This window comes from Papaver somniferum, chromosome 9 (genome assembly GCF_003573695.1).
Source record: "Papaver somniferum cultivar HN1 chromosome 9, ASM357369v1, whole genome shotgun sequence".
NCBI classification, from domain to species: domain Eukaryota; kingdom Viridiplantae; phylum Streptophyta; class Magnoliopsida; order Ranunculales; family Papaveraceae; genus Papaver; species Papaver somniferum.
Window position 1 is genome coordinate 592,117 of NC_039366.1, and position 72,089 is coordinate 664,205.

General features: G+C 37.2%; 4 protein-coding genes, 1 long non-coding RNA gene and 1 other non-coding gene across 6 annotated transcripts; 2 read left to right on the plus strand and 4 right to left on the minus strand.

Annotated features, from left to right (window-relative positions):
- The first annotated feature begins 15,251 nt into the window (after positions 1-15,251).
- Positions 15,252-16,167, plus strand: LOC113309884 (F-box protein At5g07610-like). The gene is made up of 2 exons (XM_026558404.1): positions 15,252-15,279; positions 15,374-16,167. Exons 1-2 carry the CDS (start codon positions 15,252-15,254, stop codon positions 16,165-16,167), a joined length of 822 nt encoding a protein of 273 aa, XP_026414189.1.
- A 3,752-nt stretch (positions 16,168-19,919) lies between these two features.
- On the minus strand, positions 19,920-20,986 carry LOC113309885. Its single transcript, XM_026558405.1, has 3 exons — positions 20,917-20,986; positions 20,309-20,815; positions 19,920-20,023 (listed from the first exon to the last, which is right to left on the minus strand). Exons 1-3 carry the CDS (start codon positions 20,984-20,986, stop codon positions 19,920-19,922), a joined length of 681 nt encoding a protein of 226 aa, XP_026414190.1.
- A 6,328-nt stretch (positions 20,987-27,314) lies between these two features.
- On the plus strand, positions 27,315-30,380 carry LOC113309105. Its single transcript, XR_003340321.1, has 2 exons — positions 27,315-28,776; positions 29,518-30,380. It is a non-coding gene; the product is annotated as an uncharacterized LOC113309105 (long non-coding RNA).
- Positions 30,381-36,317: 5,937 nt separating this feature from the next.
- On the minus strand, positions 36,318-36,390 carry TRNAF-GAA. The gene has a single exon. It is a non-coding gene; the product is annotated as a tRNA-Phe (tRNA).
- Positions 36,391-36,562: 172 nt separating this feature from the next.
- Positions 36,563-40,231, minus strand: LOC113310544 (U-box domain-containing protein 13-like). Its single transcript, XM_026559246.1, has 4 exons — positions 39,820-40,231; positions 38,738-38,854; positions 38,165-38,614; positions 36,563-38,039 (listed from the first exon to the last, which is right to left on the minus strand). Exons 1-4 carry the CDS (start codon positions 40,135-40,137, stop codon positions 36,930-36,932), a joined length of 1,995 nt encoding a protein of 664 aa, XP_026415031.1. The 5' UTR covers positions 40,138-40,231; the 3' UTR covers positions 36,563-36,929.
- Positions 40,232-46,335: 6,104 nt separating this feature from the next.
- LOC113313425 (H/ACA ribonucleoprotein complex subunit 4-like) lies at positions 46,336-48,584 on the minus strand. The gene has a single exon (XM_026562195.1). The coding sequence runs from the start codon at positions 48,458-48,460 to the stop codon at positions 46,646-46,648; it is 1,815 nt and encodes a 604-aa protein (XP_026417980.1). The 5' UTR covers positions 48,461-48,584; the 3' UTR covers positions 46,336-46,645.
- Between the last annotated feature and the right edge of the window lie 23,505 nt (positions 48,585-72,089).

The following is a 72,089-nucleotide window of genomic DNA, read 5'->3' on the forward strand; positions in this document are numbered from 1 at the left end:
TTACTTTTAAGCACATGATTATATTCACTATACCATTCCAATGACGTTGCGTTGGCGCTGAGCTATATCTAGCTCACAAGTTCATTGAGTATGTAACATTTGGTCGAGTACATTATGCTAAGTATAATAACGCGTCTATTATACTTAGATAAGGAAAGTTCATCTCCCGACCCAACTTCGTCATCTTCCTTTAGACGAATTGGTCATTTATGTACATTAGAAACTCGACTAATCACGGGAGTGCTAGCAGCATGCACGTCCTTGTTAAATTTCCTGACAATGGACATATGCAAACTGGTGGAATAATATACCGAAATCTCGTTCTTCTAGTTTAGAACATAGATAAGATCGATATTTCCCAGGATTTTCATCTCAAATTCAGATTTTAAATAGCTTGTAAGATCTCTTATTCCATTAAGACTACTTATCATGTCCATACCGTTGACATAGATATCTATAATTCTGAATCAGGAACTTATTTAATACGCATGGCACGAAACCTTACTTGTTTATCGCTTCCCAATCAAATAGTCACTTAGACGGATATGCCACATCCGCCTGATTGTTTAAATCAATAAGTGAATGTTCCAGTGTAACTGCAAACACACTCCGTGGTTTAGAGTCATTCGACTAGGGAAGAAAAAGGCCATCATGCACGTTTGCAAATATCTTTGAGTCTAAATCTCCAGAGATATAACCACATCTACTATGTTTCAAGTTCTTTTGAAACTACCAAGGTGATTCTTTATACCTTAAGACCTTATTCTTCTCACTACACTTTGTGAAAAATAACCACATATGTCCCACAGGCTTTACACTAGGTTGGTTAGCACTTCCACACCAAATACCCGTATATTTGTCAAAGAACTAAGTTCTTCCTGGATTGCGTAGGCCAAATATTTTATTTATTTGAAATTAATCAAAATAAAGCATGGTTCGATCTCATTGTGCTCTACTTCTGGAGCAACTATTTATGGATTATATCATCATTGTGCAAGCATGATCCTTCCATTGACTCATATATGCATTCTCATAATCCGTCAGGATTTCATTGTTTTCTAAAATCATTTAAAACTTCGGAGTGTCCTCCAGTTTGATTCATCGACATATTCAGAGACAATCTTATGGGATGATTTCTGATGATATAAATAAGTTGTGCCTTACACACCTACTTCCTTTCTAGGTGAGGATTGATCGAACCAAGTAGTCTCTCCAACTTCCTTTATGGAGCCACGACCTCAACCACACTTCCACCGAGTGTAGTTGCAACACCTTAGTCTATGGTGTATATCCCGTATTGAGGATTTGTAACTTTGCAGGTAGGTTTGCAGATGGTATGTGTGATCTCATCACTTTAGAAACATCAGTGTACATTTTGAAAATCGAATATTCTTTATCACTTCACATTTACATTTGTGGAGTACAAGAATCAATATGAGACACAGTGGGAACACACCACGACAATTCCTGTCATTCCCTTAGAAATTTTTTTTTCTTATCTCCCCCTAACGACGGGAAGACTGTCTCATTAAAGTGATAACCCGCAAATATAGCGGTAAGAGATCTCCTGCCAAAAGTTTTAAAATGCGGATAATTGTTGGGAACTCATTTCCAACATAACTACTTAACAGTTTTGAAGACCCATCATAGTACGATGTGGAGTCGTAATGACACATGTATAGTGCAACCAAAAATGTGTAAGCACACGAATGTCAGGATTAAATCCAGTTACCAACTGGTACGCAGAAAAGGTTGACTAATATTGGGTTCTAAAAAAGAATTAAGTAAGATGCGTGTAATATTGCATATCCCCAAAGCAATAAAAGATAGGTTGGTACACATAACCTATTCCTTAGGCACCATCTGTAACCTTTGATGGTAGCCTCTGCGAGACCATTGGGTATAAGATGCTCTATATTGATCCTATTAAACATGCAATATTCATCAAGTCCTTTTGATGTAAATTCTCTAGCATTAACAAGGTTGGTTAGCCTTTGCACTTCGCATTGTGTAATATGTGCTAGGAGTTTTCAAACAAAAATTTCTTGGGAACTATAACTAGTCCAAAATGTCAAAACATTCACAAGATCCATCAGTCACTTTAATGGTCCGCATTCTGTATGAATATTTTTCTAAATTTCACCTTGTTTTCTTTGTAATATGGATTGTTTACCATTTGCATTTTCGGATGGTATCAATCCCTGAAAACTTTCTGAAATGAGTGATATGCTTTCTTACTTAAAAGCATAATTTGGGGGGGGGGGGGGTGTGAATTTAGTACTCTAGAAAACACTTATTGAGAGATATGCCGTCACTTTGCATTCTGTCAATCATTTTCCCATTTTCGTTCACTCAAATAAAGTGATATTTGTATGAGTTCTTTCAAAACAATCATCATGTCACAACCAAAGTTTCTTTATGGGTATGCCCAAAGCCTGTATGAGTCAGTTCCCAATATTTCATCGTCGGAGTCAATATGAATTCAATAATACAAATATTATGGTGAGTTACATTTCATTAGATTGACTCCTTAGCTTCTCTAAAATGTGTTTCTTTCCACATGAATTAAAGATATAAAAGATGCAATCAATTACATTCTCATCACTATGAGTTTCCATATGATATCCACTTTCATGGGTTTCTTTGGAATTTAACAAGGTTATTAGCTCTCAGTACATATAAAGCTTTTGTGACTTTGTTCCATATTGAAAACAAATTTTGAACAATGCTTCGCTCAATGATCCAACCACGGTATGTACACAAAACCATAATACCCTTGGTCGCATGACCCGAAATGTGAAACCAAGTTGGAACAAGACAGGCCCAACACGCTGGAACAGAATAGGCCCAGAGCAGAGACAGGTCCAGAACATGGAACAGGACAGCTGGGCTTGGATCGGGTGGCACAGGACCGACTTGGATCGGCTGGACCGGAAGGGGTTGGCTGAACTGGAACATGACAGCTTCCGAAACAGGAGAGAGACTGGAACAGGTCAGGTACCGTTTCTCTTTCACGAGAAGAGATAAGGTTTGTTCGTCCTTTTCTCTTTCACACGAACGTAGATAAGAATTCTTTTACGCGAACAGAGACAAGCAACTCCCAAACTACGGACGGGATTAATCAAACGGATTAGATTAAGATTTAGATTAAGATCAATCAAAGTAATCCCTGACTAATTAATATATTCACAATACCAAAACCAAAATAATAGGATCAAACTAATTTCTGACTACAAACAATCATTTAAATAATCCTTAATTCCAACATACCCAACGGATATGCCGAAACCAAAAACAAAGGGAAAAGAAAATAGATCCAACTTATTTGATTAGAAGAAAAAAAATTGATTCAACTTATCTGATTTGACGATGATGATTCCATTGAATCCAATGCAGTGTATTTGATAGCAATCTAAAAGAGAAAGCAAAAAAACTCAAAATCCATTGTCGCAGGGTAGAGCTCGTGCTCGATAACGTTTTGCAGTAGAATACCGGGGAAAAAGAAAGAGGCAGACAAAGAAATATATTTTCATTGATTAGAGTTCTTAGGTTACATGGATATAATACATGTATATATATGGAGATGGGAAAACCAAAATTCATCTGTTTTGGGCCCCACACCTATGGGTTGTAAGCCCTACAACAAATTAAAAGATTGTTAACTTATTTATGTTTCGATCCTCGGATTATCTTACTTTAGCTATTAAGGAATAACTTTGAACAATTCAAGAAATAAACATTCATAACACGTGTTCAAAGTATGTCGACATCTTAACTTTGTAAGTTCTCTTTCACACTTACAAACTTGAAACCGATTTGCCACACTTCTAAACAAGTTTAGAATTGGTTCATCTGACTTTCAAGAACTATGTGATTGATCAATAAAATTCAACCACAATCATGGGTTTAACGGTTCTACCAAAACAAGTTTCGGTTCTCCCTTCCATTTGAGTACTGTGCATAGTCACACTAGCTTTCCAAAATTCGATTGACTAGGTACTAGGATCGGTTCCCCACATATATATATTGTATCTAACTTATATTTGTTGCACATGTCCATAGGATCGGTTCCCTTTTGCCTAAAAACGCGTTGCACATGTTCATAGGATCGGTTCCCCTTTCTGCTATAAACCTTTCTGCACCTCATAAAAGGATCGGTTCCCCTTTGTGATGCACTGCACCTCTTACTAGGATCGGTTCCCCATATTTAGTCAGACGAAAAATCACAAACCCGATCATACCATCTCAGGTTATAACTTAAGATCGGTTTCACTAATAAAAGTCATACCAATACATAAGTCAGGCCTTTGTGAATAGTTCTACCAAGAAAACAACAAGTCGTGAACGGTTATACTCAATCACACTTATTGGATTTTCACCAGATATGCAATGAATAACAATCCCAATAATGCCTGGCGATTTCCTTTTCGATTCACAAACAAGTTTATGAACTTACTTCCTTAGAACACATGTAAAACATTGTTCCCTAGGATGGAATCCTCACCCCATACCCATACATAATCACAATAGCATTCAAATGATTATGGCGATGTCTTATCTATAAAGTTTATGGGTTAAGCAATAAACCTCCTATTGTATTCCTTAATACTATGTCTATCTAGAGTTCAAATATGCTTCGCGGTTTTGTTTTCAATATGCACGACTTGAAAGCTACGTTAGGGAATGAAACAATTCAAGTCAAATATCACTAACCACAAGTGGAAGGATGATTTTTGTTGTTGCAGCTCCTTGCTTCTTCACATCTTCAAGTCTTCGTGATACTTGTAAAGTCTCAAATCCTAATACTTTCAAGCTAACCTATACGAAGTTGACTCTAGTACATAATCAGGCGACTCTTAACATGAGTTTTGATTCACTAAAATATGACAACCAAACTTGACATACCAACGGTTGGAGGGTTCAACCGAGCTATGCTCTAACAGGATCGCTGGTTGCGCGATGTACTCTTGGAGTTTCCCTTCGTATATCATATACTGCACCATGTTTTTCAGATATCTGCACGAGTCTGTCGTGTCGCTATGGAACTGAAGGAACTCACAAAAATCAGTTTTGTTTTTATCCCGCCCGGGATGCTGTCCTCTGTTCCACGGATAAGTAATTTTGTATTTTCCGTCGATTTTCTTGAAGATCTAGGATATAGGGGTGTTTAGTTTTGTGTAGACTGGGTCTACAAACTTTCCTTTCTTTTGCTGGGCCTGATCTCGCCCTTTCCATCCTCCACTTCGATGTTTATTGAATTGAGTGGACCCGCTGTTGGGTCGCCCTGCTCCTTGGGCTGGCGTCTGAGGGTTCTGCGGTTCTACCACATTGGCCCCTCTATTGGTTCCCTTGACTAGTTTGTCATAGGTTCCGTCTTGGAGTTCCTCAAGGGCTATGTAGGCCTCCTGAATTTTTCTCAGTTCTCCTAAGCATGGTGGCATGGTTTCATACATACAGACAAATATTGGGTCTGTCTTTCTCAGACTGTTTTTGAAGCCGACGAGGCCTCTGGGACTTTTTCGATCTCGGCACATAATTTTCTCCAGCGAGTTACCAGAGAGCGGAATGACTCATTTGGTCCCCGAGCTAACTGGAACATCATGTCGATCTCCGGTTTGACTCTGCTGTTATGAATGCATGTTTCTAAGAACAACTCGGATAGGTGGGAAAACGACTTAACCGATCCTTTTAAGAAATTGTTGAACAACATTAGGGCCTCGTCTTTTAGACTCACTGGGAAGAACCTACACATCACCACATCATAGTGATCCCACTGGGTTAGCATCATGCAGTAAGTTCTGAGGTGCTCGATCGCATCCCCGATCCCAGTAAATGGGGTTGTGAACGTCGGGAGCGAACACTTCCTTGGAAATGGTCCCGCCTCCTGCATTACTTCCGCCAAATTTTTACTTTCTTGTCTCCCTGTGGCCTCTCTGCACATCACTTCGAGCTGACAGAGTCGGACTTGTAATTGATCGTCTATCTGCCTTGTTTCGGCTTTCTTTTTTCTCCCTTACGCACTCTCGGGTGAGAAAGAAATTTCTTGACGGCGATATCTGGGTCGCCCTGAATCTCTATCCGATTGTTCGTCAGACGATACAATCTTAGAGCGGGTTGACATTGAAGTCTCTCCTCGCTTGGGGTTGGTGGCTGCGAGGTTCTCGGCCTCGCAGTCAATTTTAACTTCGTTTCCTCTGTTCTCCTCTCGCCTATGTTTAGGATCGACATCGGACGATCCTTCAGACGGGCTGTCCTCCTGGTTTGGAATACCTCGGCTCCCCTTGGGAAAGCGATCCACTTTTTCCTCATTTGAGGTGTCAGGGATATCGACGACTTGCAAGTTTTCGAAAGCATTCGCCTCCTCGGGGGCCTCCTCTATGGTAGAGAGCGGTGGTCTCTTTTTATCCCTTCGTTTCAGCTTGCGGTTTTTTCGCTCTAGCCTCCTGTTACGTCTTTCTAGTTTTTTCATTCTCTCATCCTGCGCATCTTGTTCTTTCAGGATGGATGCGATGGTCGCAACGGTATTACCATGGTTAGAAGGATCATCCTTCTTCGTCTCATAGTTCATCTTCTCTCTCTGTTTTCTTTTCTGGACTTTATGGTTGGCTAGAAATGAATTAGTATACCGTCAAAAGCAATCATCATCAGAAGAAATATTATCTTGGTCTCTAAAGAAGCAATAGGAGTATTCACAAGTTTTAGAAACCTCTCATCTTTTAATTCCAGGTGATTCACCAGCGCCTAACCCTTCTAGAAGCATCAAAAAGATATCGACAATCTCGGTAGGATGGTCCATCCCAGGCATCGGGTGGATAAAGATTAATATTGATTTGGAGGGTAAAGGTCACTCGGGTTTGCAGGCGCCGGTTTCATATGCAGGGATTCAGAAGACGCGAAGTGTGATGGCTTTGGCACAACCTCTAGGAATTACAACTTCCTTAACAACAAAAACTTGGTCTTTAATTTTGTCATCCAGAACCGCAATAGAAAGGAAATGGCCAAAAGTTCTTTTCGAGACAGACTGGAAAACCTCCTTTGATTCGTCACCTCTCCCAATACTCCACCTTGGTATATTTCAGGGATGATCATGCGGCGGACAACATGGCCAATCATGCGGCAGATCGAAGTCAAACGGGAAATCCATTGATAAAAATTTGGAACCAGACAATCCCATCTTTTGTTAATCAAATTATTTTCCATGACTTTGTGGGTACCGGATATCCACATTTTTTTCTCAAGTTTTCCTTCCATCTTTTTTTCACAGTAACACATTGTAGGTTCGTACATGCCATGGTGCGCACGGAAGTTCTATAAAAAGTTGGGCTAGAGAAACATTAAAAAAATATCTTTTTGAAATCGCTGTAAGACTTCGACATAATGTTCCACTTCAGCACGACAACTAGGAGTGCAGAAGTGATGCTGAACAGGGAGGGATTTCAGCCAAAGGGTAAACTGCAAATCTCCCATATCCATCGCAAGAAACTACTTAAGCAACTTTGTATATAAGATACAACGTATTAATTCATTCATTCCATTGCAAAGTGGCAGTAATATTGTGCAAGCAAATGTATAGATCCATTTTACTTAATTCATTGTTAAGGACTTACAGGGGACAATTACAGATCGACATTTTACTTAATTGGTACACTTTTTCCCGCAACGAGCATTGATACAATCATCCACTTGCTGAGGAGTGGCGGTTTCGTTGGCGCAGTTCAACATCCCACAACCAAGGCTGCAATAATCAGTAGTAGATGTAATAACCATATTATCTAAGGAAACCTCATGCTTGCCCTTACATTGTACCAAACAGACAATAGCACATGGAACCCATCCTACATCACCTTGACATTTCCTCATACATGTCGTCCAACACGCTGAACTCTGCCCTGCGAACATTCCCAACACTAAGATCACCCGAAAAAAAGACATCTTCAAATTCTTGCCTTCCATTTCTTTTTGGTACTAAACTCTTATTTTCTTAACTTTCTTTTTTCTCTCAATCGATTTTTCTCTGGAAATTTTGATTGAAGGAGATCCACATGGAGGACTAGTTTATAGGATTCGAGCCTAATCAACATTAAATGTGTGGATCTCAAATCATAACTCATGATGAACTTAAAATGGAAATATATCTCATGGTTCTTTTGCATTGGAACCATGATAAACTAAGGATTCACGGACACGCTAGAACAGGTACCTTGTCCTTTCCTAGCTGTGTCCTGTGTCTGCCACCAACCTTGATTTAAACTGTAATCACCTAACAAACATTCCATTTTCCATAAACACAATAAATTAATTCTAACTTGGTCCTCAAACTGAATATGCTTCTTCTGTCCACATTGTTTCCATCTTAGCTATTTCATCCCTTGTATAACCCATCCGTATCGACATTCAACGTAATTATGATTCATTATATTCCAGAATGCAGCACCTAACAATAACATGCTTTTTGTTCCTGAAAATGAACTATAATTTGGGGATCATTGAGGTACGAAAAAAGAAAAAGCCCCAAAATTCTGGAATCCCAAAAAGGATATCAACAACAAAGCTTTTGGAATATGGCTCTTCATGGGGATTAGACTTCCCCCTCGAAAAATAGATCGTCAAGACATGTTCAAGGATCTTGTGAGAAATCATGATGAATTTCATCTATTCATTTTTTACGCAAAGTTTATGACATTGATCCTCAAGAGTCAAGAGACATAACGAAAACGGAAACACAAGTTAATAAAATCATTGTATCACGTTAGTAAAATAAATTCCAAAATAAATTGAATAAAGAATCACATTCATATTCTCTTATTTGATTACAAAATTCCTTAATTAATACATCGAACTAATAAATACGGAAAATGGGTCATTTGTCCAAATCTTTTTAAATCACGGTTCAAATGGACGAGTAAAAAATAGTTCAGGTGAAATGGCCAAAAAAAAATAGCAAGGATGAAACTGGATTCATCATGTGTTAATTAAAAATAAGAAAAAATATTTGAAAATGGGCACGATGAAACTGGTTACATCCTACCTATTTTTACATTTTTGTCCATTTCAAAATCTAACTGTCCATTTCACCCAGGAATTGTTGATTTTGGTCTTTTTAACCAATTTTGTGTAATAAATATGTAGAAGAAAGGCGTCTAATTTGTGCATTTTTTAGCGCAGTAAGAATTAACACAATGTTCAACCTGGTCTCCATGAGGATTCTGAGGAGTGCTGTTGTTGATGCAGTTTGCGGTAGCACAACCAAGCTTGCAATAGTGAACACCAAGAGACTCAATCTTGTTAGAAGGAGCCCCTCCGGATAAACATTTCTTCAAACAAGTAAATGGGCATTCAAGCAGTCCTTGCTGAATGCAGAACTCTTCCCTACGAACACTCCCAACATCACTATCACCATCAAAGAAATCATCTTCATACTTTTTCCTTCCATTGCTGCTACAAACTCTAGTTTGAATTGGCTCTTATCTTTTTTTTTTCTCACACTTTGGCTAATTTTCCGGAAATTTTTGATGGAAGGAGTTTTCGTTTGAGATGAAATTTATAAGGTATGAGCTGCCCAGCCCATGACACATTATGGCTCATCATGGCTTAACAATATCTCTATACCTCTCAAATCATAATTACTAAAGGAATTTCACAAATAATGATAACCCTTTTGAGAACCATAAAAATGGAAATGAATCATTTGAAATGAAAAGTGTCATCATAATTGATATACGGATATCATGGCAACAAAGATAGATTTTTATTAAAGGGAAAGCCAAAAACATTTGGGGAAAGCTGACCTTAGGTCAAATATGGTTGACCTTGACTCAGTCACAGGGTGTAAATATAAATGTGTAAATTTTACAAATACACTCTATTTTTGTTGACCTTCCACAAATACCCCGAGGGGTAAAAAATAATTTCTTTTGAGTCAATTTGAGAAAATTGCTTCCACTTTTTGGAAGCAACTTGTGCTAGTTGCGTCCACTTCTGGAAACAATTTGTGCTATTGCCTCCATTTCTAAAACAACTCGTGGTAGCTGCTTCCACTTTTCAGAAGATAGGATATTTTTAAAAATTGAATAATGGAATATTTTAAGGGCAAAATTGTAAGGAGTATTCAAATAATGTACTAAAATTCATCCTCCCTAATGTCAGTTCTTCCTCTCTGCCATCATCACAAACGACTAAAGTGATGGATTAATGATAGTTGAAATTAACGATGATAAAGAAAGAAAACATGAAAAATAACTGGGGCATATATGTCTGCTTTAGAATGATGCGGTATTTGTCCATTTGAACTCCCTCCGTCTAAGATGTGGTGCACTCTTTATTCTTTGACACTTCCAAACTCTATTAACTGCTTTATTTTTCGAGAAATGTGGGAAGTTAAAGAAACAAAAGATAAATAAATAGTTAGATGATAAAATTGTTTTGGAAATTTTTTCCTATTTTATTTGACGTGTCATCATTTAAAAAGGGCCACATACTCGACCACATCGTAGCCGCACCGATTTGGACTAAACCAACAATTTTAGCTGTCCTTTGCCAGCAGATTTCAGTGGTTTCTGCGAATATAGCACATTTTCTGATTTAAAAATGTAGTCAAAATTTCATAGAAATAGAGTAACCCTATTTCATCCCTTGTGTAATCCGCATATATAGAAAATGGATATATGCCTCATAATGAGTGTTGCCACTCTTTGTAATTGTTACCCTTATAAACCAAAATGAATGGACATACCATACCAGGTACAATGCATGAAATGTGTCCAACTCTGATAGATTTTGCCGGAACGCAAAACTCATTAATATGCATAGGGCTGCACATACTCTGGTACGGTCCGGTTCTCTTATGGAACCGGTCCCTGTACTTGGTGTTGACCGGTACCTTATTTTGAGGACCGGTCCCTGTACTTGTACCTGGAGTTGTACCGATCCTCCGGTACCGGTCCGGTACAAGACCGGTACCGGGTTTTTTACCTGAAAATATTACAAAATATAATACAACATTTCCATAAGTTCAATGTTCAACAATCCAAAATAAGTTCAGGTTGCATACATATTTAAGTTCAACATTTTGCATAACTTCAAAACAACAATCCAAAATAAGTTCATAAGTTCAGTTTGCTAAAAAGTAAAAACAACATTTCCACTACCATATAAGTCTGTCTACGACAAGTCGACAAGAAATGAAATGCGATCATTGCAAACGAAAATGGATGGCTGCACAGCTTGCACTTGCAAGTTGCAATCCTAGGCCACAAATCTGCACTTTCCCCTCCAATAAGGCCATTGATTGGATAGGACAACCTCAACCTGTGTGTATTACAAGTTTACAACCAGTTCAAAACAAATAGCAAGCAAATACATAAGAAGTTCATAACTACAGTTGAATTTGTGCATATTGAATATTTTCAGTCCATTCATTTACATACATTACATATTCTCATACACACCCCAATACTTATTGTACTTGGAAAACATACAGTATACAGACATACAAACTCAATATTATTCACAAATCCAAGTTAGGAAATACCTCCAGTGAGACATATACATAGTGATACTGTCATACATACTCATACAAGAAAGATACAACTAATTGCAAAACCATTCATAGAATCACAGTTAATCGGTTATCACTTATCACACAGTAGTACAGAGTACAATCAATCTATGTATTCATTATAACATATTAACATGTATTGCTCAATCAATCTGAATTCTCAACCCTAAATTGATCTCAAACTCTCAATCAATGTCAAACCCTAAATCATTTACATCAACAAGGTTAATCTCATAAGATAGATTGCTCAATCAGAAGAACAAGAATAAGTAAAGACTGTAAAGTACCTTGGAAACAAAAAGGTTTAGATTGAATCTGATAGACGAAGAAAAAATTGGTATCCTTGACAGTCACCACTTAACCTGCTTGAGTATAAACACTAGGGTTAGTTGATTAGTCAAGCGATAGCTACTTAAAATCGTTTACAATTCCTAGGATTTCCTTTTGTTGAAACAGAAAGGAAATCGAAAAGATTACCTGATTGATTGATAGCTACTAACTAGTAAGACTTGAATCACTTGATGATGATCGTGAATTGGTGATTTCCTGATTGATTGGTGAGGGTAGCCGTAGTTACTCAGAGATGAAGAGGCTGCTCTTCATAGCTTCACTGCTTCACAGAGAAAAAAAACGAAGAAGAAAGAAAACTGAGAGTGAGAGAGTTACCATAGTTAGCGATTAGTATTAGGGTTATCTATATTGGACGGATAGGATTAAAACTAGTTAGGATCTGAACGGCTGAAATTAAACGGTACATATGGGTCGGTTCCTACCGGTACTCCCCCTAGAACCGGTGTCTGTACCGGTCTAGACCGGTTCTCAATTTCCAGTACCGGTGTCTGTACCGGCTAGACCGGTTCCGGTCCGGTACCGGTTCGGTATTTCCGGTTCCACTCCGGTCCAGGTCCTCCCAACCGGTTCTTGTGCAGCCCTAAATATGCACGAAATATTATTTAGTACTTTTCTCACAAGGCAAGTGTATATGCCCCGGCCCATAAGGAGTATTCTCACTCTTTATAATTGCAACCCTCGTAAACCAAAATGCATGGAAAGAAATGACATTATAATAGAGAAGAAACAAAGAAGAAAAACTTTAAATTCTCTTATTTTGGATATCAAGTTGTTGTTACTTAATTGGGCTGTGAATGTTGATTTTTTTAAGAACATCAAGTTTGATGATTTTGTTTTTGATTGGGTGAGTTTGTTCAAGGAGTATCATTGTAAACTCCCTATTGGCCTCTCTTTGTATTTCTTTGGAGGGTGCTATTTTGGCACTCTTTCTTATTTATTTTGATTTTGCCTATTTCAAAAAAAAAAAAAAGAAGATACATTGTAACCCTCATGAACCACCGCAACTTTATCATTAATTAATTGTTCCCTTTTTAACTCTCTTACCCTATCAGCCGCGTGTTTGATCCATGCTCATGGAATTTTCTTTCTTCTTCTTATTTTTCTAAACTCTCTGGCTATTTCTAGCGCACACGGACGTTTTACTTGCTGCCATATAGAATTGCAAGTTGGGGTTTTTCTTTTTTCGCAACTAAAAAGCTAATCTCAATAGTCACTGCACTGGCATAACTTTGGACAAGGTTAGCGCGGATGCCCAGGGACCGGAAATGGAATACTAATCCGAGAATCAGTTCTCTGGCTTGATATTATCCAGCAGACGAATGATAAATCTATGATGTAGAAACACAAAATCTGGGCAAATACAAAATATAAAATCTGAGGAATCTGAAAGTTGTACTGGAGAAATGAAGATCCAAAATAAATTGATTATTGCATTAAATTCATATTCTCTCTTATTGATTAGGAATTCCATTCATACATCGATTGATCTAACAAATTGTCGCACAATTTGGGCCTTCAATTGTTGCATTTGTTATCGCAGTAAGAATTAACACAATGTTCCACTTGGTCAACCCGAGGATCCTGCGGAGTGCTTTTCTTAATGCAGTTGGAGACAGAACAACCAAAATTGCAATAGTAATTAGGAGTCACGTCGACTATACATTTCTTCAAGCATACAAAAGGACATTTAGCTCCTCTTCCAGCAGCGAAACAATCAATTACGCATTGTCCATAACACTCTCCGAATGCAGAACTCTTCCCTGCGAACAATCCTAACAATACTATAACCATTAAATAAATCATCTTCAGATTTTTGACATCCATTTTCTTACTGATTAGCTTCTAGTACTTGGTTAACTACCCAAAACAAACTCTCTCTTTTGAAACTGTGATGGACAGACTCCCCTAGAGGACTAATTTATAGAGTTCAAACCATGGATTGATGACATAAATGATAATTCTAGGCAAGATTTTAAGGAAAGATATCTTCTGGGTGGCAAATCTTCACATTGATATCCACATTTAGTGATATTTTCGTTATTAAAACACATTATACGATAACATTGAATGTTAACGCTGTGCAATGTCCCATATCATTTTATCTGATGTGAAGATCTCTTCTTGCAGCTATAGAGGTTACAAAGGAAATAAAATGCGCAAACTAGCCCTTTTGAACCAAAAAAGTAAAAATAGGGCATGCAAACCTTTTTTGCAGCAACTATTTAAATCTAAAATAACTAATCCAAAGCTCCTAAACAAGCACTTTCTGCACTTTGTACCGTGACAAGTGCTTCTTAGCAGATTGAACAATCTTTCAATCTTGATCTGTTCAGCAGGGATAATACCTGGAAATCGAACAATCTTGTAATGGTCTTTTTTTATGCAGTACCTTCCGCTCATTATTCAATTCGAGCGCTCGAAACTACTATATATATAATCCAACCACGGAACAGTACACTATCCTAAATATGTCAATAGATACCGATTTTCCGTTAGCCGATACCGATAATCCGTTAGCCGTTACTGTTACCATCCGACATAGCGGTAAACGTTATATCCGATACCGATAAGCTAACGGATAATCCCTTCTTAACATAACGGTAGTGGAACCGTGTATTTCCGTTAGGTTTAGTTCCGTTATCCGCTAACGTGCGTACTGCATAACTGGTTATGCACATTTTCTTTGTACTGCATAACTAGTTATGCACATTTTCTTTGCATCTGCAGTGATTTATGATAAGCATAATCTTTGATGCATCTGCATAACTAGTTATGCACATTGTTTTACACTGCATAATGTCTTATGCATCTGCATAACTGGTTATGCACTTTTTTTTTGTGCCACATAACAAGTTATGCATCTGCATAACTGATTATGCACATTTTCTTTGTACTGCATAACTAGTTATGCACATTTTTTTGGGCATGCGCCTAAGTTCCCCTTTTTATACGTTATGTATTGTTTGGTTTATCTCATCTCATTCAGTCATTCTTATGTTCTTCACTTCGACACAACAGAAAAGTTCTCAGAGAGAAAAAGAGAGAAACTACGGATGCTGAATCAAGCATCGTCTTCTCTGCCTTAGAAATCATCATCTCCTCTGTGTGATTACTGATTAGAAACTAGGGTTCTCTTCTTCAAATGGAGATGGAGATGTCTTTTTTTTGCAAAGAAAACATGAAGATTATGAACTTGTTTTCTTGTGTGGCAATGGCATGAACATCTGTATGTCTTTTTTTGGTGTGGCATGGATTTAGAACCTGTTTTGTTGGATTTTAAAGCTGTTATGTGTACTTGTTCTGTGTTTTTAGCCTGTTTTGTGGCTGTCCTGTGACTTACCGGATGGCAGCGGAAAAATATCCGTTATCCGGTAAGTCCAACGTAACGGTAACGTTGTTGAATTTCTTATTTCTGCCGGAAATGAACGGTAACGGATATCCGCTAAATTTTAACGGAAACGGCAGCGGCAGAGCCTATTTCCGTTACGTTAGCATCCATTGACAGGCCTAATCGCAAATACAGTTATAGATCATATTTCAGTGTTAGTTTAGCTTTTAATCCGATTAAATCACGTCATTACAAAGTTATTTGCATGTTAAAGAATGCGAAAGACGATTATGACATACAAATCTACTCTTCGGGAACATGTTCATGGAAGGTCATTAAACATTCACACTCGTTGCCTAATATATGTGGTTCTGGTGTCTTTTGGAATGGATTTTTCATTTGGCACAATGTAGGTAACTCTTTGGTTTATTTCAATGTCGAGAAACAAATATTTGCCGAAGAACAGATGCCAGGCTGTTTACTTCCGAAATCAAGTAAGACTAGTTTGTATTTCGGTGAGTGCAAGGGTCATTTGTATTATGTTGAGCTTTCTAAACATCCGGTTTACTTAGAGCCGACCATCCTTATCTACGAGCAGCATTGCAGTACTGGATGGCGTGCAGTATACAATATCGATATCCGTAGATTAAGAGTTTTATGTTTGAAGAAGATTGAGTATAATTTTTTAAAGAACGAGGTCAAAGTGTTACTTATCGATGGCGAAGAAGCAGAAGAAGAATATGATTCACCGAAGTTGGTTTTACAAATACGGGATAAAGTTCTTTCTTTTGATCTTGGAGATTTGGAGAGCATTAATGAAATTTATGATACAGAACCTAAACTACTCGTTATTCAAGGTTTTCGCATTGTAAAGTCGTTCATGCTTTCCGGTATATCCAGTCATTTGCTTCGGTCTGATGATGAAATTTAACGCTTTCGTTGAAGCTAAGCTCATGTGAGTTGTATCAACTTTGGTATGTGTCTATACTGTTAGTTTGAGCATTGGTCGAAGAAAAACAAAACAAAGTTGGTTTTGATGTTGTTAAGCTGAGAAGCTCGTACACTTGTGAGCCAGTTCATAAATTCTTTTCTTGTTTTTGATCTTTCTAGGTAGAGGGCTGTAAAAATTGATTGAAATAACAATGTAGACGAGTTTCTTACAATAATCAAACTTTGAAGGAAAAAACCATTATTTAATTATGTCCAACACCACTGAAACTAACACTGCAAAATGAAATTCAGCTGACAGACCATACTCATAAACAAGTAATCACAAACCAACAACAATCAAACATAAATGCAATCATAATCAAACGTCTCGCTCTTTCACAATAATATCTTACCAGATAAGTGGTGTAAGAGTGACAAGAAACGCAAGATAAACAAAAAGAACGCTGATTTGCAGTTTCAAGCCATATGACGCAAGAAGAACAACTCTATCAATAACAGGACCACAAAAAACACCATATTTAGTTTTTGTTGTTCTGTCACTTTGGATACTAATAGGAGTAACACTTGAATTTGCAGTGATTGTGAACGGAACCCATTGATAACCTCGTATATTTCCTAACATTAAATGCTTATGTGTTGTCCTGCTTCAATACGCACTTCAAATGGTTCAGGACATAATTCATTAGAATGACCAATGGAAATCTCCATGTCATACTCGGAACCTTTTTTTAGCGTAACTGTTGTTTGTATCCCACTTGATTTCCCAGAAACAAGCTCGACTGCAGCATTTCCTCCAAGAAATAGATATCTATTCTCTGTAGCTACGTATTTCACCGTTCCTAATATTTCCCATTGGTTTATTGGTGACTGACTTTGATTTGATTCTGCATCAATAAGAACGCCACCAAAGGAATTGTTGGGAAATGCTGGCCCATATTTGAATCCATCATTCGGCAACAAATTCTTTTTTCTGCTGTTTAACTCAGGCGGGAACCCAAATCCACCATTATCTTCTGTGTCGGTTATATTAGAATGTTAGCAAAAAGTTACATATCAACTGATGAACGTATATATATTACTTTTTTTGATGAAAAAACATATGCATCAATCACATACAAGCGATTCTCAACTCGGAGTTGTTTGGGTTACTAATATAAGCAAGGTCTCTGTGCCGGGTTTCATGAGCAACTACAACCTACTATTTGCTCAAGGCTATCGGGTTATGTCCCTGTTAACCATACTGTTGCGAGTCTTTCTCAAGACTCTCAACTGAGCCATTCTACAATAGCAACCGGTCTACAGCCTTGTAACTAGGACTTATAGTTAGCAAAAACTTGTTCTTTGTTTGTTACCATCTATGTAGCATTTGTAACAGTTTCTGAAATAGTTCTGATGAAATATCAATACAAATAAGAAAATCATCTCCACACATTTGTTGTGGAAGATATTCATCTATATCCAGTTTTCTAAGTTGGTATCAGCTTGTCGATCCAACGCTTCCGCAAAAACACAAAAAAAAGAACCTACAAAAAAAAAAAACCCTAAAACTCCACTAATGGCTACAACAACTAGCCTTCGACAAATCCAGATTCATCACCTGGTAACTCTCAAACACACAGAAACCAATCATCTTCTTTGGAAGACATACTTCAAACCTATCCTAAAGGGATATGGTCTCACGGGTTTTATAGATAGAACCAAGGTAAAACCTGCTAGAACCCTACCTGATAGTGATGATATCAACCCATATTTTTACAGAACATGAGGCATGTGATTCACTGTTGGTTGGATGGATAAACTCCACTCTTACACCTGAAGTGCTCGCTGAAGTTGGTGGACTGGATAGGCAAAGCAAGTCTAGGATAAGCTAGAAATCTATTTTACACCAAAAAACCCTTGCACATAAGGTGAATCAGATACATCATGATGTTCAGCAGGAAGTTGAACAACCAAATCAGCAAGTTGCAGTCACTCATCCCATGGTTACAAGGGCTAAGGAAGGAATCTCAAAACCCATTCAAAAACTGTGCTTGACAGCAAAAAAGTATCCTCTTCCTGAGTCTGATTTCATGGAGCCAACATGTTTTTCTGCTGCGAACAAAGATCCAAAGTGGAGGTGTCGGATGGATGATCAGATCAATGCTCTTATTCAAAATGGTACGCACTCGTTGGTTAAGTATGAGCCTGGCATGAATGTGGTTGGGTCGAAATGGGTATTCCGTGTTAAGCAAAACCCATATGGGAATATAGAGCGTCGCAAAGCTCGTTTGGTGGCGAAAGGCTTCAATCAACAGGCAGGTATTGATTTCGGAGAAACTTTCAGCCCTGTCATCAAACCATGTACTATTCGACTTGTGTTATCACTTGCTGTAATGAATCAGTGGCAGCTGAAACAATTGGACGTTGAGAATGCCTTTTTACATGGCCATTTGGAAGAAGATCTCTTCATGAAGCAACCGCCGGGATATGTAGACCCAAATTTTCCCAATCATGTTTGTAAGCTGCACAAGTCTCTTTATGGACTTAAAAAAGCTCCCCGAGCTTGGTTTTCAAAACTCAGCAGTTACTTGTTGCATCCTGGGTTTAAAGCCTCAATTGATGACAGTTCATTGTTTGTACTGCTGTCAGATTCTTACACTATATATCTCTTGGTGTATGTCGATGATATAATAGTCACAGGGTCGGATACAGCTATGATTACCAAGCTCATTGCAGATCTTGGTAAAGCCTTTGCTATAAAAGACATGGGTGATTTGTCTTTCTTTTTGGGTGTCGAAGTTCTCATGCAAGGATCAGATATTGTTTTAACTCAGCGCAAATATGTCACGGATCTTCTACGACGAACCAAGTTTGATGGCGTTAAATCGGTGACTACACCATTAGCTTCAAATGTCAAGATTCAGAAACTTGGCTCAGAAAAGTTTGCAGACCCAACATTGTATCGTAGTGTTGTTGGTGCACTTCAATATTTACATCTAACGTGGCCATACATTTCAGTGGCAGTTAACAAATTGTGTCAATACATGCATGAGCCATATGTGGAGCATTGGGAGCTGGTGAAGAGGATTATTCGTTTTCTGACGCATACCGTCGACTATGGTTTACATCTAAAATCATCAAGGGACTTCTCGTTACATACATACTCTGATGGGGACTGGGCTGGAAGTATAGATGATCGCAGGTCTACAAGTGGATATTGTGTATACTTTGGTGGAAACTTAATTTCTTGGAGTGCCAGAAAACATAAGACTGTCTCTAAATATAGCACGGAAGCTGAGTATAGGGGAGTTGCCATTGCTATCTCTGAGGTAATTTGGATTCAATCGTTACTTAAGGAACTTGGTATTGCTACAACAACTCCAACGTTGTGGTGTGATAATCTTGGTGCGACGTATATCACTGCAAACCCTATTTTCCATGCACGTACTAAGCACATAGAGATCGACTATCATTTTGTGCGAGAAAGAGTAGCTGACAAGAAGTTACAGGTGCGGTTTATATGTTCTAAAGACCAACTGGCTGATATATTCACGAAGGGGCTCTCTTCTACAAGGTTTCACTATATTCGGAACAAGATGCACAATCGTCAACTCCGGTACAACTTCAGGGGAGGTGTTAGCCATACTGTTGCGAGTCTTTCTCAAGACTCTCAACTGAGCAAGTCTGCAACAGCAACCGCTCTACAGCCTTGTAACTAGGACTTATAGTTAGCAAAAACTTGTTCTTTGTTTGTTACCATCTATGTAGCATCTGTAACAGTTTCTGAAATAGTTCTGATGAACTATCAATATAAATAAGAAACTCATCTCCACACATTTGCTGTGAAAGATAATCACCTATATCCAGTGTTATAAGTGTCCCGATAATAAAAATTGAAAATCAGAAGAGTAAACAAAAAATGGTACTAAGCAATGCTCTTTTCATGTCCAAAACATTGACACGGCAATGCAATGCCTCGGAGACATGAGAGTGTCTAGTACTTAGTGACGGAACATGTTCCATCACCGAGTACTAGACATGTTTAGGATTAACGTTCTTACACGCCACTTATCTCGGTCTAAAAAACATTAACAATAATATTTTACAAAAAAAGTGAATCAAGGAAGTTTTTGTGTACACACCAGAACTATTGATAGGATTCGAAATGTTCTTGAGAATGAATGAATCCAAAAGCACACCACATTTAGTCACAACAGTGGTGTTACTAGTTTGGCGAGATGCTTGACTTTCAAGATTCAGATTAACTAACTCTCCGTTTCCATGAATACCCAAAGAAACACCATGAGTTTGCCAACTACTTTGATTCCCAGTGAATTTCTCATTAAAAGTGACAACAACTGATTTATCTGGAACAGATACGGTCACACTAGTAGGATTAGCACAATGTGGTTGAGCTGGTCGAAGATTAAATGTAAGTAGATAATGATGTGATTCTTTATTTTCTTTAAATGTTTGATTAACCTTTCCATTTTCTCCTAAATATATTGGATTTCCTTCTTCACTCGAACTTGATAAAATGACATACTTTACGGTGCCTTGATATGACCATCCTAGTATGGATTTGATTGTTGAATTCAGTGCTATAAATGGGTTTGTTGGTGGTATTCCAAAGTCCGGGTTTTGAAGATCTATATAGGACAAAACAACAAATTATTAGTTAAACTTGTAAGTTTAGTGATAAGAATGAATGAGAGAAACACATTTATGATATTTTTTTCATATGCATTACCTGGAAATGCACTTGCTATCAGAAGTTGAAGGAAAAGCAGTCCTGCAGCTCCCGCTTGCCATATACCCATTTCTCTTGTCTGACAGAGAAAGAGCTAGAGAGATGTGTCAAGTTCTGTACTTGTCTGTACTTTGGTTTGTGTATTTAAAATGAGACAAAAATGGTTTGACTTTTAATGAGATACACTAGTATGTCGACATTGTCCATTATATCCAGAGTTAGAAGTTTCAAGGAAGATTGTTGGGATAATGGACAAAATCAATGCAAAACAGGCAAGAGCCATGTAAAACCAGTAGACTCGAACGTAGGTTATTTTATTTTGAAGCATATTCGATCGTACATATTCAATTGTCAGAGATGTGAAAATGTAGTATACAAACAAGTGGGGTGATTAGGGTGAAGTAAACTCCAACTTATCGACCATTATCTCCGGTTTTGTTCTCCGAAGAGTGAAACCTTGTTGTGCTCTCACATGATATTATTTGAGATGTATGACTGACTATATGATTCATACATGCATGGAATGTCAACTACAACATTTTTTTTTACAATGTTTAATTGATTGTGTCCCTGGTGAATCAGTCTCTAAATGTCCTTCCGTATGAATGACCATTTGGGGAGAGCATCGATGAAATATAGAACCTGCAGCCCTCTTTTGTACATCTGACTCTTAATCTAGTTTTGTCACTCTTGTAAACAGTGTACTGATAATTATTTTTTACACAGTAACCCCTAAGATGTTTCTTAAATGCCTTCTTGTTATTAAAAGCATACTTTACCTCAACCTTTGTAGGATCAACAGGAGCCACCTCTTCTTCTACAGGGAATAAGGGTTCTTCTTCTTCATCACTGTGCATATTGAAGTCTTCTTTCCAGTTCTTGTAATCAGACTTCGCTTTCACATCTTTATCATCTATTGCTTCAAGACAATCATTATTATCACTACTCCCACCATCATTAGAAACTGTAATTAACAAACAACATCAAAGTGTTAGAACATTTAAAGAAAGGGGAAATAGACAATAAGTTATAAACATCAAAGGGTTAATACTTCAATACCTTCTTCATCATCTTCTTCACCGCTGCTTGAATCACTACTTTCATCTCCAACTTTATATGTCTTGACAATATCTTCATAATCAATATCATCCTCTTCATCACTGTCATATATTGGTGGATCATTTGGGTCTTCAATGGGGTGACATTCATCCAAAGTAGTGTTCTCTAACACCACATTCTCCTCATCATCATCACTGCTGACCCCTGCATCATTGTTGTTCACTGCATCAATCTGGTTCACTGCATCAGTATTCTTGACTGCATCAACCCAGTAATCATGGTTAAAGTTTTCAGTCACTTGAATTGGTACACTGCTAGAACCCACAACACTGGCTTGACTAACGCAAGAATAACCCTGAGATTTCATTTCATTTAACAGATCCACAAAAGATTTCCTAGATACTCCTTCATTTGAGTTTTCAAACTTTGACTGAGCTTGCAACCTTGGTGATGTCCTTACAGTCTTTTCTGGTGATCTCCTTACAGACTTTTCCTTTGAAACTGGCTTTTTAGCAATCCTCTTATGGGACTTCTTTGGAGTCTTATCAATTACTTTCATTGGTTGTTCCATTGCAGCCTCAATGAAGTCATTGTCATTACCGAATTCAGAATTTAATATCTTCAAATGTAAACATATAAATCCTTTATCATCAGGTATTGCATGCTCCCAGAACTTAAACAAGTCCTCATTACTATCCATAATCTCAGGAAAACATGGTTCTATCATCCAATATAAACTAGGAATTTCATTTTCAGTTAGGCGCAACTTAACACGCAACATCTGCTCAAATTCCTTGAGGTCAATTTTTTCTCTATCCATGTGAGGGAAGAACAAAGTCATATTACTGTAGATAACCAACACGCTGATGTCTCTATATGGATAATATGTTTCATCACTGCATCATAAGTAAACAAATGAACTTCAGATATTGAACTCATGCTTCGATTCACTATGAACTCTACTGAAACAATCAAACCCTAATTAAAAATTACAGAAAAATTTCAGAGAAAATTTAACCCTAACAAAATCAGAAAATAAACCAAACATCAACTCATGCTTAGATTCAAAATCCTAACATGCAACAACATCGTTTTAAGTAACAAAATGAAAAGAAGACAAAAAAAGCTGGAAAAAAAAGATGGGTTTCTTCAGAAATTGAAAATAAAGAAGTTAGGGTTTTAGTAAAACATACAACTGGTTGTTCTTCCCGTTCTTTTTCTTCTTCATCTTGAACTTTTCAAAACCCTTCACTCAGATTCACAAACTAAACCAAATCCCTATGTAGAACCCTAGTTTTCTCTAACCTAAGTTTCTCCGGTGGAAAAGAGAGACACGGGGAGAACGAAATGAATGAGAAAGTAAAAGCCTTGCTGTGGTTTCATTCTGTGAAGGATAGGATAGTAAATTAACACACTGCCACGTGTAATAATCTCGTGATGCTATTCTTGAGTCGTCGATATATAGACAGGTGTAAGAATCTTGACCTGGTCAGCGAACTTTTGACCAATTAGGTGGGTCCGGACGGAAACACTAACAGTTGTGGCATTTAATAAACTTTGAAAAAACGGTGGTAGTTTTTGAAACATGAAATTGGAAGTGTGGCAGTTTGTTAAAATTCCCTTTAAAATTTTGTTCTTCCTAGGTCATATATGATCTCTTCTTCAGTCGAACTCCATTCATGTATATAATGTATGAACTTGTTTGAGAACAATCAGGTGGCATTTCAAGCTACTTCAACGATTAAAGTTGCAGATGTTACAGAATACGCATTACCTTTAGATGAAGGAACAAGAGAATAGTTTGATAAGGTAAGCACACATATAACTTGGCGTCGTTTAGCCCATGGCCAAATCGCGTGTACCTCCCAATATTTCCTATTTGAATAACCATAGCATCATGTTTATGGAAGTTTCTTGAGAATATGTATTGTTATATCTGTTAATGGATATGTTCATAAAATAGCTTCTAAACAGGATCTGAAGATAATCTAGACAAAGTCGCATGACAAGAAAGCTCAAATTCCTTGTCAAGAACAAGGCATTACGCTCTAAGAAGTAAAATCACATCTAGAAATGTCAAGACTTGCTAAATATATATGCAGTATCACTGGTTGGACGAGTTACATCCACCCTAAATTCTTTAACAACTCCTCAAAAAATGGACAGTTGGAAATTTATTTTTTTTAACACTTTCTTGTGTCTTTATGTATTCCCTCGTGAGTGGAAGAATGGGCAGTAGTAGCAACAACATTAGTTGAGAGAGGAAGTGAAGCATAAAATCCTACCAATACCAAAAGCATCCCTATGGCTTGTATTTCCTTATACAAGCTTTCTTTAGGACAAGTGAACCTAATAATAGAAGTTTCACAACACAAGTAATTTTCAGTGTTCAATTCTGAGATGAAATTGCATAGAGGTGAACCCCACAAAACCACCCACCATTAAAATCTTTTAAAGTTCTAGTGTTGATGTGTTGCATTTTAAGGTCCGACCCAACATGGCATCAGATCAGTCGTAACCTGTTGAATCATATAGAGCGGGCATCTTTTACTCCCTCCATTTCTGAAATAAAAAGTTGGTTTTCTTTTTTGGGTATATCAGATAGAGCAGGCTTTTTTTACTCCCTCTGTTTCTAAAATATAAACTTGATTTTCTTTTGTGAAAACTACAGGGAGACCCATTCTCCCTGATGTTTCTACTGTGAAACCCACGCTCCCAAAATTACAGGCGCGCACCCAAATTCTGGTACAAAATTATTCTCAAACCCAAAATATATAGAATTCTGTTTCTGTCTTCTTTTTTTCTTCTTCTTCTTCGTCTTTTTTTCTTCTTCTTCTCCACTATACCTAGATCTCAAAAAAAGGGAGAGATTCGATTGATTTCGAGAACAAATTCATGCCTAAGTTCGATTCATCTCAACAGCAGCACCAAACGGTTTTCTTCTTCAAATTAACGACGAACCCTCTTACTACCGATTCTCTTCATTACAATTTCAATTCACTACTGTTATTAATGGTAACTGCAAAAATCCCTAAATGGGTTTGTAGAACACGGTTTGGTCATCATAGATTTATGATCAAAACTTGTTTTCAGTGAAGATTTTGAAATGAATTTCAGATTTTTATGAAACTCTCAGCCGTGAATTGAGTTGGAGTAAGCAATACTGGATGAGTTGTGAAGAAGGTTTAATTGCAGATGATGGTGTAAATACATGAAAGAAGATGGTGGTGTAAACACATGATTTTGACCAAGAGCTCCAGAATAACTGAAAGATAATGGTTTGCGCGGGAGTTAATGAAACATGAAATAAGATGATGATGTGGTTAACATATGGATGCATACTGCAATATGCATCAATTTTTTATATGTACGCGCTAAAATCAACCAAAAAAATGGTAATATAACTTGTTATAGATGCATAATTTTGTTATCCAAATGCATAATTTGTCATGCAGTGGAGAAAATGGTTACATAATTCGTTATGCGTCTGCAGAATGTGTTATGCATCGTTTTTGGTGACTGCATAATGGTTAAGTATCAAGTTTTCAAAAAAATTCCCTAAAATGAGGATCACCTCCGATTTTTTCGTTAAAAACAAAATTTTGATATTCTTGTTTGTACTCGTGGCGTAGCTCTTTTAAAAGATTTCCAACAATATAAAATTTGTAAAATTCTAAGGCGTGGATTTTCAGATATGTTATGTCCAAGTTGCGCTGTCAATTATACCCCTGAAAAATTAGGCTGTGTAACGAGTTATGCCTGAAATGATAGTATGCGTAACCAGTTATGTGTTGATTCATATAATAATTTCATATAATTATGGGTGTCACGGTGTACAAAATTAATTGTGGACCTGAGAATGAGAATATTATTTTTTTTGGGTCTCCCCCTAATTTTCCCTTTTCTTTTTTGGGTATATTATACGAAAATAAAAATGGAAAGTCAAAGATTTATAGATTAATACCTTACCTATATTAGGGACCACAACTTTCTCTCTTAACAAATTATGGGACCAAATCTAACCCAAATTAAGCCAAATTCAACTCATGATCACCAAAATATATCCAAGGTCAGGGAGCTTATAAGCGAGGATGGCAAGGCTTGGAATGTTTACAGGCTAAGGAACTCTTTCTCACAACTTGAGGTTGTAACAATAACATCCACACACATACGAGAAATCTATTGTGAGGACCGTTTGATTTGGACCTATACACCGACAGGTACATTTGTGTTCAAGTATGTTTATAAACTTCTTCGATCCGATTTGGATTTCAACTTCATCTTTAGAGAATACGGAAAATGAGTCATTTTTCCAAATATTTTTAAATCACGGTTCAAATGGACGAGTAAAAAATAGTTTGGATGAAATGACAAAAAAAAAATAGCAAGGATGAAACTGGATTCATCCTATCTTAAATTTAAAAAATAGCAAGGATGAAACTGGATACATCCCGTGTAAATTAAAAATAAAAAAAAAATATTTGAAAATTGGCACGATGAAATTGGTTAAATCCTGCCTATTTTTACATTTTTGTTCATTTAAACAGTATCAAAATCTAACTGTCCATTTCACCTAAAAATTGTTGATTTTGGTCTTTTTAACCAATTTTGTGTAGAAAATAATCTGGTTTGGAAAACATTTCGGGAAAAAATGGGAGTAAGCCCGAGGATATTACATTTCATATGGAGATTAGCGAGTGGAGCTTTAGCTCTCAAGGATAATATCGCTCGATTTGTTAGAGAAGCAGGCACAACCTGCACATTTTGCAAATCCTTTACAGAAACAACTATGCACCTTTTAATTCAGTGTTACTTTGCAAGAAGGGTGTGGATACAAAGCCCTCTGGGACTCCGGTCAAGACACGACTACGCTTTGGTTTCAGACATCATCAATGAATGGTTCGTCTTTGATCCCAATGATTTTGGTCTAAGGTTAGCTTGTCATAACTTATAGAAATGACTACATTTTTAAGAAACTCAATCCTAATCCTTCGTCAGTAAACATTATTGCTTATAGATTGTCTCAAGATTACGAGAATCGTGAAGATTTGAAAGAAGTAAGTCCGGCACGACATGTCATCAAATCAGCCCGCCCGCATAATCAAAGACATCGGGCCTCTTTTAGTCCATCGAAGCAGTAAATATCACCACTTTCTTTCGTATCCGCCGCTGTGATAAAACCAAAGATAGAGTGCAAATAAGTTTTCCTAAACCCTAATCTTTCCCCGGCGCTCACTATGTACTAGCAAATCAAATCTGAAGCAATATGAAGCGATTCAGTAAGATGTGATCTCCAAACTCCATCGCTTATTCTGTAAGTGTTTGATTATAATTTCAATCTTGAGATTTACGATTCATTCTCATCTTCTTTGGTATATGAAAAATGATTGAATTAGTAAATGATGATGAAGTTGAAATACCAGATTTCACATCTGAATCTCCAGGTTGTTCTGTTCATCCATGTGGTTCTTCTTGTAATGTTTATTTTTTGTTTTATAATGATGATATGAGGTTTCTTTGTTTATGGAACCCATCCATTAAAGAATACAATCAACATACGAGACAAATCAATCGGCTATTCACAAGTCTAAATGCGTTTTTAGTCCAATCAAACCGAACCAAATATAGCAAAAATGAAATTGGGTCCTGAAAAAGCATGACTTCTGTCATAATCACAACAAGTTAAATGTTGAAATCATGAAGAGACTAGATGATCTATGGAATGAAGATAGGATGTCAGTATCTTGTGGCAGGGAAAATTTTGACAAAGTGTCAAGGATATATACAGAATGGCATTGAAGATTAATTCAATTTGGGTTGTGGTATCTAAAGATATTCAAAACCAGATTGGAAAGATGTTGGGATGTGTTTGTTTAACCAAAGGCTCCCTTATTCCTCTGGTATCTGGAGCATTATACGCGTTAGTGTTTGGATTTGTCTGTGGACCTTGAGAAGAAGAAAGTGAGTGCACTAAACTCCAGGGTAAACTAGCGGAGATAGAAACTTGGAAGAGTACTGCTGCGAAAGATGTGGATGCAACTGAATATTGGAGGAAGAAGTTTTCCGGTTTCGAGAGTCGAGTTCTGAGGATGGAAAATGAAAATTCAACAATGAGATGTGTTGGTTCGAATTTGGAGAGCATAGTCCTGAGGAGTGGAAAGGAAAGTTCAATATTGGGATGTGTAGAATTGCATAATTCTGAAAAGATAGAATCCGAAGCGCGGGGTTTGCAGAATGAAGTTACTCAAAGTGGTGAAAAGCAAAGACATAAAAATAACAGGAGCAAACTTAATGCTGAAACCAGTAGCTGAAAGAGGACGGATTCTCCTGTGTATGATGTTGGAATCAATAAACATCATGAATCCGAGTCTGGATTTCCCAGATACTATGCTGTGAATGTTTCTTCTCGATTTCTACATTTATATCTTGATATGCTTTCTTCATTTGAAGAGGAAAAACATTGAAATTCTATTGTTGCATTCTGATCTAGTAGTGAAAACAACTTCTTCTTTTTTAAGGTAAAAATAGTAGAAGAAGAAGTTGTATTCACTATTCGATGAGAATGCGTGTGTGGGATAATGAAACCTGGTAAGGAAATTGATCAGTTGACTGTTTTAATTTGAATGAAGCTTGGAGTTTGGTTCAGCAAAAGGTCGTTCAAGAAGCTTTAAGTTGGCATCAAGATACAACTGAGGTTTGCCTAAATTGTCATGAAAAGAATGTTGCATCAAGCTTTTATCAATATTGGTTGAACTGTTGGTAGTACAAAGATTATGAAAGTGGCAACTCAAGTCTTTTCAGGTATATGCTAGTTTCTCTTTTTAGTTTAGTTCTTTATCAATTGTCTTGATAAATTTTCTAATTCCCCTTTTAGTTTAATTCCTTCTCATGATAGATGACACTCTTGTTTTGTTATGTATTTGCAGTATGATCTCATTGATGCAGCCTCTAAATTTCCAAACTTTCCCTTTTATATTAGTTATCTACCATGATAAATGATACTCTTTCTGTATGATTTGTGTTCTTCATTTTAAAATTCAAAGAGGTTTTGCAACTCGTTTCTCCTCTAGTTATCATACTAAGTTAGAAATGTCTCCGGATTTTCTGATAAACATTTCCCAAATGGGCAAAGCTGAGCCAGAAAGCAGACCCAGCCATTTAGACCAACTCCATAGCCGGTGTAAGAGAGAGCAAATGTGCCTATCATTCATAGGTGTTAAATTTTCGAAATGAATGACCAGTAGGGTGGTTGTCATGGCCCAAAGTCTTGGTGACGCCACTGTCAAAAATAGCTACCAAATAGTGATTTTTCTATCATTTATGCAAGTATAGAGCAATTTTTTCCGATCTTTAGAAGATGCATTTAAGGGCTACCTTATGAAAACATTTGTATATGGGCATAGATCTTCATTCTTCGTGATAGCAACACAATTCTGATCCGGTGAGATGATCCCTGTTTGCATTTCGCTGCAATCTGTGTTTGCTGATTATTTCTGCTTTTAGGAATGCTTCACACAATTCTTCTTTTGCCAATTTGTTCAGTTGCACTATCATTCCAGTGTTTGGCTTCAGTCAGCTGGTCTTCCTGGAGCAATCTTGCAAATTGAAATGTTGGTTTCTTAAGAGAAGCTTTTTATCGAGCTAGAAGCTGCTTGTCCTGATGCACTGCAAGCCTCCAACTGAAAATAGTTTCTCTTTGGCAAAAAAAAAAAAAAATGTGTTATATAGTCTTGGTATAAGAGATTGACCGCGGAAGAGATATTATGGTTCCTGACAGCATGGTTTATGCAGTTTGGAGCTCCCGAGCGCAGAGCACTTTTCTTATCTGTCCTCTCACAACCAAAACCTGGGTCCAGTTACATCCCAACACAGGGTGACCTTTTCTGTTCAAGTGCTTGGCATTTTGATGTTCAGTGGAAATTTGCTAGCCTTGTGGAGGTGTATAAATCCCTGCAACTGGTAATGCACGAGTTCTTTAATGGTAAATGAAACCTACCCAAAGATGCTGGTTATCTACATGGCAGCTCTTTGTCTTCTGTGGAGTTTACAGTGAGGGCACTGCAGGCAGTTTTGTGACTTCTGAAACCTGCAAAAAACAAAGAGTAAATATTTTTATGTCTTTGTGTTTAGATTTTAATCATAGGAGCACCTTGGTCTTGTAGGATACATCTGTCCACCCTTCTTTTAACCTTGAAGATTGAAATGAGAAGACGGCACTGCTTTTACGTACAGGCAGGCAGTCAAACACCCTTCCGTTGGTTGGATGAACTCTGGCTTTTATGCTTTCTGAATTTGATTTTGCTTTTCTGGTCTGGTAGAGGTTTAGATGGACAGATTGTAATGTTTTGATATGCTCTGGATGTTATACTTTTGCTAATCTTTTTTGAATGATTTTTTAGGGACCATGGTTTTTTTGAGGGGACCATGGTTTTATTAGGCCACCTTCCCTATAGTGATAAGGGGTGTCCTAAAACGTTGAAATGACTAACCTACCCTTAATTTAATTTAATTTAAAACCAACCTAATAATCACCTATATATATTACCACCGCCCACCACCACCTCCGATTATCACCACCACCACCGCCGATTACCACCACCACCTCCGATTATCACCACCACCAACCACCGATTACCACCGCCACCGCCTATTTAAGAAATGTAATAACATCAATACAATCACAATTAAGTTCGGTTACATAATAATTTTATCGAGTATAAAAGACGTCAGCCGCAACCTGATTCTGCCATGGGACCACTCCGGAGGTATTTTCCAACAAACCCTTCACTTTAATTTGATTTTGATTGCTTCAATCGAATAGAAATCATCAAAATAGGGTTTTAATAGGAGTTACAGAGCCATGTTCGGTTAGGCCGATTTTCCAAAAAACCCTAGTTTACTAACCGAACTTCTTGAAAATGAAGAACACGAAGAACAATTCGGTTCTATTGGATTTAAAACTAAGTCACCGAACTCTCCGTTCGGTGTTTCGCAAAAAAATTTAAAACTACAAAGTAACCGAACTCCACCCTTAGAACCGAAAAAAAAATCCAGTCTAACCGAACTGTGTTGTTGTGGCCACTATGTTGAGTTCCAAAATAACCGAACTTAGCCAATAGAGTTCGGTTTGTTCGCAAAAACTTTTAAAACTACAAAGTAAACGAACTTAGCCAATAAACGCTGGAACTTCACATTTTTTTTTTTGTTTGTTAAGTTCGGTAACTTGACAATTTTATCGCATAAACCGAACTCAGAGTTCGGTTGGTTAGCTGTTAGGTTCAAATTTGCGAAAGAACCGAACTTTGTAAACTTATATACTCTTATATTACGTAAAGTTCGGTTAGATCAAAAGTGCATGCAGTTTGCGAACCAACCGAACATAACGTTGTAGCTCCTAGAAATTCTATTTTTTGAGAGTTCGGTAACCTGCGTGTTTGGAACAAGTAACCGAACTACACTTTCAGATGAGTACGGTTACTTGTTCATCTCACGGAGCAACCGAACTACAGCTTCAGATGAGTTCGATTACTTGTTCTTCATATAAAGTAACCGAACTGTTCAAAATCCAGTTCAAATCCGGATCATTTTGAAGATTAACAAATTTTCTAGGAGAGGATGGAGATGAAGAATCAGATGAGTTTTCATCATTTGAATACTCAAACTTAGTGAATTGGAAAAGAAAAATTATTTTCCATGTTTTTCTCTTTCATCTTCTCTAACTCTACTCTCTCAATAATTCTACTCAACTAATAATAAACACATCTTTTAATTTAATCTCACTAATTATTTTTAACTAAATCATTCACTAATCATAATCTAAAATTAATTAAGAGGGTAGATTAGGTATTGAATAAATAACTAGATATGGGGTGACCTAAAATTACTTCTAATGCCTTTACCCAAAATAAAACCATGGTCCCAAAAAAAATCATAGTCCCAAAAAATCGTTCTCTTTTTTTGGTCTTATACATTTGATTGTTACATCTAAAAGAATGATTATGAAACTTGGCGGTTGCTAGCCACTTACTCGAGCTTTGTGTAATTATGCTCGACCCTTGTAAACCAAGGATTTAGATTAAGTTTCACATTAACATTTTCTCCAAGATACACTGTCAGTCGGCCCGAGACTGACCCAGAAGTCCAGAACCAAGTAACAAAATGGGCTGTCCATGGTCAATTTTTTTCTTTTGGCAAATCCCCATCCCATATTTCATGAGACAGAAGTTGCAGTAATTTCTCCATCAGTACTGAAACCCAATAATACTCTCGAAGGTACATTTTCTGTGTTTCCATCATAAAAATGAGTTTGAAAATCAAAAATTACTGCAGCTTAGTACAAGAGTAGTCTCTAGCTATAATCATTCATCTCTAGTTATAATCATTCATTTCTACTGCATCATTCATCTCTATAGCAAATGCATATGGTCCTAGAGTTTCCTTATATGATGGTGAACCTTTAGACGATCCACAAGAATATATGAGCAGGGCTTTGCAATATGTCATACTCACTAGACTAGATATCACTATTGGAGTTCACTATGAAATGCCGGTACTGCATATTCTGCATTAATCTTACGCTCTATTATTCCAGGATTTCGCTAACTGGCTGCTGATCCATACCATCTAGGAAGATATGCCGAATATTGTCAAAATACAGGGCACAAATAAGCGGTGCAGTGTAAACGTCTATATTGTGATACCATACAATTTACAACCCTCTAGACAGATAAAAAAATGAAAAAAGAAATCCATTAACTGGCATAAAATTGAAGCTTGATTTGTTTTCTTTGAGCAACGCTCAAACTAATTAACAGTGAACACATAGGAAAGCTAAAACAACTGGCGTGAGCTAGCTTAAGCATTATAATTTCATCATCAGACCGTAGCGAATGACTTGTTGCAAAAACCCTAGAACATCGAGTACTCCAGGTTCTGTGTCATGAATTTCTTTGATGTTCCCCGAATCTCCAAGATCCAAAGAAAAAACTTTATCCCGTATTTGTAAAACCAACTTCGTCGACTCATATTCTTCTTCAATTTCTTCACCATCGATAAGTAACGCTTTGACATCGTTCTTTGAGATGTTGTTATACCCAATCTTCTTCAGACATGGTAACTTTCTTAATCTACTGATAGTGATATTGTATTCTCTATGCCAATGCCATCCAGTACTATAATGCCGCTCATAGATAATGATGGTCGAATCTAAGTGTTGGCATTGGTTCTTCTCCAAATACTTCTTTCTCAATATCAAAATAAACCAATGAGTCATCTACATTGGTAACTTTCTTAATAATATTCCATGAACATGTTTCCGAAGAGTAGATACGTATCTCGTAATCGTAGTTGCCATTCTTCAGCATGCAAATAACTTTGTAATGAGGTGATTTAATCGGATTAAAAGCTAAACTAACACTGAAATACGGTCTATAACCGGATCGACAAATCGAGGTAAGGTAGTGTACTGTTCCGTGGTTGGATTATATATATATAGTAGATTCGAACGCTTTGACCAATCCTGAAGCCAAAGTTGTATAAATGAAACGTACTACACAACAGAAGACCATTACAAGATTGTTCGATTTGTATACCTCCCTTATCATTGACGAAACTGAAGGTTGTACAGGACACAACATTCCCACTAACGTTTGGATCCATGGAGATAAAGTCAAATTTCCAGGCATTATCCATGCTGCATGGATCGAGCCGTCTGTGCAAGAACAGTCCGTTGATAGAACGGTGGCGGTATTTACGACTGCGACGTTTTTGAATGAAATAGTTACCTGAGATGAGCGAGTACCATTGTTTCGATACACATCTGAATCTACGCAGTGACTTGTTAGGAAGGCAAATCAGAGATTGTGTTAAGATATCATCGTTGCTTCCGATAATTGATGATGAAGTTGGTCGAGGTGGTGGTGATGACGGTGGTGATGACATGATGGTAAAACTCTAAGAAACCCTAACAAACACAGCAACTGTTATATAGCAGTATTCGGGCTATAAAAAATCCGATAAAAGTTGATCTAAAGCCTAACTTGGCCAGTGCACCGACTCTCAAAATTAGTTTCTTGGATTCCCCAGGGGTGAGCATTTGGCCCATAGTAATCGGCGGATTTAACGGAACCAACCGTGTATGTTTCAGGATGGATGTCTGGACGGTTCACTAATGGGTTGGGTGTGGGCGGAATTTTTGAAATCCAACAAATTATGGATTGGATCCGGATGCAACATTCAAAATTCATTGGACATCCATATCCGTTAGATTAAGATCATTTGTATAATTTTTAAAAAATATATAGATAGTTTAGGAATTTTTAAGATGTTTCTTAGGAGTGCTGTCTATGACGCTTTTATATTTGTATATATGTAAAATGTGTAGGTTTTATAAAAAGTCATTTATGTTTGTTTTATTTCTTCACTATAAATTTGACAAAAACAAACTCATTGGATTATCCGTTAGATGTTGGATTGGATGCGGATGCCAAATTTCAAATCTATCATGAGTTGGATTGGATGCGGATGAGGTAAAAATCGGCTCATGCTCACCCTACTCCCTGCGCCATGTCCAAAAGAAGGCAAGTTGACTGACTCCAGAGGTTGGGCTTTGGACGCTCTAGTCCACCCTTCCAAAGCCCAGGACCCTCTAATCCAAATATCCTCGTGTTTCACTTTTTTGTAAAAATCTTGACAAGTTAATCCAAATTCTAGCAATCTCCAGTTTTTAAATATTTCAGAACTGACCTTCCAGCGATCGAGTATTTAAACACAGGTTTTTAAATTGATTTTTTTTATATGAGATTTTGATTTAGAAAAGATTGAGAGAGAGAGAAATTTTGGAGGAGAATAATCAGATTTTGATCGTTTCTGCGACAGATTTCAATCTTAGGTAATTTTTGCATTTGTGATTGCTTGTTCTCTTACTGATTTGGAGTGCTTAATTGTTTGATTTCTTACTGATTTTTGAGTTTTTTTGAAAGCATGATACGAATACGATCTACATGTTGTTGATTTTTTTATCTTGTTTTGATTTTTGTTATTTCTTAGGTTTTGTTTATCCTAAAACGCTTTTTATTTTGATTTTTGTTCATTGGTGCATGATATGAAACTAAACCTATGTATGATTGTATACAACACATTTATTCATCTATGTGTTCTAATAACACTCTAAATCTTATATCTTCGATTAATTGATTGAGTATTTGATTTCTATCTATTTTTTGATTAAATAAAATGTGTATTTTCATGTAGACTTACGTTTTAGGTTATTCAAATATGAAAATGTGATTTGAAGTTTTAAACGTTATTATATCTGTCATGTCTGAAATTGTTCCTTTTGATTTTAAATCTTTTTGTGAATTAATTCAGATTTTTTTTTTTATTTCAAATCTCTTTGTATTGGTGATTTTTAGATCTTTTTATATGTGATTTAGATTTCTTAATGTCCATGTGTGTTTGTATAACGCTTTGTGTGTTTGCATCACTCTTTGAATTATGTTGGTTAATTGATAGAGCGAGTGATATCTTTTTATAGCATGTGTATTCCTTTTCCAACTTTAAGAAATTTTATGTCATTGTAGACATGTGAAATAATATACTACCAGTGTCAACACAGAACTGACCCAACCTAGTTCTTACAGTGCAGACTACGCGAAAAGAGAAAAATTGGACTGGGGGGCAATTTGGAATAAGTATGTTTGGCGAAACGGTATGTCAGATGCCATGGTCTAGAACGCTCCCAATTTGGGACACCATTCCAGTCATCATAGAATTCTAAAACAGAAATATAAAGAAGATGAAATGAAGAATAATACTCCCTTCGTATCTGGAAAATAGATACTTTCACTTTTTCAATTTGGTCAAGAAATATTTTCACTTTTTCAATTTGGCATATTTTTAGACTAAAATGAAAAAGTGAAAGTATATCTCTTTTCTAAAAGTAGAGGGCCATTAATCTTAGAAATAAATACATACAATGAGGAAGAATTCTTACACAAATAATGGACCGAAGAAAACTACCACCCCAATAAAAATAAAATATGCCTTCAGCGCTCTCGAAATATGATTCGATCTTGGGCAACAAGTTACATACTGCATAGGACCATGCTTGCCGCGGGTGTTGTGAACTAAATACATCTTCCCGCATTCACATCTGTAGGTGTATTTGATTAGAACAGCACATCCACCAGCCCTTACATCTCTTAAACAACTCTCTGTCAGAGTGCTTTTGGGAAAACAAGCAAGCAATGCCAAGGACAATCTTGCGAACTTGAGTTTTGGGCACCCATATTTATAAAAATTTAGAAGGTGCCAAAAAAAAAAAGGAAAAAAAAAGAGGTTAATGCGGTGAGCGTGGATCGAACACGCGACCTTCAGATCTTCAGTCTGACGCTCTCCCAACTGAGCTATCCCCGCAGTCGTGATAATTCTCACTAAACATTGTTTCTTAACTAACTCCAAGTCACACTAATCGGGCAATCCCTCTTCTGAAGGTAGATTTCCATAACATTATGCAGCTGAGCTGATCATCAGCAGTTTCTCATTATTATGTTAGATATAAACAGATTTCCCTAAGCAAAGAACAGCGAAAATAAAATGACACATTGATATTTCCTTGGGAACGAAAAAAATTGAGGTTGTTTACAAAGTAGTAGTAGTAAAAAATGGAACATTTATACATTGCACATATATGTCAATGACATGATGATGTTAGCTTTCCTCTGATTTCTTTGGATGGCTCTAAAAATCTTCATCCATTGATTTGAATAATAGACTGCACCCTCCGACAGACTAAAATGAATTACCTAATATGCAAGGGCAGGTGATTTGCCACCTCCCCTTCTTAATCACAAGCAAAATCCTTCCTAGTTCCTCAGCGGCAAGAAACCAAGAGAAGAAATGGTGAACTCATCTTATATTACGCGCTCTTACCAAAAGAATGATGACGGGTCTGCTTACCCCTGAACGTGTTCGGTGGCTTCTGCGTCAGCTAACTTCCGGGTTTCAATGAACCTGTTAATACATTCTAGCAACTGTGCAGCCTTTCTTTTACCTCTTTCTGTACCGTTTTCAGCCAGGTCAAGAAGTGGACCCATTATCCCAAGTTCTTGTGCCTCGATTAAATGTTTTTGCTCACTAGAACACAGCCGAACAAGAACTGAAGTTGCGTTTTCTCTGTTTCTAGGGGAACCACTTCCAATCAAATTCACTAAGGTAGATAATGCACCATCTGCAGCTCCAATAGCTGCCTTCCCTTCCGTATGGCTTGCAAGCATCGACAGTATGGCTACTGATTCATCGGCCATTGAAGCTCCAGGCTCTTTTAGAAGCTTCAACAGTGCTGGTGCTAATCCTGCCCTAACTGCCTTTCCCTTGTTCCCTTGGTATTTGCATAGGTTGAAGAGTGCAGTTGCCGCATCTTTTTTACCACGCTGACTACCCTCCTCAAGTAATGCAACAAGCGGTGTGATAGCACCCGATGAGCCAATTGTGGCCTTGTTCGCATCCAAAACAGACAAGCTGAAAAGTGTGGCCGCTGCATTCTCTCGTCCTTCCATGCTTCCTTTTTTGAGCACATGAACTATACCAGGTAGAGCACCAGAAGTTATGATGCAACTTTTGTTATCCTCACATATGGAAAGGTTTAGGAGTGCAGTAACAGCATGCTCCTGGGTACGGCGATCAACTGTCGTAAGCAGTCCTATGAGTAGCGGGATTGCACCAGCTTCAGTAATGCAAATACGATTGTCAGCATTCTTCTTGGCAAGAAGACGGAGCTCACCAGCGGCAGATCGCTGGTCCTCCAGATTCCCCGATTGAAGCTTGCGAAGTAAAATGCCAACTTTAGCACGTTCCGCAGGAGTGCAGAAAGAGGTAGTGGCATAGGCCCCACAATTTCCTGTTCTTTTGGGTGATTCCAGACCATTGGACTCGCACCACTTAGATATGAGACTACGCAAGACATAGTTGGGAGTGAGGGTCAAGTTAGTAAGGCTTTGCTGTGTCTTCGGACAAGTAACGTGCCCTGCTTCAACCCATTTCTCAATGCACCCACGTTCATAGGTCTGCAGCAAATGCAAAATCAAGTAGATGTTAAAAGACGGAATTCAAAATACAATTGCACGGGATCAAGCTGTACTACTGTCTTTATAAAAAAAAAATTAAAGAATAAAAAGATATGTGTGAATACCTGTCCAGTTGAGACCGTGACAGGATCTCTCATCATCTCCAGTGATATCGGACACCGAAAATCATCTGGTACTGCAAGAGATTTAGAATTCTTAAGATTTGATGCCTGGCATTTTTCACTTGAAGGAGTGACTTTTTCACCGTTAATAATATCAGGGCTTTCAGACAGCACGAAATCTTTGATTTTCTTCAGTAGCATTGATATCTTTTCTATTCTTCCCCCAGGATCATCACCTTTGCTGGCTACCATCTCATGCAATGCTTCTGACTCTCGTTTTAGGTCATTTATGTCCATCAAATGTAATTTTTCGGCCAATCTCCTTAAGACTGCCGCATCTGTATTTGCACCACTGCTCTCTCTGTAAACGGATATAAGATCCACAAAGAGATCCACATCATGTGGATCTACCAGCCCTTTGGCTCTTCTGAATTGGGAAATAACTAGATCAACCTGCAGAAAGTGAAAAAGATTTTCTAATTACTATTTAATGTATCATATCATATTAAAACATGGGAAAGGCGAGTCTAAGGTTATTAACAAGAACACCAGGTGCTTTGTAGGATGGATATGTACCTGTTCCATCACTTCATCTGACATGTCAAGCTTTCCCAAGATAATCCCACTCAAAGATTGCTCCAAACGAGCCGATATTTCCTGATATTTGCGCATTGTCTGCTCCCTCTCCAGCACCTGAAATATGAAAGGGATCAACTCTTTAGGTTTTGAGCTGCAAATTTGGAACCCAGCCGGTAGTACTTTACACTTGTAACTATATCTAAGATAAGTCCATAATCACATACTAAAAGTAATTGCGGATCAAGGTTAAACACCATATTCTAGACTATGGAGCATGCTGCCTTCAGAAGACATTATGTGGCAAATGATTCATATATCTTATCTTAGTTCACAGCCTACTCAAGATTCATTACACAAAACATCACGTCTCAACACTTCCTGAGATATAACAAGTACTAAGTTCATCAAAAGAGAATTTGCCCGCAAAGAGCAGCCATCTATAGTGAGATAAACCGATTTTCGAATCAATGCTAAATACATCTTTTAGCATTTACGCACTCAGGTTTAGTAAGGTCAAATCCCCATGCTCGGTGCACAAAAGCTAACCATCCAACTTCTTAATCATTGACAAATCTGGATCAAATTTCCACACAAACTATCAAAGCAAAATTAGTCCTCAGCGACGTTTACCATAACCTAATTGTCAATTAATCATCCTTGGAATGGTATCCTCTTGACTGAAAAACCATTGGCTAGTTTCTCTAGTCAAATTTGAACACCAATAATCATCATCATTTTCAAATTCTTCATTGATCAACCCCCAAATAATGACTGTTTCACCAATTAAAACAAGACCAGAAGAAGAAAAAAAGTAGACTAAAAGTTTCACTTTAGTAACCTAAAAACTTCAATTCACAATTGATATTCAAACCTAAAAATTAGATCACTTTTTTTCCATTTTTATCCATAAAGTTTCAAAAAAAATTCAAACCCATTCAAGTAATTAACATATCCTATTCAAAATCTCTTCCCAAAATAGTCAATAAACAATCAAAATCAAATCAATCTCACCCAAAAAAAAAAACCTAAAATCACAAATTGAAGTAACTCAAAGAGATTGGTTCAAAAAGAATACTTACTAGGTAAATCCTGCTACCTTGAGAACCAAATGTGAGTAAATTAACAGCAGAATCAAGAGCTAATTTGAAACCCATCAATGATTTCATCAGATCATCATAATCTTCATCGTGATCATTATTCTGCTGCTGATTCTCACCATGAGTATCTACATTGATCTGATCTACAAAATCTTTGATTTCTTCAAATAATGGTAGCAATAGCTTGAGTTTTCTAGCTAAACTTGTGTATTGTTTCTTGACAACAAATCTGTAATCAGATATTTTAGAGATTGCATTGATTGTGTCAATGAGTTTCTGTACTAACACTCCTGTCTCCATTACTAGTCACTCACAGAGAGAAGAAGCAGAGTCCCTCTCTGGTGATGCAGAGACTCTGAGAGAGAAAGGGGTATTTTAGAGAGAGAAAAGGGAGAGATGGGAGTATGTGGCTGGTGGTGTGTGTGTAAGTACAGAGAGGAGATGACTTAACCAGAGTTAAGCCGAGCCGACTTAGGAAAGTGCGGCTTCAGACGACTCAGTTTCTAAATTTTAGGACAAAAAAAAGAATTTAGATTATCCATAATTTAAAAATTATTTATTTATTAATAATTGCTAAGAAATTCTGTTTGGTATTCCGGTTAATAATGTTGGGGGAGTTTGCCTAATGAACAGACAAGTGCCTTTTCAAAATGATGGTTTTGCGGCTTTTTTTTTTTTTTTTTTTAATTGGGCAGTTTTTTTCAAACCAATTAATTATTTTGTGAAATCTATATTTTTTTTTTTACCAAGTACGCTCTCGTCGCTGTAACAAAGATTTTAAACTATATTTAAATTTTAAATATTTGCCATAAACTTTAGGCGAATAAAGAATTATATTGAAGGAGAAATAAAAAAGGAAGATAAAAAAGAGATGAGTTGTTCCAGCTCATTTATTATGTATCTCCCTCTTGGGACCAATGTCTCAACGTGGTTACCGATCTGGCAATCCGGCCACACACAACTGCCGCCGCCGCCACCATTCAGGCTAACACACACTTTGGCAAAAGCTGCTACCTTTGCACATGGACTATGTCTTGTAGCAAACAAAAAAATAATCAGCAAAATGAATCATTTTCTGGTGGGAATTTGGATGTTTCCATCATTGTCTGGTGGGAATATGATGTTTCCATCTTTTGGTTTTCTGTCTCCATCTGCAAAGAAGAAGAAGAAGACTTAACTCTACCCAAAACTAACTCTCCCTCTATACCTAACAAACAAACAATCCATGATTCATGGTTCAAGTAATAAGAAATGTTTGATTCAGACATCTAATGAGAGACTAGCTGTGTTGAGAGGGGCCTATGAGTTACTCGAAAGTGACACAAGTCCATGTGATTGAACTGGCCGCAATCACAGGCATAAATGAGGATTTGTGGACAGCTACAATCGTCATATGTAAGTGCCACCACCGGCTCTACCCTATACTTCGAACCATAATTTTGGGCATACCAAAATCTTTCAAGGCATACTGAATGAAGACAAAAAAAATATTGAATAGCAAAATCAGATAACCCCTTAACCCAAATTTTTTTAATGGCAAATCTGTCCTTTACGTATTAGTGTTAATAATCTTGATTAGTGATTAAATATTTTATTTAGAGATTAAGATAATTTTCAGAATTATAAGAGTTGTTTAGATGAAAAATATGAGGAAAAAAAAATCAAAGTTTTGGTTTGGTTAAGAAGGAGAGAAAGAGAAGGAGAAAGTGAGAAAATTATAATTCTTGATTCAATGGAGGATGAGGAGGGTCATATATCATCTAAAAAACCTAGGAAAATACACATCAACTACACCAATGATTCCCAAATGGCTGGTTTCTTAGATTATGAATCATGGTTCGGCGAAACAGGTTGAGGTTCGGCTCACATCTATGAGCCGAATCTACCAATTGATGAACGGTTCGGCTTACTGAATCTATTTACTGCATGCGCCGAACCTATAATTTCCAATTCCCACCCTTTTGCTAGACACTAGTTCGGCTTATATGAAAGTTTCATAGTAAGCCGAACAACATCCTGAATAGCCCGGAATAGAATCATTACTAATTCGGCTTACATATCCAAATTCGTATGTGCCGAACATAATTTTTTAATTTCTGGGTTGAAATATTGTTACTGGTTCGGCACATATGGAGAATATCGTATCAGCCGAAACCTCTTATGTTCAAGGTTCGGCACATAATATGATTATAGTCTAAGCCGAACATGAATTTGTTAATTTTTGGGTTAAAATATTGTTCGCGGTTCGGCACATATTGAGGATATCATATAAGCCGAAACCTGTAAATGTTCATAGTTTGGCACATAATGTGATTATCGAATGCGCCGAACCTGAAGGACAAATGATTCGGCGTGTAACTAACATTAGAGGATAAGACGAACTCTGTAAATTCGGCACATAACTGTTAAGCTATTCATTAAAACATGAAATTGACGGTGTCCATAACCCAATCCCAGCACCATTAAAAACAAAGTTCAGCACCTTAAAGCAAAGGTGTTTGCAACACCATAAAAGTGTACTTAAAACTTAAGAAAAAGTGTACCATAAAAGTGTACATAAAAGGGCATTTAACCACGACCCCTCTTCTTAGTTCCACGACCACCTCTTCTTCCACCTTGGTCTTCATCTTCCGACGCATCATTACCGGGTTGGACGGTAGCACCAACTTGGCTTGTACCTTCACCAACTTGTCGAGACCTCTTAGTGGTAGGCCTTTGTTCGGGTTCCTCGGGTCCTTGTCCTTTGTTGATGATTGCATCCCACTTGTCGATGAGGTATTTTTGTTCTTCCACGGTCATTGTTGTTTTGCAACCAAGTTTGGCCTTCATTTTCTTCAACATCTCCCTACCCGCGGTAACCTATTTTTCATTCGAGAATAACTTATAACCATGAGGTTGAAGACATTTTTACCATAACTAATATATGAAAACAGTATAAAGTGAAGTCATTCTTACCATAACCTATATATTCGGCTCACAACCGATACCGTCGAATAAGCCGAATCTATGATTATGAACTCAAACATGTATTCGGCGCAACATGATATCATATAAATAAGTCAATCCTACACACTAGTAAAATTTATGAAATTTTAACAATGATATTCGGCGCAACCCTAATACTATCGAATAAGCCGAATCTAGACTTATGAATTCAAACATTTATTCGGCACAAAACTAGTACTACCATATGAGCCGATACTATACACATGCAAAAATTCTGAAATTCAAACAACAATTATTCGGCATAAAACTAATACTACCATACAAGCCGATCCTACGCACATGCAAAATTTCTGAAATTCAAAAAACATATTCGACACAAAACTAACACCATCGAATAAGCCGATCCTAAATATAAGTCTCTGTGTCACCAAGTTCGGCTCAAAACGGATTTCAGATATACGCCGAGCCGTTCATATGCACTTTCAGGGTTCAGTTTCAAGAACAGCTCGGCGCACATCTAAGATTTGTTTTGCGCCGAACCATACCCTGTAACCGCCGCAGAAACATGATTTTGACGAATTAAATCAATCAAACCAATCAAAAACATCAAATACGAGATGGGTTTGTAAAACTAACCTTCTTATTCTCATTTGTGGAGTTGGTTCTTCTTCAATCTCTTCTTCCGGTTGATTTTGTGGTTGATTTTGAGTTTCTTCTTCACTCTCTAAATCTTCTTCTTCTTCAATGGGTTGTTCAATCGCTCGATTAGAACGAGATACTGGCTTACGGCGAACCATTATATAGATGAGTTTAATCGTCGACTAAATTTTCACGAATCGACGATTAAATTTCCGCGATGATACGATGAAAAAAAAAGGAAGAAGAAGGGTTCGGCTGTTGTGGAGGAGGAAGAAGAGGTTAGGGATATGAAACTGATTTTGGTTTATTGATTATAGGTTTTTGTATTAGGGATAGGAATAGATTAGTAGTAATTTAGAGAATTTAAGGACATATAGGTAATTGAACCACCCCATAGGGTACCCCTTATAAGGAAACCCAAGTTAGGACTAGTCCTTTGTATGCCTTGAAAGTTTTAGGCATGCCCAAAATTAGTGTTCTATACTTCTAGAGGAGCCACACTTGGGCTCTATGTAAACAGTGCATGATTGCCCAAAAGCCCAAACAACACAGACACAACTAAACCACCACTGACACAGACAATTACATTCACAGTACCAACATGTCTATTACATTTACTTTAAGGAATCAACAGTCAGAGCCTCCATAGTGCTTGTTGCTAATCCTGATTTACACAAGTTGTAATCACAGAATAAAAAAAAACAGAATCCAACAGTTGTGATGAGAACATTCATCTCGATGTACAGACAATAATAACGAAAGCTAAGAACCTTGATTCAGTTTATAAGCCAATGATGATGTCAAGACAAATATGCAGTTTACCTGAAGATAGATCTAAACTAACATAAAGAAGTGCCGAACTTGCAAGTAATATGTCGTGATAACGTACGATGAAATTACAAAATGGGAAAGCCAGAAAAATGAAGATACCAAGATGACAAGTACATATTGACATTTAACACGCCTAAATCTTATTACCCATAGCAAAGATACCGATATCAGGAGTCAGAAATGTATAATTGTCATTTATAGTGCAGATGTGTGTTTCTTCCTAAAAAAGCACAAATTGAAATGAACAGAATACATGTAATTGAGAGTAAGTTAGGAATTCTGATTGATCTTCAAAGTCAAGTAAACACTATATGGAAGTGAATTGTGCAGCATTAGAACATAAGACGACAAAGCCATGTCTCAAAATATTTTCTAAACTACATTGCATTCACAGTTCCAACATGTCTATTAAGAACAAACTAAGGTAGAATCCAATAGTTGTAACGAGAACAAAAAAATAAAGGTACCCACCCATTCATCTCCATTCAAAGAAAACAACAACAAAGCTAAGAACCTAGATTCAGTTAATCAGCCAATGATGATTTTAAAACAAACAAGCCTGACACCTGAAGTTGGTTCTGAACTCACATACTGTTTATGTGAAAGAATAGCTATGTCAGCAAGTAATATGTGTTTAACACGACTAAATCTATTACCCATAGCAAAGATGTCAATATTAGGAGTCATTAAAGTATAATAGTCATTTATATAGTGCAAATGTGTGTTTCTTCCTAAACAAAGTATAAATTCATGCAAGATAAAAATTATGATGGATCTTAAAAATCAAGAAAACACAATATGGGAGTGAATTGTGACAGATTAGAACATGAGATCTGAAAGTATTTTCTAGCCTACATTACATTCACGGTTACAACATTTTTCAACATTTACTCTAAGTAATTAACAGTCAGAGCGTCCTGCCTCTGTTATTATCGCAAGTTGTTCTTACAGAACAAAATCGAGTAGAATCCAACAGTTGTAACGAGAACAAAAAAAAAAGGTATCCATCCATTCATAGAGAATAACAAAAGCTAGGAACCTAGATTAAGTTAATCGGCCAATGAGGATGTCGAAACAAACCTGCCTGACACCTGAAGTTGGTTCCGAACTCAGATACTGTTTATGTGAAGCAACAACTAAAGCAGCAAGTAATATGTGGCACTAAGTGAGATCAACTTACACAGTGGAGAACTGGAGAACTAAGAAAGAAAAATAAGGGTACCGAGACGACTTGCATATTGAAATTCAAGCAAATAAATCTACTAATCATTTGCAAAATATTAGAGTCAGAAAAGCACAGTAGTCATTGTAGTGCAATTGTGTGTGTTTTCCTAACAAAGTAGAAAAGTATCATACTCTATTTACCGTACCAAAGACATTGATATATTAGGAGTCAGAAAAGTATCATACTCTATTCATAGTCAAGTAAACTAATAATAAGAATTCTGGTTGATCTTAAAAGCCAAGCAAACACAATATGGGAGTGAATTGTGTCACATTAGAACATAAGACAACAAACCATATTTTCTAGCCTACATTTACCGTCTCTGAGTAATCAACCGTCAGAGCCTCCTGCCTCTATTAGTATCAAGCACAGAAATGATAAATCTCCTGCCTCTATTAGTAAGCCAAGTAAACACAATATGCAAGTTGTTCTTACAGAACAAATCAAGTAGAATCCAACAGTTGTAACCAGAACAAAAAAAAAGGGTACCCATTCATTCATCTCCAATCATAGACAACAACAACAAAAGCCAGGAACCTAGATTCAGTTAATCAGCCAATAAGGATGTCAAACAAACATGAAGACCACCTGAAGCTGGATATAAACTCAGATACTGTTTATGTGAAAGAACAGCTAAACCGGCAAGTAATATGTGGCACTAATTGTGATGAAATTACACATTGGAGAACTAAGAAAGAAAAATAAAGGTACCGAGGCGACATAAATATTAAAATTCAAGCAATCAAATCTACTAACCATTTGCAAAGCTGATGATATTAGAGTCAGAAAAGCATAATAGCCATTGCAGCGCAAATGTGTGTTTCTTCCTAACAAAGTATGAATTGCCATGTATAAAATGCATGTAAAAGAAATTGAACTAAGAATTCGTGTTGATCTTACAAGATCAAGTAAACACAATATGGGAGTGAATTGTGTTACATACGAATATAAGACAACGAAACCATGTCTGAAAATATTTTCTAGCCTACTTAAAAACAAGTTTATCAAATAACAATAATTAAAACTTATTAGTGAAAAATTACGTCCGAAGCAAACATGCTCAAAGCTATAAATAAGCTTTGGATGCTCAGTCAGAGGCAAACTTAAGTAAATATGAGTATAGAGGCGCTTATATCCAATGCAATCAGTGGTTTGTGCAAGTTACCTTTAATCCTCTGCTTCCTTATTCTTCTTTTTCTTGTCTTTCTTTTTCTTTTTGCTTCTTTCTCCATCTTCTTGATTATCGTCCTCGACACCCTTACTCTTCTTTTTCTTCTTCTTCTTCTCAGACTTCTCCTCATCAGATGTCACGTGTTCACTCTTCTCAATCTCTTTGTCTTTCTTCTTCTTTTTCTTCTTCTCAGACTTCTCCTCATCAGAAGCAACGGCAGCAGCATCATTCTCCTCCTTGTCTTTCTTCTTCTTTTTCTTCTTCTCAGATTTCTCCTGATCAGAAGCAAGACCGGCATCACCATTCTCCTCCTTATCCTTCTTTTTCTTTTTCTTCTTTTCTTTCTTCTCCCCTTCAACCACTTCCTCAACCTTTGCCTTCTTAGCAGTAACTGGAGCAAGGCTGTCAGTGGTTTCATCTAGCTTACGCTTACGGTCCTCCCCATCATCTCCATCCCTCTCCTCCTTCTTTTCCTCTACCACAGCAACATCTTCCTTGACCGGATCATTCAAAGCAGCCTGTCCTGCAACCATAGCATCGCCTCCAGTTGGAAGAACAATATTCCTATTCCACTCAGCAGGGGTCTTCTCATTTGGCTTCCCATGCTTATCCAACTTACCCTCAGCAATCAACTTCTTCTTCATTGAAGCTTTAGGACCCAATCCCCATTTCCTTGGGTAAGTATCTCTATCCATCACAACCCTCTTGATTTTCGCAACCACACCGTGATCACAAGTTGCCATAACAGCAGTTGTCATTTCAGCAATACCCAGAGCAATTGCTTCTCCTTTAGTTGTCATCAAAACAACTTCTTCGCCATTAACAATATCATTCTCAAACCTCAATAAACCAGGAATCATCAATTTAGCACCATAACAAATAGCATTAACAGCGGAATCCTTGACAACCAATCTCTTATAACTAGTCAACAGAACTTCCAACGGCATAATAATACGCCTCAGATAATCCTCACTTCTGTAATTATCATAAACCCATTGCCCATCCATCACATCATGCATACTAACCATGTTCTCTTTCTCACCCAAAATCCCTGACCGAACTCTACGAAGCTCTTGCATATGTGAACCCACACCCAACATCAAACCCAAATGAACACACAATGTCCTGACATAAGTCCCCGCTTCACAAGAAATCCAAAACACAACCAAATGTTTCTCAGCATCATATTCAAGCAATTTACTCTCATAGATAGTCCTAATACGCAATTGTCTCTTAACAGCAGATATCAGCGGCGGCCTTTGAAAAACGGCCCCTGTCAAAGTCTCAAGTGCCCTAGCAACTTTCGTCATTTCTGGCACAGCTGAATGCAATCTAGCAATACAAACATACTCTTTCCCTGCACCTTGCTGGGACTTAACTAAACGAGTAGCACGATCAATACAAACAATCAAATTCCCAGTTACTTTAGGATCTAAAGTACCACTATGCCCTGTTTTTTCGACACGCAAAATACGTTTAATCCAAGCAACAACTTCATGCGATGACGGATTAGCAGGCTTATCAAGATTAATAATACCGTACCTTATGTATTCAGCTAATGGTCGTTTCAGTGGTGAATAACCTGATGGGAGTGGTGTATAGTGACCCGTACGGACATTGAGCTTATCATAGTTCTTGAGAAGAATCGGCCATTGGGATGTGTCCAGAGTTGGGGTAAAACTCTGGGGTTTGATTAGATAATCTCCTTCTTCTCCTTTCTGGGTCTTGATTTCTTCAATTTCTTCATCATCTTCTTTTTGGGGTTTGTTTTTCTTTGATTTCTCTGAACGGGAGATGACAAGTTCAGACATTTTTGGGGTTGATGGTGTTCTTGTGAAGAACTGGTTAAAGGGTTTTTACGGCGAGAGGAATTTCGATTGAGATCTTATAGAGAAGTTGCAGAGATGATGAAGCGGCGGAGGAATTGAGGTTTAGGGTTTTTGAACAGGAGGATGTATTACAGTGTAAGATGAGAATATGAGATAACTGTATTTTCTATTGTGGGGTCAGGAAATAGATGATCGTGGCCGTATATCTGGTTTGGAAAACACAGAGATCTGGTGGATCAATAATCAGATGTTATCGTTTTCTCGAATCGAAGTGGTGCTGGCAGGCCCAGCAGAATCTTACTGGAGAATGATTTTTTTGGGATCATGATTTTTTTGGGATCATGATTTTATATTGGGTAAAGGCATTAAAAATAATTTTAAGTCACCTCATATCTAGTTATTTATTTAATACCTAATCTACCCTTTTAATTAATTTTAGGTTATGATTAGTGAATGATTTAGTTAAAAATAATTAGTGAGATTAAATTAAAAGATGGGTTCATTATTAGTTGAGTAAAATTATTAAGAGAGTAGAGTTAGAGAAGATGAAGGAGAAAAACATGGAAAATAAATTTTTTTCCAATTCACTAAGTTTGAGTATTCAAATGATGAAAACTCATCTGATTCTTCATCTCCATCCTCTCCTAGAATATTTGTTAATCTTCAAAATGATCCGGATTTGAACTGGATTTTGAATAGTTCGGTTACTTTATATGAAGAACAAGTAACTGAACTCATCTGAAGTTGTAGTTCGGTTGCCCCGTGAGATGAACAAGTAACCGAACTCATCTGAAAGTGTAGTTCGGTTACTTGTTCCAAACAAGCAGGTTACCGAACTCTCAAATAATAGAATTTCTAAGAGTTACATCGTTTTGTTCGGTTGGTTCTCAACTAACCGAACTTTGGTATACAAAGTTCGGTTGGTTCGCAAACTGCATGCACTTTTGATCTAACCGAACTTTACGTAATATAAGAGTATATAAGTTTACAAAGTTCGGTTCTTTCGCAAACATGAACCTAACAGCTAACCAACCGAACTCTGAGTTCGGTTTCTGCAATAAAATTGTGATGTTACCGAACTTAACAAACAAAAGAAATGTGAAGTTCCAGTGTCTATTGGCTAAGTTCGGTTACTTTGTAGTTTTAAAAGTTTTTGCGAACAAACCGAACTCTATTGGCTAAGTTCGGTTATTTTGGAACTCAACATAGTGGCCACAAGAACACAGTTCGGTTAGACTGGATTTGTTTTTTTCGGTTCAAAGGGTGGACTTCGGTTACTTTGTAGCTTTAAATTTTTTTGCGAAACAACCGAACAGAGAGTTCGGTGACTTAGTTTTAAATCCAATACAACCGAACTGTTCTTCGTGTTCTTCATTTTCAAGAAGTTCGGTTAGTAAACTAAGGTTTTTTGGAAAATCGGCCTAACCGAACATGGCTTTGTAACTCCTATTAAAACCCTATTTTGATGATTTCTATTCGATTTAAGCAATCAAAATCAAATTAAAGTGAAGGGTTCGTTGGAAAATACTTCCGGAGTGGTCCCATGGAAGAATCAGGTTGCGGCTGGTGTCTTTTATACTCGATAAAATTATTATGTAACTGAACTTAATTGTGATTGTATTGATGTTGTTACATTTCTTAAATAGGGGGTGCGGTGGTGGTGGTAATCGGTGGTTGGTGGTGGTGATAATCGGAGGTGGTGGTGGTGGTGGTGGTGGTGATAATCGAAGGTGGTGGTGGTGTGATAGACACATTTTTGTGTCTAATTTGTCTTCAATGTCTGTATTGTTGGAACTCTATTTTTGTACTAATATTGTGTTTTTATGTTTGTTTAGGTGTTTTTGGAGAAAATACCCTTGTCTGGAAAGAGTTGCTCAAAAAGTGATGATTTACACCCCGGAGAAAAGTACTAAAGACACCCCAGAAATGTACCGGAAACGTCCCATAAATGTCCCGGAGGAAACCAGAAAAATTACTTTTTCAACCCAAGAATTACTATTTCAGCCCAAATTACTAAGGGGACATCAAGACAGGATAGGGGGACACCCCTTTTCTTATTCAAATTTCAAACTCTTTTTTTTGACGGGAAATGTTCTTCACATCTGCATGAATTTTTGATTTGAATTCTTGGGCTGTTTTGAAGAGATTCAACACCCGAAATCCATTGGGCTGGACTTGAGTACACTAAACAGAGTTAGTACAAGCATTTTGATCGAGCAAAATGGGCCAAGTAAGCCGTGGGAGGAAATCAAAGTTAAACAGGGGAAGATATTATCGGGTGCAATGTGAGCTAAATTTGGAAAGTTTGTGGACAAACAGGGGAAGATATCTTCTATTATAAAGTTTGTATGTGGTTTATGGAAGTATTACAACTCATTTGCGCAGGCATAAGAGGTGGAAAAGATCGTATCTTGGCTGACAGTGAAGAAAATAAAAAAAATATATTCCCGAGTAAATGAGAATTATATGGAGTTATTGCGAGGGATTAAATGTTGATGTTGGGTATAAATTAACTCCTTGGGTCGAGTAGAAGGGCTGTCGAGAGTTTGGGGAGGTTTGGAGGCGAGCAGAGAGGCGCAGGAGGAGTTGCAGAGAAGTTACCTGCTGCTGCTGCTGCCATTAACACGCCTGAAGAACACGAAGAACGGACTCGCAGCAGCAGTCGTTTATAAACAGCAACATCGACTGTCGTCTGTGGGTCGTAGTTCTTCAACGACAACAGCACCTCAGCTCTGTCGTTGATTCTGGACGCCTTCTGTGGGTCGCAGAGTTCTGTTTTACATCAATTTCTTGTATTTCTCTTCATTGTAAAACACTTTTGAGCATCAATGAAATATTTTGAGAGCATTTTTACTATGATGAGTTAAACCCCAACACTGGGGCGAAGGAGGAGGCCGAGCTTCATAAATGGGTAATTTTATTAATTCTTTTTAAGACTTTTGCATTAAAAATTAATTGAAATATGATTTGATTAAATTGGGTGTTATTTGATTAGATGGGTCATGCTTAGCTTAGGTGATTTGATGTTCCATGCTTAACATTTACAACCAATGTTTTGAGAATCGACTTTGGCAAAATAAGAGTCCATATATGTTTTGAGCTATTATTGTTGAGAATAAATCATTAAGCCTTATGTTATGAAGATTGGCCGAATCATTAGTCCCAGTACCTCTCTACCAATTTGTCAATATTTGTATATATATTTTTAAATCTAAAACCTTCACAAGTCCGAGAGTTTGAACCTTTATTACTACAACCACGAAATCTTAAATCATTTTGGCGCCGCCGACGCGGATTTGTGCTTAGGTAGAATTTTTAGGTTTATTTTTTTTTATTATTTGTTCCTTTTTACTTTGTCTTTTTGTCTTTGATTTACAGGTTCGAAGTGGAGCACTAAAGACTTGGAGAGGAAAAAGCTTAAAGCGAAAAGAGAAGAAAAAAGGACAATTTTAGGATTTAATTTTTAATTTTTAATTTTTAATTTTTAATTTTTTTTAGAGTGTGTGAGGAAAACTGTAATTTTTTTTTATTTATTTTGGACTTTGGACTTTAAACAATTGGACTTTATTTTTTTTAACCCTACGGAAGGGTATTATTATTAAAAAAAAAAATTATTATATAAACTGTGTGCAGGGAAGGACGACGATTACTATATTGTCTCGGCCCCTCGGGTTCGCACAAGGAATAGGAGTCGTGGCCCGAGTCGACGACAATGGTTCATCGCCCGTCTGGTACGGGAGGTAAGTCCAATCGAAACACCCGCGAATCTCCTGCAAGTGGGTTACTGTCTGCCTTAAGGTGATAATTGTTTGAGGACGAACCGGACTGTCTTTATTTTCCTAGTAAAGGGCAAGGCCTGGCCAATACAAGATAAGGGTTAGGATTTCATCACCGCTCCCTTCTTGCCCGCCTTAGGAAAACGAAACCTAACGCGAACCTAAGCTTAAAATTTGGAATAGAACGAGACCGATAGGGTAACGAGCTTAATAGGAAACTCGTTCGAAAAATATTGGTTGCTCTTTAAGCACACTCCAAAGATCATGATGGTTTCTGTGAGTTGAATGCGTGACTGCGCCGCCTTGTGATAGCGGTGAGGCCTTGGGTATCAAAGCTCTAATAAGCTTCCCTCGCCTCTATTCAACTTACTTTGACTCGGATTGATTCCAGAGGGGTTTGCTCAAATTGCAACGAATTCCATTTCGAAAGATAGAAGCTGGTCTAGAAACAATCTAAGTGGAGCCATCATGCTTTTTGTTTGTTAGAAATCTTTAGGTTTGTTTTGGTGGAGTCGAGTCGGCCTTGTTTGTGATTGTGTAAAATTCCCTTGCAATTAAGAATGTCGAACTGGTATGATAGAAGCCAATACAATGAGTATCGACCTGAATTTGAATATGGACATCATCAGTTTTATGACCATGGTGGGAATAGTAGTTGGGAACGCCAACCTTTTCAAGGTTATGGTTCATACCATAGTGAGCCCAATTACTATCCACACACGAATTGGTCTTACGAGCAAGAAAATCAGGAATATTATAGTACTAGTCATGCGTTTTTGGAAAATTACTTAAAAACTAGTCCTGATTATGACATTTCTAAACATGTTCAATCTCTAGAAGAAACCTACCAACAAATTCGAAGGGAGTATGAACGTGCAGTTAGTTCAAGAGAAGAGAGTACACAACGGTCTAAGATATTCAATGAGACTTGTGAAAGTATAAGTGTTACACTCAGTGAAATTCAAGCTCGTTTAGAGACAGAAAATGAACAGTTAGCTAATGCTGCTCGAAATAATCTAAATTTCCAAAATAGTGCTTCCAATTTTACCCTTGATGTAAATAGTGAATATTTGCCTAATTTAGAGGACGAGGTTAGAATAAAAGACACTACTTATTTAGATAAGGTTCAATCATTTTCGTACTATGATGATGAGGATAGCAGTAATGAAGAATCTGAAATATGTAGGCATAGTGATCAGGAGTCTAGTAATCCAATTGAATTGTATAATGATTATATTATTTCTAGTTCAAATCCAAATAATTTTTATGATTATTCACCTATTCAAAAGGACGAGGATTTGATTAGGGATACCACCGTTTTAGACGACGTAGTATTTCCTGTTTACGAAGCCGATAGTGGTTTAGAGGAACGGGTTCATTTCGAAAATACTGTTTTAGAGTCTAGCGAATTAGAAACAATAGTCTTGGAAGAAGAAGATATACCCGTAGAGATGAGTAAAGATGCACTACCTGATAATAACTTAGATGAATCTCTTGAATATTTTAAGGACTCTGAAGATACGGAAATTCAAGAATTAATTAGAGGTCTATCTAGAGACACTGAAAACTCTAAGTTTGGGGGTGATTATCACTTCCCTAGTGCCTTACCTTTAACTCTCAGAAAGTCCCCACACTTAGGACTTGATATCTCTGCCTCGACCATTTTACAAGATTATCTTCATACACGTTTTCCCGAACCTAATGATGTCCAAAAAGGAGTTCAGTCGTTAGAAACCCATCCTCTGGTTGATGTGGTTTTCCCAGGCTATGATCCCCAGATTGACTTTGTTTTCCCACCAAATAGTTTTCTTCCAACTGTGGGAACGTTTCAAATGAGTCGAATATTAAGTACTGAGACTAAGCCTAAGTACTTTAGGTTAATGGAATCGACACATTTTACTAAGAATGACCACTACTCTCACTGTGGTCAACTATGTAAGTCATATCTGATTGACTTAGAGGATCCGCAATTATTTAGGTTATTACTTCGTGATTCTAAGTTCGTATTTGAGTTTTTACAGACTCTAAGACCTAGTGATTCGGATCCCATCTATGAAGAAACGCAGCCAATGAAAATATTCTATTTAGACCCTTTCATAGAACCTGAACCTGAACCGCAATTAGCGATAGTTTTCAGGAAACTAGGTAAGGGCATGCTATTCTTGTCCATTTTCTTGGTTCACTGCAGTTTCCTTTGGTCAGCTCTATTTGGTTTTGAAGACCCACAGTTATTTCGACTGTTACTTTATGGTTCGAGTTGACTAATCCTTTCCTAAGTCTGGCTGAAGACTTTAAACTTAGCACTTCTTGGGAGGTAACCCAATATTCTTGCGACACGGTAATATCCTTCCTTATCTCTTTTGCTTCAAGTGGTAACAGTTTCTCCTTGTTCATGCTTTTAGTTTCATCTTTAGAACATTGAGGACAATGTTAGATTTAAGTTTGGGGGTATGGGAGAAACTTTTTAGTTGCAATAAATAAACTCCAGAGCCTAGAAATTTATGCCTATTAAGGATAGCACTAACCAATCTAAGTGGATGGAAACATTTTTGTTTTAGGAGTTGAGGAACCAATCTGACTAGATGGAAACATCTATAGAGTCTATTCATAAAAGCACAGAGCTCAGGTGTTAGAAATAACATGATAGTTTCGCCATATCTCGTCGAGTCCTTTTCACTTTCTATTTTTTCTTTTATTTCAAGTGATTTGGTGGGGCACACGATTCAAGTTGTTACCTTTGCTAGGGTGAAATAGAGTGACTGAGTTACCTTTTCCAAAAAAAAAATAAAAAATAGACCGGACCAGTTAGACCAATCGGAATAAGTATTAACACTTGGATAGCAATATGCGTGTGTTCTCCCTGTTTCCGTCGCCTAAGCAAGCGTGGAATGCAGGACCCGTGGGAACTATCGTGTAATCTGCTGACAAGAAGCATGCGCTTGGATCAAAAAGATCTATTCATGTCGTTAAGTTAAAAAAAAATGGTTATTGTTATGTGTAGTCAACTGCTGGTTCCCTTGTATTTGCCAGTTTGTTGATCTAGATTTAAGTTATTGACCACTGGTTCCCTTGTATATGCCAGTGTGTTAATATTAGTCAGACCGGTATCTCAGTCATTTAGGTTAGGTTCATCTTGGCAGAGGCCTTCAGACAGATATGGGAAACACCGTTCACTTTTCAACCATCTACATTTTTCTTTTTCCATCTTCTTAATCTTTTCATGTGATTAGTCTGACTCCGAGTATGATGTCCATCGTGAAACTATCTTAGTAGAGCTCTGTCACTTATATGAATTTTAGTATGCTTGAGTGCAAACTCGTGTACCAATTGGAATTTCGCATCAGGGTTCTTCCTCTTAAAGTCAATAATTGTATGCCAACCAAGGAGGTTCTTTAGTGCTTTCCAAGGTTCTGCGTAGATAGCTAGGGTCTGGAGTATTGGTTTTTGTGGGTACACCTCTGATAAACCCACCCGAGATTAACTCGGTCACTTTTCAAGAATAAATTTGCTCGAGGACTAGCAAATAATAAGTTTGGGGGTATTTGATAGACACATTTTTGTGTCTAATTTGTCCTCAATGTCTGTATTGTTGGAACTCTATTTTTGTACTAATATTGTGTTTTTATGTTTGTTTAGGTGTTTTTGGAGAAAATACCCTTGTCTGGAAAGAGTTGCTCAAAAAGTGATGATTTACACCCCGGAGAAAAGTACTAAAGACACCCTAGAAATGTACCGGAAACGTCCCATAAATGTCCCGGAGGAAACCAGAAAAATTACTTTTTCAACCAAAGAATTACTATTTCAGCCCAAATTACTAAGGGGACACCAAGACAGGATAGGGGGACACCCCTTTTCTTATTCAAATTTCAAACTCTTTTTTTGGCAGGAAATGTTCTTCACATCTGCATGAATTTTTGATTTGAATTCTTGGGCTGTTTTGAAGAGATTCAACACCCGAAATCCATTGGGCTGGACTTGAGTACACTAAACAGAGTTAGTACAAGCATTTTGATCGAGCAAAATGGGCCAAGTAAGCCGTGGGAGGAAATCAAAGTTAAACAGGGGAAGATATTATCGGGTGCACTGTGAGCTAAATTTGGAAAGTTTGTGGACAAACAGGGGAAGATATCTTCTATTATAAAGTTTGTATGTGGTTTATGGAAGTATTACAACTCATTTGCGCAGGCATAAGAGGTGGAAAAGATCGTATCTTGGCTGACAGTGAAGAAAATAAAAAAAATATATTCCCGAGTAAATGAGAATTATATGGAGTTATTGCGAGGGATTAAATGTTGATGTTGGGTATAAATTAACTCCTTGGATCGAGTAGAAGGGCTGTTGGTAGGTTTCTAAAAGACCTACAAACTAATACCGCAAGTGCACGGTGTCGATTGAAGCTAATGTGCAAATACGGGTCATTCCACAGGGACTAGGGTGTGTGTTGAAATCTTCCTAAGCTAAAGTTATCTAAACAAGTAACTAAGTGGAAGTGACAAGTGAAGCAAATGGTGAAGAATAAAATAGAACAATGAAATGAAAAAGGTGACAGTAAAACAAACCAAGCAAAGAACAACTAAAGTAAACAAATTGACAGTGAAATAAACCAAGGCCTAAGCCAAGGGCAGAGATGTGAAGAAAACAGTAAATGAAAGAAAGAAAATAAGTGAAGTGAATAAGAAAACAGTGAGAACAAGAGGATGATCACTAGGATTTTGAATCCACTATTAGCCTAAGGAACATTCTAATCACAGCTAAGGTAATTACCTAAGTACTACTTGTCTGTTTTTAGAGTACAACTAGTCAGAGGGTTTATAATAGCATTTTAAGCATGAGCTGTACATGATAACATAAGGGAATTCTAACTACAATGCATACATGATATGCACTGTGAGAGCAGGATGTTTGACATGTTTTGATTAGGAAACTTCCTTATGGTTTATATGATTTCATCTAATCTTAGCAATTGACTTAGAGCATGATAGGCAGGGACATGATAGAACAGATGGATACAAAACATCACAGGAACAAACATCACACACAGAACACAACAGGATATTACACTAAACATGAACACAACATGAACAGCACAAAAATGATCATTAACAGAACTTGGTTCTGGACACACTGGCTAATCCAGGCATACCCTCTTCAACACAACATACATCCTATTTATACCCAAATTTTAGTGTTTACAATTTTCCCCCAAATTGGCAGTTGAAATTAGGGTTCGGCTTTACCTAATTTGATGGCACAATCTCTCCCCCATGCGTCGACCCATTCTTCCTCTGACTCTCCTGCTCCATTCCCATGTGTCAATTGCTACTCTAGACTCGCCTAATCGATTGATTTTTCTTCTAGGGTTTCAGAGAGCCGTGAGAAGAAATATCAATCAAATAGGGGGCTAGAAAGGGGGGGTGATGATGGGTTTTGATTTTATGGAAAAGGTAGAGTGGTTTGGTGGTGTTTGGTGGCGAAGCAGCGGCAGTGGCAGAGGTGGTGTTCTGGTGGTGGCAGGACATGGTGTCTCTGCAGAGGTGAGGGGGTGGAAGAGAAAATGAGGTCGATGGAGAGGAAGGAGGGGATGTTTGGTTGAGGTTAAATGATTCGGTTGCTAGGGTGTTAGGCGGGATATCAAGGTTCGATGTCCAGCGAAGGTAAGCCACTGGATGCGAAGATGGTAAGTGGATCTAACGGTGAGATAGGAGCATATAGGAGCGACCGTCGGATAAAGGAATACAACAAAACGAACGGTACTTGATGGAGTTAGGTACTGTAGTGTAAGGCGGAGATATCAAACTTCGATGCACAGCAAGGGAGCGACCGTCGGATGCTTCTGAGAACTGATCTGACGGCTGAAGACGCAGGCGGGTATGGATTTGGGTTTTAGGCTTTTGGGTATAGAATATGGGTTTGGGAAATGAGTTTGGGCTTGGAGAACCTTGAGCCCACTTCTTCTTTAAGAACAACTTTCTTCTTCAAGCCCATTTCTATCCTTTTTTTGGTCTTCCGCACATCACTCTTCGCGGCTTCCTTGCGTAATTCCTCCTGGCTTTTCACTACTTTTCTGCTCTATTCCGCTTCGCAATTCATCCAGACTTTATTTATTACCTAAAAATGCAAAATTAAGTAATAAAAATATTTATTCTTGAAAACAATGAAAATACAGAATATGGGATAAAATGTAGAATTAATGCACAAAAGATGAGTTAAATGCCAACAAAAAGGGATAAAAATATACAATATTTGGCACTCACCAAATACCCCCAAACCTGAATTTTACTTGTCCTCAAGTAAAACAAAACTAAGGAAATCCTAACTATACCACTGTCGCTGGTCTCTCGAATGCATTTAGCGTATGCACTAAGCCTTTTAAACCACTAAGTGTCCCTAGTGGACGAGTTGAAGTCTCGTGAAGGTTTGCTTAGAACGTACCTACAAATTTCTAGGTCAAAATATAAGCTCAGATTCCATCAAACGTGACATGTGCAAAACAGTTAAGCTCACAGCAAAATGGAGATGTCAATCTAGCTATCAAAGGCACAATCCTAGCACTGATAACAAATAAAGACATGTGATAAGAGTGTAAAGTGTATCTACACATGTGTAAAGAAAGATCTGAAGTTATGACTACTAATCACCAAGAGATAGTTTCTCAGGCTAAGAACCAAGGTCGAAATCTAGCTAGCTGTCCGGACTTTACGAGACACTAGTACAAACCTTCACATAGGCCACGTTTTTTGGTTTACAACCCAGCCACGTTTCGGGTTATTTGTGTGGCTACTGGTCATCAGTATAACTATAGCCACGTTTTGTGTTACCATGTAGTCATAGTTCACCATTTGGTCATGGGTTTAATCCTAAACCCATCAACTGTAGCCATAGGATATCGTTTGGTTATAGTTTTCAGTCTAATCCCATCACATGTAGCCATAGATGCCTATATGGCCACATTAAATAATTATGTATGTGTCGAAAGTGTAGGATGGCAATATCCATACCTATTAATCCGTGGCGGAAAGAGGATTTATTTAGCCACATTGGTTTGTTTATGTGTCCATAATATATGCTAGAATAGAGTTTGTTTAAGGTTTCATAGAATATTCTAAAGGAATCTTACCTGTAAATGGATCGTTCTTACCAAGTTTCCGACTTATAGTAGTCCACTCCCGGCTAGGTTTCGATCTCGGAGCCAGTGTATGCATATAATATGCCAGAACAGGGTTTATTTAAGGTTTCGTGGAATATTCCGAAGGAATCTTACCTATAAATGGATGGATTCATCGTTCTTACGAAGTTTCCGAATTATAGTAGTCCTCTCACGACCAAGTTTCAGTCTCGGAGCCAGGGATGCATACAATATGCCAGAATAGGGTTTGTTTAAGGTTTCAGAGAATATTATGAAGGGATCTTACCTGTAAATGGAGGGATTCATCGTTCTAACCAAGTTTCTGACTTATAGTAGTCCATTCACGGCCAGGTTTCGATCTTAGAGCAAGGGTGTGCATATAATATGCCAGAAAAGGGTTAGCTTAAGGTTCCGTAGAATATTTCGATGGAATCTTACATATGAATGGTTGGATTCATCGTTCTTACAAAGTTTCCGACTTAAGCTTGTACGTCATAATACCACATTTGAAGTTCAAATCGACACTAAGCTTCATATTGATCGATTTCGATGATGCATCCTGATAAGTTTGAAGTCATAACCCTCATGGAGCTTCTTGGTTCATAGTTTGTATGTCGTCATACCACATTTGAAGTTTGAATCGACACTGAGCTTCATATTTATCGACTTCGATGATGTATCATGCTAAGTTTGAAGTCAGAACTTTCCTGGATCTTCTTGGTTCATAGTTTGTATGTTGTCATACAACATTTGAAGTTTGAATCGACACTGAGCTTCATATTAATCGATTTCGATGATGTATCATGCTAAGTTTGAAGTTAGAACCCTCCCATAGCTTCTTGGTTCGCAGTTTGCATGGCGTTATACCACATTTGAAATTCGAATCAACGCCAAGCTTCATATTGATCGATTTAGATGATGTATCATGCTAAGTTTGAAGTCAGAACCCTCCTGGAGCTTCATGGTTCGTAGTTTGTATGTCTTCATATCACATTTGAAGTTTGAATCGACACTGAACTTCATATTGATCGATTTCGGTGATGTATCCTGCTAACTTTGAAATCAGAACCCACCAAAGCTTTTGGTTCATAGTTTGTGCATTGTTGTACCATATTTGAAGTTCATGACCTGTATGACTAGTCAAAATTTCTCATGACCTATGTGACTAGTCGAAATTCAAACCGGAAGCATAAAGAGAAAGCACAAAAACACAAAGAGAAAGCACAAAAAAAACACACTTTCTTATTTTTCTGCTTCATTACCATATATTTTTCGGATTTTTTTTTTCATATCGAAAGTTGGTAATAAGATCGAATACACGAGTTTGAACTAGAACAAAGAAAAACACACTAGCTTCTCAATCCGTATGACAGTCTTAAATCAAATCTTGGCAATCCAAAGAGTTTCACAATCCGCATGACAGTCTTAAATCAACTCTTATTGCCGTTCAAATTCTTTTACATATAACCAAAAAAAAAAAAAATTCTCTCATTTTCCTTCTCTCACTTTTCCCTCATCTCTTCCGCCTCTCAAACAAAGAAAACCCTAACTCTACCAAAAATTTTTTCCAGAGAAACAAATCGGCTTCATCTTTATTATTTTATGATCTTATGATTTGAAGAACCCTGATCTCTCTTCTTTTGTTTTTGATGCATAACCCTGAATTTGTTTGACATAATGGGAGTTCAGATAAATAGGAACATGGGTTTTCCATGACTGAGTTCAGAGAAGCACAATAAGGTGATAGTAATTTGATTTATATTTTCAATCTACGTTGTTTAATTGGATTTAGGGTTTTATTGATTTTTTTATGAAACGATTTTAGGGTTGAAGTGGTGGGATATGATGTTTTATGTTATTGTTTGTGGGGATATGAAGTCTTATTCTCATAAGATCAGACAGTTAATTCTTCTTTTTCAACTGGTTTTTCTGCTCCTCCTCTTTATTTCGATTCGATTACTTTTATCTTTACATCTCATTTTGTTTTTAATGGTTCGATTTTGTTTCAATTTTTTGGGGGTTTTCATCATAATGAATCCCTAGGTTTTATAACTGGGTTTTTCATAATATAGATGTTTGATTTGGTGTTTTGATTTAGTATTTGAACGATAGTGTAACAGGTTTAGTTTTGTTGTTGTGATTCGATTGAACATGGTTGGTTCTTGATTCAACAGGTAAATTCTTATTAAGAGATTGGGTTTGTTTGAATTCTTATTACATGAGAATAATCAAGAGATGGGGTTTGTTTGAATTCTTATTACATGAGATTTTGTGTAAGGGTTTGATTGAATTGAGTCCTTACATAAGGGTTTGAGATATTGATGCCATGGGTTTGTGGTTGTCGGGTTATGAATCTGAGAAGATGCGATAAATGATATACACACAGCTACAGGGAAGAAATGATTGAGTTGAATCCAAGTTGCAGGTGGTTTGAGAAGCTGATGGCCATGAAAAGTTGGTTTGCAGGTAGGTTTTAGCGGTGCTGAAGAATGAATTTGGCTAAAGCTGATACTGTTGTTTGGTTGCAGTGAAACTGCAGGTGTGTTGCAGTGAGCTTGATGGAGATTGCAAGGGGCCAGATGTTGCTACTGAGAGCTTGTCATAATTTCAGGCTAGGCTTGTAAGCTAAGCTTGAGATGGTGATTGCAGAGAAAAGGGTTGTTATATGCATTTTTGATGATGTTGCCGAGCAGTGTCAAGAAGCTGCTCTCAAGTAAGCACCATATAATAAGGTTCAATTCTGAATGTTTAGATTTCTTTTTATTCAAATCTATTTAATTTACTTTTGCTGACACGGATATTATGATACTTATCTTCCTATTGGAGGCTTGCAATGATGAGAATTCAGATTTTCGCCAGGTTCATTCTTTACTGAGTCCTGTTGCAGTTTCTATCTCTTCTTTATATATGGATCTCATATAATATGAAATATTATCTTCAGGCTGCTGTATATGGAGTTGGTATTTGCATAGAGATTGGTGGAGCAGCGTTCAAACCTCTAGTAGGAGGTAACTTACTTTTACTGCGCATTCTATGAACTATTGACTGTGGGTTCTTGATATGAACAACAATAATTGTTGGTATAAAGATATATAAAAGCGCACCGACTTGTATTCATAATTTTCATTACAGAGGAACTTTCCAGGCTAAATGTTGTGATTAGGCATCCAAATACGCTATCTATGGACAATGTTATGGCGTATGACAATGTTGTTTCAGCTGTTGGGAAAATATGCCGGTACCATCGAGACAGTATTGATTCATCTCAGGTATTAGTTGCGCTTGAGGCTCATATTCGTGGTTATTCGCCTTCATAAAATGACTTTTCAAGCTCATATTCCTATATGCACTTCTCAGTGAAAAGGAATTTGAGTTCCTTCTTCTAGCATGATGATTCCTAATTAAGATTATGGAAGAGTCTGGTCCTTTTCGTATGATATCATCCTTCTTTGCTATGTCTTTATAATCAATTTTTAGAGTTGCTGATGCCTGATTGTGCTTTTTTTTCCAAAAACTTAAATCAGCTATTTTTTTCGACTCATAACTTGAGTTTTATTTACCTAGACCAGTTATCTTTGTTATACAGAATTGGTCAGGAATTCAGAAACATAACATATGCATGTTCTGTTGTTTGGAAGGTTGTCCCTGCCTGGCTAAGTTGCTTTCCAATCAAGGGTGATCTCCATCCTGGTGTCATACTGTTGGTCACACTAAGATAATATTAAGCTTAGGTTCAAACAAAACTAAGTGTAACTTTATATCTTTATTTACCCTCTTACATGATAATCACCTAACTTAGATTTTACCCTCTTACATGATAATCACCTAACTTAAATTAGTTGTGCATATACATGCCAACACAACTTACTCTTTATCTCTCATCGTTAATTTTGAAATAAAAAATTAGAGCACATATAGCTTCATATGATATAATTTTCTTTCAATTTGTTCAGCTAAAAAACAAGTAATTTGAATTCTGCAGGTCTAAAGAAGATCAACAAGGACAAGGATGAATCCCTGGTTCAAGCTGAAACTGTCAATTGTCATCTGCATATCACTTGCTTGCTCCTTTGAGTGGTTAGTTCTGAAGTGTGCTGTCTATAAAATACATCCGCAAGGTGCAGGTGGAAGGTCAACTACCTGAATGCTTATCTAGGTTATTGTCTGGATTTTCTTTTTAATTTATCATTGTACGAATCTGGTCTTATTTTGTTACACCCTAATAAAGGAGAAAATTGGAAGAGCTCAAGTGTTGGAATACTGTCACATTTTAATGGTTTACATTTTAATGAATGCTGGTATATTTTAAGATTCGATAACTGTTGAGATCTTAGACTGGTTCAATTCTAATTGTAGTCTTGATTAATTTTTTATGGATGGTTATTTAGGTGAATTTTGCTAAAAATGATAAAAGAGGGGGCCAATAGGTCCGTGAAGATAAATTGGGCGATAAAATTGCAATTTTTTCGAGTGACTAAAAGATAATATTTGCCACGTTGAATAAGTTTTGTGTCATTTTATAAATGTTATCGCCATGGTTTGTGGTATCCTATGTGTCCAAAAGGTGAACAATAGCTACATTGAAAACACTGGATGTGTCCAAAAGGTGAACAATAGCTACATTCAAAACACTTGATGTGTCTTTCGAAAAAATTTGGCCACGGTGCTACAAATTTTTAGTAGCCATAACTTATTAATTGGCCATGTAAAATGTTTATCATGTGTCCAAAAATATGGATGGCCATGGTACCATAGATTAAACGTGACTACAAATCATGTATTAGCCATGTTGAATTATTTTCCGTGTGTCCAAATGATAGAGATGGCCATGGCTGAGAAAAATTAGTGTGACTGCAACTCATGAATTGGCCATGATAAAATGAATTTTGCGTGTCCAATTGATGACAAAGGCCACGGATATAATAAAATTCACGTGACTTTAAGGTAAACTTTAGCCATATATAATTAAATTGTGTGTCTATAAGGATCCTATGTCCATGGTGATAGTGAAAATGCTTAACTACAAAAAAAAATATTGAGTACCATATAAACACGGTTTTAGAGTTAAGGCCATGGTAAATCATATTTTATAACCACTCAAAGTTTATGTAGCCATAGGGATACCTTTTTGTCTCGACACCTGATGCCACATTTTTGGAGTGAAAAAAATCCATGACCAAAAGCCTATGGACACGGTGATTAAGTGTGGCCAATGTGAATATTTGTACTAGTGAGAATTGTGAATGAGTTGGAGGTATTTCACAATTACTCGCGTTGTACATCAATGGCATACACCCTCCTTGCTTATTACAATGAAACAACAAAATGACTATTTACATGACTCTTATTTACATTGACTATTCTCTTTTTATTTTTGGAACAAGAGATGATGGAATTGATAAGTACTTGATTTTTTTGTATTTTTCTGATATTTTTTTCTCTTTTTTTTTTTTTGAATATAAACATGGTTTTTTTTTTTTTTTTTTTTTTTTTTTTTTTTTTTTTTTTTTTTTGGAGAACAAGGAAACACTTTTGATACATATACAAAAGGAAACAAAAATTACATGACACTTTGCAAGAGGTAGCCCTTTTTGATGCACCCAGTTAAATTCGATGGTTGTCTTTCTTAATGTAACCTCCACCTTCTATCCCAACCAACCAAAGAACAAGCTAGTCAAGTTTCGTTCAGTATTCTAAAGTGATTGGCAATCGTAACTTCCTATCCAACACCTTGAAGATCGAGGCCATACATGTATTGGTAGATCGTGCGCGTGCAAATTTCTTATCACTATGTGAATTGTGCTAGAATCAGGGTGCCTAAATATCTAGACTAAGACTCCTAATAAACATTTTGCACAAGAGTCAACATTTCAAGGTAAATGAGCTCCATTTTTATGATTTTTTTTCAATTTTTTAATTTTTTTGAATTTTGATTTGTCAATTTTTTGGAATTTTTCAATTTTTTCAAAAAGAAGAAGGAGTTCGTTTTCAATTATGGCAAATTCATGGTATCTACTCTATACCCCCAAACTAAACTAAACATTGTCCTCAATGTTTCAAAATATGGAAAGAATTAAAATGCAACATATGGAAAGGGACATGCTGAGTAGAGTAAAAGGAGAGAGAATACCCGATTTCGGCGAAAGCAGAATTAAAACTCCGTTATTCAAGGCAAAAATCCAACATATTTCAGCCGAGATCATATTGGATTAGCAAAATATATACAAAAGGAACAAAAGGTTTTTAAGAAATTTTAGCTACTGGATTATATACAAAAATTCACCATACACTAACAATCTAAAGAGTTGAGGATCAACCCAAAAGACAAAGTGTAGAGGTTTCAACAGCTTCACAATAATAATATGATAGAAACGCAAGTGAAACTGTGAAACAAAATGAGCTACCCCCAAACCTGGATTTTACAGAAGATATAATTTTGAAAACAAAATCGCGCAGTTTCGGGGGTTCATCATGCAAAGGTCTAGCTCGAAATGAACTTTGCTAGGGACGGGCAAACATGCTAATTCCAACTGTGGTTCCTCAAATGTATTATACTTAGAAGCAAAATAGTCCAAGAGGACTTGGGAAGCACACAGTTCCAAACCTAGATTAGGGACTCTCAGAAAGTGGTTTGACAATATGGGCACAAACCAAATCTAGGTTGGGTGGAAGGCCATCAGATTGTGACTTATGTAGGAATAGGCACATCATCATTAATCAAATCAAAATCTCCTAAATCATCTACACATGTCACATCATGCTCACAATCATCAAACAAATTGGCAAGATCACAATCAGAGTCATCAACATCATCAACAGATTCATTCTCATGCATCGGCAAATCAGGAGAAATATCACAATGTGACCTTAGAGAATCAGACACATCATTTTATTTTCATGCATATAACATTAGTGTCTACAGAAGATTCAACTATTCCTATGTCATGCTCATCTTCACAGAATAATTGTACGAATCCCATGTCAATATCAAAATCATATGAATTACAATGAGTATTAGAAAAAACAACATTCATGAAGGTCGAGGGCGAGAAGCCATATGTTATTGAACCAACAGGTTCCACAATATTTTCATGTTCTTCTAACATATCATCATGATCATCATAATCATCATCATGGTAGCATGCATATTGGTCCTCATTAAAAGTGGTGGTGTCATTAGTCGATTCATGTTCCTCTAAATTAGGTTCATATTCAACATCATTTACATGAATGGGACTAGACACTTTATTAGGGACAACATACATTTCCTCATGAATTTCCTCCTTTTGTAGGTGAAGCAAAATCTGATCTAAATATGCCTGAATTCGTGATGTAGATCTATCGAAGTTTTGCTCACTGAGTCTGAAAGCTTCTGTGGTGGAGTCTAAATTCATGGGAGTACAAAATTCTTCATGTTCAAATTGTGGTGATTGGTACATGTGTGCATGGTCATTAGGGTTTATAAAAGATTGATCGCAACCCTCAAAGGATTGATTATGGTCCCAATGACTACCATTCTCACAATTTATGGGCATTTCATACCTTGGATTTTCTCTAGATTGCCTAAAATTATGCAAAATATGACAATTCTCAACAGGGTGGTCTAAACTACCACATGCGGGACATGCATAGATTTTAGGTTGCCTAAGAAAATTAGATGTGACAGATTCCTCATGTGATTGCATTTCTAAAGCTGCGATTCGAGCTTCTAATTGATCCACAAGAGATGATTGTGTGAGTGAGGTATTAGCAAAATGTTCATTTTCACGTTGTGGCGAATGATGCATGTGTGAATAGTCATTAGGGTTCAGTATTGAGGTCGGGACTTTGAAAATGTCCATAATAATTCCTATAACTATTGACATCATGGTCTATGGGAGGTTCATAACGTGAAGTTTGTCCACACGCAAGTTCTCTAAGGGATTCGTTGTATTCCCCAACTGTAGAAAAAGATCTAGACATGATGGGCTCAAAGGCTAAGTAAAGAGTTTACAAAGCTCAAAATTTGGTTTTTAAGGGATTGGACTTTTTGGAAAAATTTGGTTTTGTTGGGAAAAATTTGGTTTTGGCGGGAGACATTTGGTTTTGATGGGAAAAAGAAAAATTTTGGTTTTTTAGGGAAAGATTTGGAAAACTTTTTGGTTTTTATGGGAGAATTTTGGTTTTGTCGGGATAAGGAGGAAGAAGAAAAATTTGGTTGTTAATGTGGGAGCAAAATAAAATTTGGTTTTAAAATCTGGGAGCAAGTAAAGTAATTTTTTTTTTTTTTTTTTTTTTGAACTTACCCTAGCATAAATTAGCACAACCCATAAAAGAAAATAAAAACAACAATAATAATTACAAACCCATAAAAGAAAGAAAAGGAAGAAAAAGAAAAATTATTACAAGCCCAAATAAAAAATAAAGAAAAACAAAAATTATTACAAGCCCACAAATTAAAAATGGAAGCCCACAGGTTGGGTTCTCTTAATGGGTTTAGGCTTACTTGCTTAAGCACAGCCCAGCTGTTCAGTTTGGTTGCAAAAGCCCAGTTGGGCTTTGGATCATCCTAAGCTTTGGCTTCAACACTCAAGGCCCAGTTGGGCTTGGTTCAATTTCTTCTCCTTCTGCAGCTTACAGCCCAGTTGGGCTTGGTTCAATTTCTTCTCCTTCTGCAGCTTACAGCCCAGTTGGGCTTGGTTCAATTTCTTCTCCTTCTGCAGCTTACAGCCCAGTTGGGCTTTATCTTACACCAGCTTCAGCAGGCAGCAGCAGCAGGGAATAGCAACAGGAGCACAGCAGCAATAGCAGCAGCAGGATCAGGAGCAGCAGCAGGATCAGGAGAAGCAGCAAGAGAAGCAGCTCAGCTCTATTTGGGCTTCACAGCAGGTACCTGGACTCAGCAAAGATCAGTTTCTTTCAGCTGCACTACACAGCAGCTACTAAAACAGCAAGTTAATCTAAGATGCAAGAATGCAATGCATGATGCAAGATGCAAGATATGCAGTGCAGAGAATATGCAAGATGAATATGCAAGTGAGGCTAGATGAACTAAATGCAGCAAATAAGAATGCTTCGAAAACACAACGCCAAGTCCCCGGCAGCGGCGCCAAAAACTTGGTAGGTTTCTAAAAGACCTACAAACTAATACCGCAAGTGCACGGTGTCGATTGAAGCTAATGTGCAAATACGGGTCATTCCACAGGGACTAGGGTGTGTGTTGAAATCTTCCTAAGCTAAAGTTATCTAAACAAGTAACTAAGTGGAAGTGACAAGTGAAGCAAATGGTGAAGAATAAAATAGAACAATGAAATGAAAAAGGTGACAGTAAAACAAACCAAGCAAAGAACAACTAAAGTAAACAAATTGACAGTGAAATAAACCAAGGCCTAAGCCAAGGGCAGAGATGTGAAGAAAACAGTAAATGAAAGAAAGAAAATAAGTGAAGTGAATAAGAAAACAGTGAGAACAAGAGGATGATCACTAGGATTTTGAATCCACTATTATCCTAAGGAACATTCTAATCACAGCTAAGGTAATTACCTAAGTACTAATTGTCTGTTTTTAGAGTACAACTAGTCAGAGGGTTTATAATAGCATTTTAAGCATGAGCTGTACATGATAACATAAGGGAATTCTAACTACAATGCATACATGATATGCACTGTGAGAGCAGGATGTTTGACATGTTTTGATTAGGAAACTTCCTTATGGTTTATATGATTTCATCTAATCTTAGCAATTGACTTAGAGCATGATAGGCAGGGACATGATAGAACAGATGGATACAAAACATCACAGGAACAAACATCACACACAGAACACAACAGGATATTACACTAAACATGAACACAACATGAACAGCACAAAAATGATCATTAACAGAACTTGGTTCTGGACACACTGGCTAATCCAGGCATACCCTCTTCAACACAACATACATCCTATTTATACCCAAATTTTAGGGTTTACAATTTTTCCCCAAATTGGCAGTTGAAATTAGGGTTCGGCTTTACCTAATTTGATGGCACAATCTCTCCCCCATGCGTCGACCCATTCTTCCTCTGACTCTCCTGCTCCATTCCCATGTGTCAATTGCTACTCTATACTCGCCTAATCGATTGATTTTTCTTCTAGGGTTTCAGAGAGCCGTGAGAAGAAATATCAATCAAATAGGGGGCTAGAAAGAGGGGGTGATGATGGGTTTTGATTTTATGGAAAAGGTAGAGTGGTTTGGTGGTGTTTGGTGGCGAAGCGGCAGTGGCAGAGGTGGTGTTCTGGTGGTGGCAGGACATGGTGTCTCTGCAGAGGTGAGGGGGTGGAAGAGAAAATGAGGTCGATGGAGAGGAAGGAGGGGATGTTTGGTTGAGGTTAAATGATTCGGTTGCTAGGGTGTTAGGCGGGATATCAAGGTTCGATGTCCAGCGAAGGTAAGCCACTGGATGCGAAGATGGTAAGTGGATCTAACGGTGAGATATGAGCATATAGGAGCGACCGTCGGATAAAGGAATACAACAAAACGAAAGGTACTTGATGGAGTTAGGTACTGTAGTGTAAGGCGGAGATATCAAACTTCGATGCACAGCAAGGGAGCGACCGTCGGATGCTTCTGAGAACTGATCTGACGGCTGAAGACGCAGGCGGGTATGGATTTGGGTTTTAGGCTTTTGGGTATAGAATATGGGTTTGGGAAATGAGTTTGGGCTTGGAGAACCTTGAGCCCACTTCTTCTTTAAGAACAACTTTCTTCTTCAAGCCCATTTCTATCCTTTTTTTGGTCTTCCGCACATCACTCTTCGCGGCTTCCTTGCGTAATTCCTCCTGGCTTTTCACTACTTTTCTGCTCTATTCCGCTTCGCAATTCATCCAGACTTTATTTATTACCTAAAAATGCAAAATTAAGTAATAAAAATATTTATTCTTGAAAACAATGAAAATACAGAATATGGGATAAAATGTAGAATTAATGCACAAAAGATGAGTTAAATGCCAACAAAAAGGGATAAAAATATACAATATTTGGCACTCATCAGCTGTCGAGAGTTTGGGGAGGTTTGGAGGCGAGCAGAGAGGCGCAGGAGGAGTTGCAGAGAAGTTACCTGCTGCTGCTGCTGCCATTAACACGCCTGAAGAACACGAAGAACGGACTCGCAACAGCAGTCATTTATCAACAGCAACATCGACTGTCGTCTGTGGGTCGTAGTTCTTCAACGACAACAGCACCTCAGCTCTGTCGTTGATTCTGGACGCCTTCTGTGGGTCGCAGAGTTCTGTTTTACATCAATTTCTTGTATTTCTCTTCATTGTAAAACACTTTTGAGCATCAATGAAATATTTTGAGAGCATTTTTACTATGATGAGTTAAACCCCAACACTGGGGCGAAGGAGGAGGCCGAGCTTCATAAATGGGTAATTTTATTAATTCTTTTTAAGACTTTTGCATTAAAAATTAATTGAAATATGATTTGATTAAATTGGGTGTTATTTGATTAGATGGGTCATGCTTAGCTTAGGTGATTTGATGTTCCATGCTTAACATTTACAACCAATGTTTTGAGAATCGACTTTGGCAAAATAAGAGTCCATATATGTTTTGAGCTATTATTGTTGAGAATAAATCATTAAGCCTTATATTATGAAGATTGGCCGAATCATTAGTCCCAGTACCTCTCTACCAATTTGTCAATATTTGTATATATATTTTTAAATCTAAAACCTTCACAAGTCCGAGAGTTTGAACCTTTATTACTACAACCACGAAATCTTTAATCATGGTGGTAATCGACGGTGATGGGCGGTGGTGGTGGGAGGAGGTGGTGGTTATATATATAGGTGGTTATTAGGTTGGTTTTAAATTAAATTAGGTTAAGGGTAGGTTAGTCATTTCAACGTTTTAAGACATCCCTTATCACTATAGGGAAGGTGGCCTAATAAAATCATGGTCCCCTCAAGAAAATCATGGTCCCTAAAAAATCATTCTTCCCAGAACCAGTGTGCAAGTGAGGGATCACGAGACCCTAGTTAGTAACTTCGCGAATTTTACCCGTATAATATGTGAATCCATTTGTATGGGCCTAACCCCTTCGTATAAGGGGTATGTTTGGAATCCTATAAATATCACATTTTTTAGTTTAAAATGCTACGTACAAAAATCTAATCCATATACTGCTAATGTACATGTTATTTTATCGATTGTATTGTATATATCACATGTAGATAATGTAGTAAAGTGATTTTTTTATAGATTAAAGAATTTTGTGTGTCAAATTTTTATCTCTAAATCGAATTATACACGTACGTATGTTATTCTGAATTATTCCTGAATCACGAAATGTTGACCGAATAGTGGACCGAATTTACATTCCGTCAAAACGAGTAATACTCATATGTTTGTTGTCCCAAATTTTCCCCACACCCTGAATTTCTAACTAGGTGCATGACTAGTCTTAATAGTAAACACTATCAAAACCAATTGTAGAGACCACGTAAAAAAGGATATCCTAAAGAAAACTAAATCTAATGTGATAGAAACTCGAACTTCGATCCTTAAAGTCAAACTATGAATTCTAAAGAAAATTATTTTGGTTCTTCTGTTATTTTAGCACGATTGATAAGTCGACATGCGGTCAACGCATGTCAACCAAAGTTAAGGTCTGCTAGCCGTATCTGATAGCCCATATTAGCTAGGACCGTTTCCACCGACCCAATTCCAAAACCCTAGAGAAATGTT

What these genes read in the sequence shown, in the direction of transcription:
- LOC113313425 (XM_026562195.1), bottom strand. Translation starts at nt 48,460, where the DNA reads ATGTCTGAACTTGTCATCTCCCGTTCAGAGAAATCAAAGAAAAACAAA.
- LOC113309885 (XM_026558405.1), bottom strand. Translation starts at nt 20,986, where the DNA reads ATGGGTATATGGCAAGCGGGAGCTGCAGGACTGCTTTTCCTTCAACTT. An exon ending in GATAGCAAGTGCATTTCCAG is followed by an intron (nt 20,816 to 20,916) that starts GTAATGCATATG and finishes TGTCCTATATAG; the next exon opens with ATCTTCAAAACCCGGACTTT. An exon ending in GAATCCTATCAATAGTTCTG is followed by an intron (nt 20,024 to 20,308) that starts GTGTGTACACAA and finishes CACTGGATATAG; the next exon opens with GTGATTATCTTTCACAGCAA.
- LOC113309884 (XM_026558404.1), top strand. Translation starts at nt 15,252, where the DNA reads ATGGCAGCGGAAAAATATCCGTTATCCG. An exon ending in GGAAAAATATCCGTTATCCG is followed by an intron (nt 15,280 to 15,373) that starts GTAAGTCCAACG and finishes CGGAAACGGCAG; the next exon opens with CGGCAGAGCCTATTTCCGTT.
- LOC113310544 (XM_026559246.1), bottom strand. Translation starts at nt 40,137, where the DNA reads ATGGAGACAGGAGTGTTAGTACAGAAACTCATTGACACAATCAATGCA. An exon ending in AAGGTAGCAGGATTTACCTA is followed by an intron (nt 38,855 to 39,819) that starts GTAAGTATTCTT and finishes TTCATATTTCAG; the next exon opens with GTGCTGGAGAGGGAGCAGAC. An exon ending in TCACGGTCTCAACTGGACAG is followed by an intron (nt 38,040 to 38,164) that starts GTATTCACACAT and finishes CATTTGCTGCAG; the next exon opens with ACCTATGAACGTGGGTGCAT.